Source organism: Brachycentrus maculatus, unplaced genomic scaffold (genome assembly GCF_059751285.1).
Source record: "Brachycentrus maculatus isolate JH-2025_06_01 unplaced genomic scaffold, ASM5975128v1 h1tg000848l, whole genome shotgun sequence".
NCBI lineage: Eukaryota > Metazoa > Arthropoda > Insecta > Trichoptera > Brachycentridae > Brachycentrus > Brachycentrus maculatus.
The window spans coordinates 480,001-542,754 of NW_028281575.1; the positions used below are offsets into that span (position 1 = coordinate 480,001).

The window sequence follows — 62,754 nt, forward strand, 5'->3', positions numbered from 1 at the left end:
TCCTTGAATATTTTGGACGAAGATTGGATGTCTAATTTTACAACTTGGGCAGCAGTTCTTTTACTTGATATATTTAAACTCGATATTTTACTGAACTGATATCAGAAATCAATGATTTAGCATGCATCTTTTTAGTGCGCCCGGAGCTCTCATAGAACATTTTTTCTTTTCCCTGCCGATAACCTGCAAAGAATACGCTATATTTTTAAAAAGTGGCGTTAATTTTTTTAAAATTATGCTGGTAATAATATACTTATTCGAAAAAATTTCATAACAGAGTGGTACTCGGTGGTACTTTTTTCTAAACTCGAGAGAAAGTAAGCATATCAGTATTTTTTTTTAAACAAAAAGAGTGTTTCGTAAAACATGCCTAATATCAATAATACGTCCAACAGTTACCTATATAATGATTGCAGATTAAAGTACATACCTAATACTTTAATCTCCATGTTGGAAATTTCGTGATTTTAAATTAAGTAAAACAGGACAAGCATTATTAGTCCGCCAACAATCCAAGCGCAAGTGACTGGCATTGGCCGTGTTGAAGATAACCCAACTTTGAGCGCAAGCACAAATTACCATGTTGCGTTTACAAAAATATATATATAGGTCGTATTGTGAACTTGTTTATTGTGAACGTTTTGAAAATATTTTTGATTAGTTTAAAGACAGCAAGAAATCCTATTTTTGGCGCGCTAAATCGGTCATTAGTCCGCCGTCATGAAAAATCTCACACTTCCCTCTTGCGATCTTGAGTTGAGGCTGCCAAAAGGAGTGATAAAGTAATGCGCCACTAAAGTAAAGTCTAAGGAGACTCCACTTTCCCATCTACATATTTGCAAAATGTGTCAATTTAATATGGTATAGTTGTTCATATTTTTGAAATGGCCAAATTCCAATTCGGCTGACAAACCTCCGTCAGGCTGTCTAGCAGAAGCTCCCTTTCCTAGTCTAGGATAAGCATCTCCACAAGATGTGGTTCGCCGTCTGAGATGAGCCCCACATATACACCCCGGATTCTCCGCTAATGCTAGCTCATGGAGCTTTCCCCTAAACTCTGTACTCTGCACATCAGTTGGACCAAACAGTGACTCATAAAAAGAGACTTCAATTTAAGTCTCTTGCAATCGTCGGGAAAGAAAGAGAAGGTTCAATGTCCAGTCGTAGCAATTCTTCAACAGCTTTACGTTACGGCCACTATCAGCAAGCTGATGTATTGAATCCTATGAAATTGAATTAATTCAAAATTTTCCACAACCCTTTATTGTTTTTTCACGCCAACCAAAATGTTTAAATCTATGGTAAGTTCCCTGGAAATCATGGGTAGGCCTCAATCAAGACAGTCCTGCATGCCCTAGTAATGGCGAGCAGAGTAAGTTTCTGCCCACTTGAGCTGCTTGTGCTCTACATGGAATTTTAGCATCCAGCAGTCCGGTTTTGAAAAATAAAAGCGACTACGACAGTTTAGCGTGATCGAATTTACGCACGTGTTCACGCACCGATCCGAAGAAAGATGGACAAAAGCACGAGCCAATCATCCTTTTTTCACGCTAACTGAAGTGCCGGACGGTAAAATTCCGTGTAGTGCACAACGCCCTTAGAATCACATTCTCTAGTAGGGCCTCATCAGCATAAGCTACCACCGTGCATCCCTTAGGAAAAGGACAGTCGAGAGACAGGTCGTCAAATAGTAAATTGCAAAGGGAGCTCTTATCCGAGCATGCTTGGTATCAACTACTGCCAAACAGTATGGAGTCCTCCGTGGAGCATTGGTGACGACAAATTGTCTATTCTACTACTACTACTACTACTACCATCACGCCGTTTCCCCGCAGGGGTAGGCAGAGAGGATGGAACGCCACACTCTTCTGTCCTGACATACACTCCTAGCCTCCTTCACATCCATACATCTAGTCATACATGCCCTCCGATTACGCAGACTTTTGACACCGCCAGATTTTAGGTTCTGATTGATCTGATCGTGCCAAGTCTTTTTCGGTCGTCCACGTTCTGTTTTCCTTCTCACATTCGCCACATATATTTTCTTAGTCATTCTCTCGCTATCCATTCGCTCCACATGTCCATACCACCGCAAAGAGCTCTGTCTATTCACACGGGCGAAAAATAGTAGCCCATCCTGTTCCTAATAAGGGAAATCCTAATGAGGCAGGATTTAGATAGATTTTAATTTCATAATCTCAGGATGAAGACTAACTCATCTCCATTTGAGGATTTTGTTTGCAACAGTCACTATTTTCTCATACCGGTCTCCCTTTCCAACCAGAATTGGTGCACAACTTTGAGATACGCCCAATCTTTGATACCTTTTGTTCCCTACTTTATCTCCCATGCTGTCTCGAATCATGAGTATGTGGCAGCGTACTCTATATTGCGCTGTTTGGTGGTTCTATTTCAATCTTCTCTCTTTTTGGCACAGTCCATTCGTTTGTAATTCCCAGAGAAATCAAATAAGACACAGGAAACTTAAATGAAAATGAGTATGTGCATTTTGTAGATTTCACATGGATTGTGTAAAAAACATTTGTTTTCAAATACACCGTAATTCATTCATTATTTAAATGAATGACACTATACTACATAAATTAGTGAATAGCGTATTCGACTACCGTGTCGGAGGTCTTTATTAAAGGTTTTTTACTGATAACCTTACCTTTATATAATTAACAATTAAGATGCTGTCTATATGATTCAGTGCCCTATGTCCATTGGGTATTAAGAATGGAAATAAAATTCCTTATCATTTGGAGGACCGGCATAGTAATATAACAAGGGATCCAAGGGTGTTACCGATGGCCGATAACGTAGACCTACCCTTGAGTTGTTATTCAGTACCAGCAGGCACGATCTCTGCATTTTCAGCTGTTTAGGGTGTCTAGAGCAGAACAGGGGACTAGCGTGGCGGCTCCATGAACCAAATTATACCACCTGCACTGTAACCCGCACATTAAAAAAAAAACCCTTTAATTTTTAACACAAAAAGTGGTCTGCACATCCTAACTTGAAAAGCTTAACAATATATAACTATATATTGATAATTAAAGTGTTAAATGGGTTCAACAAAGTCAGCTAAGCATTCAGTATTGATGGTTGTTAAATGAAGATGAAAAATATGTTGTAAAATTCTCCCACCAGGCAGTGATTATTTTAATAACAGGTGAAATTAACGGTGAACAAAATTTTGTGTTAGAACATTCTCACCACTAGAGGTGTTCCTAGTATATAAATCACAGGTACAAATACTATGATACGTCAAGAGATCATTATATCATGATACAGTACTTGTATGGAGCTGTAATACGTACAATATACTAGTTAAATCTCACAAATCTGTTTCAAACCAATATAACCAGCGATAGCATTGTCACTCATAAAACAAAACTAAATTTAGCTTATCAATGCATTGCCGGTCAGTCCTTTTGCATTGTATTTTGTAAAGTTATCTTTTTTAGTCTATTGGATTATTAGATATAAATGATAAAAAGAGACAAATATACACGTCGATGTCAGTCATGGCGTGTTAAATATCGCTCGGCTCAGGACTTTGAAACGGTACGCAGGATAATTTTGCGTACCGCGGTGGCGGTGGCGCATAGTACGAGATACGAGGAGCATGAACCGGAGTCTGGTTAGCAGCCCAGTATCTGGCAACAGGTAGCGTATCCTAGTATCTTGACATGGTGATGTCGGTAATAGCAGATATCGCTAAGTAGCAGTCTAAACATTCCACTAGTCACCAAAGACTACAAGGGATCAGGCTCGTTTCTGTGCTTTGGTCCGATTAGTTGTTACAACATGTGGTGACAGAATTTCTACATTTTAATTTCTCTCCTTCTTCCTTCAAACTCGACTAAATGAAAAAACTCCGATATACAATAGATCAGACTATCACAACTGTAGTTTATAGTCTTTTATTTATTTTTTTATAACCCTTATCGGCACCTAATGGTGCATAGGGCACTGCATCAAATGGACGCAGTGTTATCTTGATCATTACTTACATGAAGGCAAGGTGATCACTCTTGCGCTTCAGGAATCAGTCCAGGAAAATATTAAATAAATATTACAGTGTTAAATTGCTAATATTTATTTACACCTCCCCCCCTGGGAATCGAACCCGGGACCTCCAGCACGGTAGCTAAACACGCTGACCATTACACCACGGAGGCGGACTAGAAAGTCTATATTTTTAACCGTAATATACAATAATTTAAGCATCAATGGGAGAATTTTAAAGATGACGCCTACTACTCTACAGCCGGGTTTCACTTGTGATGGAACACTTTGTAAATCCAATTTTACAAAGCGAACACCTCGTTTCTGTATGTTGTAGGGTAGTTTAAAAAATACATAACCTGGACTGGTACGAGAAGAGCAGGATTCATCACCTTGCCTTCATAATATTAACAATCGAGATAACACTGCGTCGCTATGATGCAGTGCCTAAATAAAGGGCTAAAAAACATAGTAAGATCGTGGTCCGTTGTAGTGTAGCAAACTTCAGAGCCCTGGATCCATGGTCTGACCCCCCCCCCCCACTCACCCATGTCACGAATCCACTCCTGCCTTTTAAAATCATAGGCGTACTTCAAAATAACCCAAAAAATAAATATTTATGTGCATTATAATAAAAATGCTTGTAATGGCCATGCTAATGGAGGTCGGGTTTCATCGGCGCAGCTACAAATGAGACATAAATATTATTATATACATATAACACGACTAATATGGGTACTTGGATGCCTGACCAATCTTCTGGTTTTAATAAAAATGCTTGTAACGGCCATGCTAATGGAGGTCGGGTTTCATTGGCCCAACTACAAATGAGACATAAATATTATTATATACATATAACACGACTAATATGGGTACTTGGATGCCTGACCAATTTTCTGGTTTTAATAAAAATGCTTGTAACGGCCATGCTAATGGAGGTCGGGTTTCATCGGCCCAGCTACAAATGAGACATAAATATTATTATATACATATAACACGACTAATATGGGGACTCGGATGCCTGACCAATCTTCTGGTTTTAATCAAAATTCCCCAAAAACTCTTCCAACAGGAGTATCTTCCAATAGGAGTATCCCGTTTTGAACAATAATTGATGTCAAGAAAAGAAAGCATATACTGAGTATCTATATAGTCATTATAGAGCGAAAAGTGGAAATTAGTTAATGGTGTAAAACTGCATTATGCTTTTTACCCTACATATGCCAAAAGTTTAAATAATCTCAAGAAAAATTCTAATGCTGTGGTAAAATAATGCATATATACACACACAAGTTTTGGATAGTACTTATATTCCTATTAATGCAATTTTATGTTTGTATTCCTTTAAGTACTACATAATGAAATTATTGTATTCTCAATAATATTTACATTTCAGTCACTAATATCTTATTTAATGGTCAAACAAAAAAAACTAAGTTCCAAAATTTAGAGTAATCTTTGCCTTAATTATACTTGGGAGTAGCCGATACATTAGAATAGGTTGCTAACACATGGCGATATGACAATACCAATATGCACTCGCGTACACTGCTCGCATCGCTATAAACGAGCATCTTATACGCAGTTATAAAAAAACACAAACGTCGTTTAGAATATTTATTTTGTGAAATGAATGTCTTAAATTTACCAACAAATTTAATGAAAATACACTTTAGACGCTTCTTGTTGCGTCTTGTTGTCAACCACACAACGTAAGGCAAATTGTACAAAGATAAAACTTTCCCACACGAGAAAGTAACTTCACGCACACTGGCATAATACTTACATAAAATAAATGGCAGCCTAATGCAAATCTTAATTTATTTAATGATAAAAATAACAAACTAGCTCGGTAAATGTAATATGTAAAACGAGTTTGTAGTTAAAGAGGATTTAACACTAGTCTTAGAGTCTATCTCCCTCCGGGCGGTGGAAAGTGTAAGTGGAAGCGCTGCAGCCTGTCACAGCGTTACACGGGTTGTCCCGGACCGCCTTTCTTGCCGATCAGCGACTTGTGGATGTGCGGGATGACACCGCCGCCCGCGATGGTCGCCTTGATGAGGCTGTCCAGCTCTTCGTCTCCTCGGATGGCGAGCTGCAAGTGTCGCGGAGTGATGCGCTTCACCTTCAGATCCTTGGACGCATTCCCCGCCAACTCGAGCACCTGTGACAATACGCACGTCAAACGACACGACAATAACAACGTTCCCGCCAAAACGGCGAGCGGGCTTCTGGCCGTCCGTCCCGGCACAACGCTCCCGGAATGCCGCGACCCGGCGGCGTTCCGTCATTTTGGCGGGAAGACGCGCAAATCTCACATCTACACTATTTACATTTACGCGAATCGATTCCGCGGGCCGCCGGGCCGATGCTATCGAGAGCGGCGGCCGCCATCTTGCGCTAAGTATCAAGTCAGTACGCCTACCTCGGCTGTGAGATATTCCAGGATAGCGGCCGAGTACACGGCCGCCGTGGCGCCGACTCGACCATGACTCGTCGTCCTGTTCTTCAGGTGCCGATGGATCCTTCCCACGGGGAACTGTAATCGAAATATACGAGCTGAAGGATCCGCACGCCTGTCAATATTGAATGCAGCGCCGTACAAAAGAAGTCACCGGTGAAATTTAATTTATAAAATCCTTTCGAATCGGGTAGAGAAAGGAGGTTTAAAATTAAAGAAATATTTTATTAAAGGCGTTAATGATTACCTGGAGGCCGGCTCTCGCGGATCGAGATACCGCTTTCGCCTTCGCTTTACCGGAATCCTTGCCAGCTTTTCCACCAGCCTAAAAACATCGAAAAAACCAGTTAAATTTTTAGATAGCGCGCCGAAACTTCGCGAGGTGACTAAACAGACATTCAGTATCGCGATGACGATAGTTAACATATAGAACTCGTAATATACACCGAATAAGCTCGACACAAAACTCACCATATCGGAGCTTATTTCACAACAACCACACTACAACACTAACGAAAGGCGCCAAATGAACTAACAACGGATATCAAACATGGCAGCAGTCCACCAAAGCGACCAATCCCGCGGCGAGACCGACCGTTGGGAAGCAGATAGCGAGCAGCCTGCCAATGGCGGTGCCGAATGACCGCAGGGTGCTGCCGCCTGGCGGACAACAGTTCGGAACTAGCGCGTGGCGTCCTGCGTCACTTTGTTTCATTTTCAAAAATGTACAACCTAATTTCAAAAGTGCACATGCACTTTTGTGTATCCCTCCGTTATTTTTAAAATATCGAATTCATCTAAAAGACTTGATTTTTTTGTATTCAGCTAATGCTAGACTAAATACAGTTAGGTAACCGGATATCTTTTCGTAAATAATCGTCATCTTCGAATTCCGATCCGTTAAATTCTTTGTTTATTCAAAGGAACGCAACAGATTTTTTTATATCCGAATACGTGATGTTTAAACTATACATATTCGTATGTTTTCCTAAAAGTCGTCATATTTTATAGACGCTTGAAATTTTTAATTTATACAATATTTACTTATAATCAAACACTTGTAAACTTGATCTAAATATTGTTTTTTTTCAACTAAGCAAAATAACCATAGCAGAAATCACGAAATACATCAAAGATATTTTTATGAAAACTCCATAAATGTGGGTTTTATGAAAAAAAAATAAAAACGAAAGACTAAAATGAAAGACGCATTGGCGTAGTTGTGTAGACGTTTGACTGCAAGCTGGCTTCGCAGGTTCGATGCCCAATAATAATTTTAAAAGTAAAATATGCAGATAACAGTCGATTGATAGACGGAGTTAACTTTCATCAGCCAATAAGGTCCTCTCGTCATCTGATGCTAATTAAAAATGTTTACGTCATTGATATGCATTATTGAGGTTGTTTTGTCAATATTTGTACATTGCTTAAGATATAGAAAAAAAGAAATTTATATATATATATATATAAATATATATATATATATATATATATATATATATATATATATATATATATATATATATATATATATATATATATATATATATATATATATATATATATATATATATATATATATATATATATATATATATATATATATATATATTTATATATATATATATATATATATATATATATATATATATATATATATATATATTTATATATATATATATATATATATATATATAAATATATATATATATATATATATATATATATATATATATATATATATATATATATATATATATATATATATATATATATATATATAAGATATTTTCTAGATTTTGAGGTGAAACTTATCCAAGATGACGATTTTTTTTTAATGAAAGGTCTAAACAAAAACAATCATATGTAAAAGTTCAAGCGGGTCAGATAATTTCTGACGCGGGTCCTTCTTTCGCTACCCCTGCACTAAGTGTTAGTGTTCACGGTCACAGGTCACAGCGGCCTTTTATATAACATCATTCAAGTAGGAAGAATTAAATTATGCACCTTCGTAAATGATAGCTTCACTGCAATATTTTCAAATTTGAATTAGTAGTATTTTTTGTTAAGGCCTTACTCGCAATAATAGAATTCAGTAAGCGCCTGGCTGTGCTGAGAGCCGGCGTCACTTCACGCCCATTTTAGAATAAATATTGGATTTTTTTATAAAGAAAAGATACTGTTTTTTAACTCCATTTTTTCAAAAACTCTTCTTTTCAAAACCATGTATTTATTAGGAAGAAAATGTTATTTTTTGAATATGTCACAATATGCACAATCATTTTGAAAATAATGGTAATGTTATAATCGACATTTTTGATGATGGCATTGAGAGATACAAGAAGTCTATTACCAGATTAAATTGAATTAAAATAGAGTCTTGAATTTTCCACCTTAATCTTGTTGTTTAATTCGCTTTTGATTTTTACTTATTTTTTATTATTTCATAACTATTTATTTATATTACTATTTCATACAACCGAATTTGTATTTTATAAAGAATTATATATGTATTTAACCTGTGCTAATGTAAAGTGCAGTGGTAAAGAATTATATATGTTTTGTTGTGTTCTCATCTTATTGATGAAAAACATTTCAACGATTTGTATGCACTGTATTTCATATCATGTTATGAGTTATTCATTGTTTGTGCACCATAAATAAATAATTATAAAACGGTTTATATGAAAAATAGTTTTTACATTTATTCACTTATTTGTTTTCTATTCTGCACATAAACAGAACGTTCACATAACAACTGAGAATGCTCCAAATGCTGAAGCGTATATATTTTACGATATTCTTTATACTAACTGCATTAACTTAATTTTTCTACTATTTTTTTTCATCTTTCCAATATTTTTTTCTCTTTGTGAGTTTCAAATATTTTTATAACGTGGCGGACCAAGAAAACTGAGCGTGCTCCGAGACATGATCTCAATCGGAATATTGTATGACAACAAAGGGTTAAGGTCCGGTTCGGCGAACTCTAAAATTTTTAGGCACCGGTTCGCTAGAACCGGTGCGAACTGGCTGAATCCGCCACTGTTTACATTCTTCATAAAAAAGGTATGAAAGTAAGACTTGTCTGGGACCTTATGATATACCGATAGTACGGTAAAAAAGGAAATAAAAACATTTGTTTGATTAATAATTATTGTGTTGAAAATACACCCGATATTATATCAATCAGACCAAGAAAAATCGGAGTACCTTACATGAGGTGAATAGAAACGGTTATTTTTCCGCGTTTTTTACGTTGGTCTCGTTTTCAATTTATTTAATAGTAATTTTATCAATGATGACAATGAATAATATATTTTTTACTTTGTTTAGCCTTCTTACAAGTCAATTAATTTTAATTAACTTACCCCACGGCCTTTTCTCTTATTTTAGAGGATCATTTATTACAACCGTTCTCACATTGCATATTGAATTTGTTGACACGAGATGTTTTATGATAATTTATTTAAAAAAAAAACAAAAACAAAACTTTATTCGTGAGTTGAACGATAATAAATGCGATTTCGTAAACTTCGTGTAATAATTTAAGGATCATAATTTATTTAATTTATTGGATTGTCCTTAGATTTAAATGAATCGTAATGTGGTGGTCAAAGCATTATGAGAATAAAACAAAGTAACAAAGAAGTGAATTTGAGAGAAAAGTACTACATTTAAATTTAAAAAAAACTTTCTTTCCTTCACATTTATATTATATACACTCAAATGACTAGAAAATAAAGTTTGTGTAGGTTATTCCTGAAAACAAATCATCATTTCTATTCACCCCATTACGTCGTATCAGTTTAAAAATATGCACGTAAGTAAGAGGTATGTAATAAAACCTTTATAACTTTATGAATAAATTATTTTAAGATTCGTCAAAATTAATTGCACGAATCTATGAAAGTATATGATAAATGTAAAATAATTCACTAAACAAACAAACATTTGTAATAAAATAACCCCACTAACGGGAATACTAAGTGTAAATAAAAAATAACTCGACACTGGCTAGATACTCTATAGAAGGGTGAAACGCCACAATAAAAGAAGAAGTATCATCTATGGTTAAAACTGTCAAATTTCGTGTGTCACGTTTGAAAATGTCAAATTCGGAGTTGAAAGCGGGGCAACGTAACATAACAAATAATTAATTTTTTACAAATTTATATTTTTGCAGTTTTTCTAAAACAACTTCTAGTTGTTATCTAAAACTTTTCGATTATGTTTTCATCGAATGTGGTTGGGAATACATGCAGGGAGTGGGATATGATTCTCGATTCACTTTCTGCTCAAATTACTACTGCTGTTAACACAAGGGAAGAATATGAGGCGATTCATCAGATTTACAATGTTCGGGGGATTCGGTTAGGGTCAAATTTTTAATAATTTGTTTTTTGATGTTAAATTAAGTTTCAGAAAATGTTTAAAACATTTTTACTGTTATTTTAAATAATTTATTTACTTGAATCTAATTCAGTCGGATCATTGTCGCGGACTTCGATTCAGAGGTTATAGGCTCGACTTGTACTCTGCCACAATTATCTAATGGCGTATGTGTGAAGGTAGGAATCTTCCTACTTTCACACATACGCCATATATGCTTATCTTAGATAGTATTATTGAATTCAATTATTTATGTAATATCATGAGAAGAGAAATATTTATTCTATATGAAAAAAATAATGGCATGAATACAAAGAAAATATTAGTTGATTTTAATATTTGTGTAAATCATAAGAACAAAAATATTTAAAAACTACTCTATGCACATGGACTCCACTCAAAGATTAATGTTACATCAAAAACAATGTTTTGAAAGATAAACAAAGCAAACAATGTCGAAGAGTTGAATGTGATAAGTTTTAAAACCAAATGCAACATCTGAGGAGAAAAACACAATGCAAAAATTAAATATGTACTTCACATATAAACACACTTTGCATTAAACTACTAGGAACCAATGCATGCGCATTACTTCATGAACTTCCTGTGAGTTATTATTAGCTAATTGAGAATATATTATAAAACAAGCTAAAAAGAAAATTAGTCTAGTCATTATTGCATTCAACAAAATGATGTTAATGCCAGTTGGCGGGACTTGCTGGTAGTACAGTTGGTAGATTTGCTGGGACAAGCGTTTGCTTAAAAGGAAGGGGGAGAAATAGTATGTAAGAATTATTATATTTCCATTCTATTTCAGCAAGGACATTAAATGCTGTAACCGGCACATTATTCTTAATAATAAGAGAGAATAAAAAAAAACTAACTAACTAACTAACCATCACGCCGCTTTCCGCAGGGGTAGGCAGAGAGAATAGAGCGCCACACCACTCTGTCCTTGCAAACATTCTTCGCCTCTTCCACGTTCATGCATCTCCTCATACATACCCGCCGATTGTTACGACTCCTGACCTGACCACTTTCAAGTATTTGGCATACCTGATCGTGCCCTGTTTTTTTCGGTCTTCCTCTGATTCTTTTCCCGCTAACATTCGCCTCATAAATTTGTTTTACCGTTCTTTCCTCACTCATTCGTTCTACATGTCCAAACCATCTCAACACACCTTTCTTAATTTTATCGATAATGCTTATCTCAGCTTTGCATTCCTTCCTTATTTCACTATTCGCACATCTGTCATACATGGTTTTGTCGCACATTCTTCTGAGAGATGGCATTTCGACTGCATTCAGTCTACTTTCATCCTTCCATCCAAGAGAGAATAACATGTTGAATTATGACTGTTAAATTGTAAAACTCTAGATCAGGCACGGGGAACCTGCGGCCTCAAGGCCGCATGCGACCTTTTGGCTATTCTAGTGCGGCCTTTTGACTGATGCCAATTTTTTACAAAATAAATCACAGATTACCGATGTGTAAGCGAGAGAGAATGAGTGAGCTCGCTTTAAGTATGTTTCTTATATGTAGATACGCAGCTTGATGATTAATAAATTGATTTGTAAATATGAATTTTTTCTACATTTTAAAAAAATGCATTTTTAACAATTTATATTGTGCTATAATTAAATTAAATTAAATTATTGAGGTTTATAGGGGGGGGGGGGTGTCAAAGTTTTCTTTAATGCGGCCTCATGTTAAATCAGATAAGTGAATGTGGCCTTTTGAAATAGGTATGAAAGGTTCCCCATGCCTGCTCTAGATTATCAAACTTGTATTGTTACGCTTGTTACTTTGCTATCATAATACCTGGTTTCGGATCGATGAATATAAAGAAAAAATTACATTAGAATTTTTCTTTCTTTCAGTGAAATCTTTGGAAAATGGTTATCAGACTTGGTACCTCGAAATATAGAGGATGAAGGTGTTCTGCAGAAATCCAAGAGTCGAGCAAACTCGTGGAGAGAAAAAGGGAATGGGTTCTATAAGGAAGGAAAGTTGGAGGAGAGTCTCCGCTACTACACCTTCAGCGTTCTGTCGGCACCACGCCAAGACGTCTCCTTCCCTCTCGCTCTCGCCAATCGCACCGCAGTGCTACTTCGGATGGGCAGATACCAGGTGCGCTACCTTACACGCACTTCGGGACGAGAATCTCCTCCCCTACACCTTCGGTGTTCTGCTGGCACTTTGTAGGGAGTCTCCTCGGACTGATGACAAGTGTGTGAACTGATTGCAGGAATGCGTGCGTGATGCGGAACTGGCCCAGGAGCACGGATACCCGAGCGACCACCGCGCCGTCAAGCTGCAGCACCGTTTGCAACTCGCTCGCGCGCAACTTCCAGGTAATGACAACACTCAACTTTATACTATCCCAACATAGTATAGGTACAAATTTATGTTCACAAAGGAAACATTATTTCAGCCCAGGGTGATCATTCTGTTCCTCTCGCTGAGTTGTTACCGAATCCCCATTCCACTCTGGACGGTGCTTCCTCGTGTCTCGATGTGAAGTAAGAACAATAATTACTTCACTTCTTTATGTTGATCTCATGTCAAACAGCTCATCTACATTTATGTTAATGCACACGTACAACATATAAACGTACATACCCATTATGCCTGACAAAAACTAACTAACTAACTAACCATCACACCGCTTCACCGCAGGGGTAGGCAGAGAGAATAGAACACCACACCACTCTGTCTTTGCAAACATTCTTCGCCTCTTCCACGTTCATGCATCTCTCAACACACCTTTCTTAATTTTATCGATAATGCTTATCTCAGCTTTGCATTCCTTCCTTATTTCACTATTCGCACATCTTTCATACATCATTTTGTCGCACATTCTTCTGAGAGATCGCATTTCGACTGCATTCGGTCTACTTTCATCCTTCTTTTGCCAACTCCATGTTTCACTTCCATACATTAGAGTTTGAACCAGGACTCCGTTGTGCACTGCCAGTTTAGCTTCCGCTGATAGGTTTTTATTTGCTATAACTGATTTCAGTGCACCATTCACTTTGTTCCCAGCATTCACTCTCCTTTCTATGTCTTTATCAATCTTTCTATCCCTATAAAACATACTACCCAAATATACGAAATCATATACCTATTCCAAAATCTCTCCGTTTACCAATATTTCACACTCAGATCTACATTCTTCTCTTTCAAAAACCATAATTTTGGATTTGCTAATATTCATCAATAAATCACTTTCCTTGCACACATTATACACTTTTGTCACCAATGCCTGCTTCTCTGCTATCTGCAAGAAGAACAGCATCGTCAGCATACAAAAGGCAACAAACAGTCAAATTATTTATTCTAGCTCCAACATTTAAATCTTTCAGTTCTTTCATGCAATTATCCATGTATAGGTTAAACAGCCACGGTGACATTACACATCCCTGTTTAACACCTTTAGAGATGCTAAGCCAGGATGAAAATGAACCATTTACCCTAATGCACGCAGTGCTATCCTCGTACAAGGATGCAATGCCTTGGATAAGTTTACTGCTTACCCCATACTCAGATAACACCTTCCATAGCTTCGTTCTATCAACTCGGTCATACGCTTTCTGTAAATCTACAAAAGCAGAGAAAAGCTTTTGGTTTTTGGCCAAAAACTTTTTCGTAATGTTGCGCAAGGCAAAAATTTGATCCGTACATCCTCTCCCATTCATAAATCCACTCTGGACATCCCACACTTTGTCCTTTGTTATGGTTCTCACTCTTTCAATAAGGATTCGATCATACATCTTACCAACAGCACTCAACACACTGATTGCTCTATAGTTCCCACATTCTACCCTAGAACCTTTCCCCTTGTAGAGAGGCATTATAACTGCCCTTCTCCAATCCACGGGAGTACAACTCTCCTCTATACAACGGTTAAAGAGCCTATGCAACCAAGTGAGAACTATTTCGCCACCATTCTTGACATATTCTGCGGTAAAATTGTCAAATCCTAGAGCTTTTTTAATTTCTTCCATACTTATCTCTCTTGAAACATCATTCAAACATATTCGAGGAAATGTACTAACGTCACTTACGTCATTAATCGTATGTGTTTCATACACCTCCTCGAAATACTCTTTCCATCTCTCATTTATATCTTTTTCATTCGTCGCCATTTTTCCGTCTTACGCTGCAATTGATTTCGTACATCCATTCAAGCTTAGACTTCGGGAGTTTTTGACTTCTTTCCAGAAAATTTTTATATATTCTTGGAAATTTTTTGTCATTTTTACTCCTTCCTTCCTCAACATACGTTTTCGTTCACTCACCCCTTGCTTAACTTTCATTTTACATTCCTTGTACACTTTTTTAACCGATTCATACTCAGCGGAGCTTTTATTCTTCACTGCCAAACACTTTAACCACGCATTCTTCTTCTCTTTCACTAAATCTTTGATATCATCATCCCACCACGCATCGCCTTTTTTCCTTCCTTGTACCGCTGTACCACACACTACCTTTGTGGATTCACACACACTACCTTTCAGATGTTCCCACATATCATTTATACTAAGTTCATTTACATCTAGTTCACTATGTATTCACTATTATAAATTCCCAATTATAGCAAACCTAGTTCGCTATTATGAATTACATAGTTAAGTAATTATGTCACAGCACAACACCACTGGGTAATACCCTGTCACAGGGGTCACACCGAAGAACAAATCACTTCGAGGAAACACAGTACACTGTAATGATAGGTAAAACCCAAACTAATCGTATCGGCACTTAACGCGGGTGAAAACCCGGAGCGTATCGGCACACGACTGTTCCGTTCGGCGGTCAGCGAGGTACTCAGGTGGCTGACAATGGAAGCAAATATTCATTCTATAGAAGCTCGCTTTTTTGTTAATATTGGGTGTACAAGTATGATTTCACCCTTCGGTGAAATCATCTATTGAAATAGATGTCGCTAATCCTGCTGCTTGTATTTATTACTTCTGGAAACATTTTGGAACCTTTCATTTGACAGGTGTAGCAGTAAGCTTTGATTTTTGATATACATTCGAACTCAGTTATAACCAGGATGATGAATATCGACACATAACAGTTTTAAGATTTTTTTACCATATTATTGCTTAGTATAGCCGAGAAGTAGCTCGTTATAACCGTGAATAAATGTATGGATAAAATTATAAACTAAAATGTCAACAAATGTTTCCTCGTTATATTCGAGATCTCGCTATATCTGCTTGTAATAACCGAGTTCGACTGTATTACATTTTTTTAAGCGTGAAGAAGTACCTTTTTAACTCAAAACACTTCATAAAAGGGGGGATATTTTTCTGACAAAACATTGATTGCTCGGTTTTTAGTTGTTTTATAACAAATTTTTTGCAACAAAGTACGGCGGAAATGTATAGTTACCTTGCAGAAATTTACAGTCAGCATGCTCCATCGAATACAACATGTAAGTAATGAGTTTGACGATTTCAAAAAGGCAATTTTAACATGGAAAAGAAGACCATGGAAAATCACCCAAACAAATTGAAGATCCGAAATTAGAAGCAGTGCTAGATGAAGATTCATTCCAAATACTATCATAATTGGCTGCAATATTAAATGTTACTATCGTATTTCACAATATTTACAGAAGATAGGAATAACTCGAAAACGAGCACATTGGGTTTCACATGCATTGAAAGGAGGAGAAATCGAAAGACAAAAAACTATTTTCAAAATGCTGTTTGGATTGGATTGTTACTGGATTCTGAACGTAAAAAATATTGGGCGAAGTCAGGTGAAGAAGATCATTACAGCCGGTGAGACATTCATTGTGGCAAAGCTATGCTCTGTATTTGGTAGGATCAGAAGGTGTGAACAGAAATGTGTTGCTGAAACCCTCAAATCACTAGCAATGTCTACTGATGACAGTTAATGTGTTTGAAGCAAGTTACACAGTACGAATGACTGGAATATGATTTGTATATGTATATATGTATATGTGCAATCTAACTCAAACACTTAATCGAAAAAAAGTATATTCTTTAATAAAGCCATGAAAGAGTTAAGTGAGGATTGTCTGTTTAATGCTTGATTTTTCAAATAAGTGAATTAACTGTTTTAATGAAGGTATTCCGAGGAATGTGGAAGATACATTGTGACCAATAGGGATGTACTAAAAGGAGAAGTTCTCTTTGCGGAGAATCCTTACGCCTTTGTTGTCCTCCCTGGTCCTACAGGACTTCTTCCGACAGCTTGCGAGACGTGTTGCACCCCCGACATCTGCCCACTACCGTAAGTCTTGCGATATTAATTAATAAATTATTATAAGTTAAATACGAGTGCTTTAATTTTACAAATAAAAGTGTTGCGAATCAGTCTGGGTGTTGGCACCAGACTGCGCAAGTAGTGCAGCAAGTAGTACAGCAGCTGCGGTCAGTACAGTGGGGCGCGGTGTTGCAGGTGCGCCGCGTGTGCTGGCAGCGTGTACTGCAGCGAGGAGTGCCGCTCGGCGGGCTGGGAGGCCTTCCACCGCTGGGAGTGCGCCGGGACGCGCGGCCTGCTCTGGCCCACCATCGGCATCGCCCACCTCGCCCTCAGGTGCGTGTGCCTCCCGAGACCCGGCTCCCCACACTCTGCGCTCTACTCTGCGCTGGTTCAACTCCTGTCTGAAGGTGGAATCTGTGTTGCAGGACTTTCTTGGTGGGTTGGAAGGAGCAGTTCGGCGTGAAGGCACTCCCACTGGGAGAGAGTGGTGTGGATGTGTTGCGTCGCTTGCGGGAGGCTGCGGCTGACCCGCCTCCGGGAAGCAGTTACCTCAGAATATACAATTTGATGACTAATTTTCACAAGATGGATAAAAAAGATTTTCTCCAGTACGCATTGGTAAAAATATAATTCATAAACAGCTTTTGCCCTTCACCTACCGGGATGGGGGTAATAAAATATGTATATTAATTTGTGAATACAAACATATATTTATTTCTGTACCTTTTTAGTAAGTGACAGGACGCTAGATTTAACTGCTTAGCGATGCACGTATATACACAAATAAATATGTATATATGTATGTAAGGGTGTGCATCCGTGCATTTGTGCATGCATATATAAATTTTTTGCATTTTGAGTGTGTCCAAACACTTATACACAGATGTGGATTATCTCCAATTAGGAGTTATTTTTTGCATTATTCTTAACATCTCAATATAGAATGAAGAAGAATATGGGTCGTTTAAACCAGCCTATTACGGTTGTAATCCTTGCAAATGCCCAGACTTCTATATTCTCGTTATAACCATTACTCATTATATCCGAGAATAGGTATTTTTTTATAAATATACACATGAAAACGTGTATCTGGAAGAGTCACATAATTAGAGAACATAGGTCGTCTCCGAAACTCCTGTGGCAAAGTCTGCAATCTGTCCGCGGAGATTGTGAATATAAAATTAATACACAAGCCACTGCTTCCGAATTTGTCATTTTTTTTCAAAAATAAGTACGAAAATATTCGGAAAGCAATATCATTAGTTAAAAATCCTACAATTTCTTGTAATGCCTTGCAGTGTCTGGAATTTTTCCAGTTAACAAATATAAGTGAGGTAACAGAACTCATTAATGCTTTACCCAATAAACAGTGTTTATTGGACCCTCTACCAACATGGCTTTTGAAATAATGTGTCAACAAAATTGCTCCATTTATAAGAGATCTTAACAACATGTATCTGGAGAAAAGCATTGTTCCAAGGGCCATAAAAAAGCTGATGTTTCACCACTCTCAAACAAAATTCTCAGATGGACTCTGAGGACCTTTCAAGTTACCACCCAATTTCCAACCTTCCAGTCATATAAAAAAATATCAGATAAAATTGTTGCCCATAGACTGACATCGTATGTTGAAAATAACAAGTTGTTTTAAGAGCTCATTATAACCATAAAGAAATGTACGGAGAAAATAACAAACTAAAATGTCAATGAATGTTTCCTCGTTATATCCGAGATCTCACTATAGCTGTGCTTGGATAACCGAATTTGACTGTATACATATACCATTATTATATAGTACCATTATTTCTTATTTTTTGCGTACTGTGTAACCAAAATGAATATAATTGTGTATTCTTTGGAGACGAGCGTGATGCTCGTGACGTATCTGGAGGAGCACGCGGGGCTCTGGGGGGCGGAGGGGGGGGAGGCCTGGCGCGCGGCGGCGGGCGCGCTGCTGCTGCGGCACCTCGGGCAGCTGGTGAGCAGCGGCCACGCGGTGGGCTGCGCGGGCTCGGGGCGGCGCGCCACCGCCATCTACCCCTCGGCCAGCCTCATGAACCACGCCTGCGCGCCGAGCATCGTGAGCTGCCACCGCGGAGCGCGCCTGCACGTGCGCGCGGCCGGCGCACTCCCGCGCGGCGCGCCCGTCACCAACTGCTACGGGCCACACTACCGGCGCCAGGCGGGCCCGCAGCGCCGCGCCGCGCTGCTGCGCCAGTACGCCTTCCGCTGCACCTGCGACGCTTGCCGGGATCCTCGCAAGGATAACTTTGCAGTTGGTTACTTTTATTTAGATGTTCCTATAGAACAATCCTATTTATCAAATGTGTCGTAAGATATACTATGTCGTATGCTAATTTATTGTTCTTTCTTTCAGAAATTGTTCGATTGCTATTTGTGCGACAAATGCTGTGGACCAGTGCGTGATGATACATACAAATGTGATGATTGTGGGAAAAATATGGCTAATTCTGAAGAATTACTCCGTTCGTCTAAATTATCTCAGCAGCTTTATGAAAAAGGTTGTCATTGTAAATATTTATTAGTAGAAAATACAATTAAAAGTTACAATATAATTACGGAAAACCTTATTTTTTACTTTAGAGAATAAAAATATATAATTTTACTATTTCTAATTATATGTTATGAAACATTGATTTAAAATTTCCCTATTTTACGTTTTCCTCAATTTAAAAATATTGCTTTATATATACACCCCCGGCAACATAAATAGCCGAACGACTAATTAAGTACAAAAATTCCAGTTTAGTGCTCAAAATAATTGCACCTAGGTTTGACTCATGGTTTTATCACTTCTAAGAACAATTAATAACTACTTACTTTATATATACACCCCCGGCAACATAAATAGCCGAACGACTAATTAAGTACAAAAATTCCAGTTTAGTGCTCAAAATAATTGCACCTAGGTTTGACTCATGGTTTTATCACTTCTAAGAACAATTAATAACTACTTACGAACCTGGGAAGTCCAAAAATTCTTCAGTTAAACACTTGATTTGGCAGTGATTATCTATGTAGTCGTTTTCTTGAAGTGTCCGTATTTTATTCAAGCAAAATGTCTACGAGACTTATACTTTCGTTAGAAAACGAAAATAGTTATTGTTGCGGAATCTAAAAAACCTTTTCTAATTATGATAAAGCAAATCAATGAATCTACTTTTAGGAGATTTCTGAAAAAAAATCAAAGAAAGTGTGACACTAAATCAAAAAGTGGGCACAGGATTGAAACGCTGCACTTAAAAACCTGAAGTCAGTTCGCATCAGTTCCATTTCATTTTTGGACATTTGTCCAAAAACGGTTAAGGAGTTCAAAAATGAAATAGAAAAAATATGGTATGAAAAAATTTCCCGAGAATTTTTGAGAAAGCTATATAATTCCATATGCCAAGACGAATAAATAATGTGATAAAGGCCAAAGACGGTCATAAAAAATATTAATACTATTCTAATTAAATCATAAATTATGGTGTTTTATTTACTAAATAAATGTTATAAAAATTCTATACATCAGTTTAAAAAGTTTAAAGTATAACAATTAAAGAATTATTTTTATTAACTTTTTAATCTGAAATAGAAAAACCCTCATAACTTTTTTTTTAAATGTCGAAATCTGAGTTCCATTGATGTAAAGTATAAACAAAGCTTATGAAGCATAAAATTGGAAAATGTGTTAGAATGAATGTATAAAATAAATAAATGTTTTCGTCTTTAAAAAGTTCAATTTTTTACGGGTTCGGCTATTTATGTAGCAAATATTTTTCCTTTAGAAGTGAAATAGCGTGAAAACTTAAAAATTAGTAATTTTAAAATAAGATTATACTTTTATATTGTTATTATGAAATTGTATTTCTTTATTTATATGCTGATATAATTTTTAGAGTAGTAGTCTTAAGGTTGCGAGCATTCGTATAGTCAGTACAGCGTTCCGAGTGCTCCATCCATAGTAGGACGTTACAACGAAATGGCTCCGGTCAGTCCCCATCATTAGGATTTTATATTTTGTAATTACTAATAAATAACATTGATTATTTTCAGCCTTAAAATTAGGAGGAAAGGAAGCTTTAAAAGTAACTTTGAATTTAAAAAGCCTACAAGAAAAGATATTTCACAAATACAACAGTCGTTTGCGAAATACAAATGACTTACTCTCCAATTTATTGGCTACCGAAGGTAATTTATTTGTATAATACTTATGTGCAGCCCGACTGGCAAAAATTCCATATGGTGAAGTTTATTTTCTATTCTATCTTAAAGCAAAACTAAGGCACGCAAACACCGCCTCCTTGTGCTCATCTAGTATTTAAAGCGAGGGTTTGTGTTTTAAATTCGTCTTAGCTTTTGGATAAAATCATCCTAATGAAATGAATACATGTTAAAGGACGCTACGGGGAGAGTGCAGAGGTCATCAGAGCCGGGCTGGGAGCTGTGAAGTTCCAGTTTGGAGAGGACAGCGTGGAAGTAGCGCACGAGCTGGATAAGCTCTCTGATATTGTACTACTGCAGCTCAAAGCAGAGCCACCCTCCCCTCACCTGAGGTAATCCAACTCTCGCTATTCTTTTACCACATCCGACCAGCTCTACAAATGACTGTAGCATTCTATCTCTACTGTCATCATTCTTACTGAATGATCTAATGCGAAAGTACTTTATAAACAAATTATATCAAGTAGTGATGTCCATATCATAAAACTAAAAATAGGAACAGAATAAGATTACCACAAAGGAAAAAAATATTCGCAAAATTGTTTGTAAAGGGTAAAGGGTAAAAAATGTATGATAAAATCCAGAAAGTATGAAGAATGACCTATCTAAGTTGAATGAATTTTAAAATAAACGGTTTGATTATTCTAATAGTATTGGATTAAGGGGATATTTGTTAACACGGAATTTATTCCACCGGAGACTACTGGAGAGGTTTGACCACAGGACACAAGACCACATGTCTGGTCACACCTGATTTTTTAAAGAATGTGTATTGGATATTTTTTTGTTTTTTTAGAATATACAGTCGAACTCCGTTATTACGAGCACGGATATAGCGAGATCTCGGATATAACGAGGAAACATTTGTTGACATTTTCGTTTATGATTTTCTCTATGCTATTTTTCTTCATACGATTTTTCACTGTTATAACGAGCAACTTCTCGGCTATAGCGAGCAAAAAGAGACTGTCTTTTTTTTTAAATGTTGTAAATATTTTTTTGTTTTAAGACATTTCGGACCTTAGCAATAAAATCCAACCAGCCAATTAGACCGATGCCGCGGGGATCGGATTACGTTTATGACACTAACACTAAGTACTAAATTAGTGTTGTCACCGACAATTTAAAAAAAGACTTCACGCACATGGGTTTAAATAGCATGTTGCAAATTACAAGCTTTGTCATGTCTGAAGGGTCCTACTTTATTACAATAAACAACTTTTTTTTAGTTTATGAATGTCATGCTTGTTTCGGGGATTTTTATGATAGTTTCCACATTTTGTATGTTCTATACGAGTTCATACATACTCTGGGCAATGCATAATAAACATTATGGGATGGGGAATGTCAGATCAATTCTCTTGTGCAGATCAGTTAAAAACATACCCTCGAATTATAAACATGTCTTAGTATCAAGTGAGTATCCGTTGTATATGGTTGAAATTGCATGTAAAACATACAAGCTTTGTTAAGTCAGTAGGTACCTACCAGCGCCGGCGGCTCAGTACTTCATTACAATAAACACCTTATTTTTTAGTTTATGAACATCATGTTTGTTTCGGGGATTTCTACGATAGTTTCCATATTTTGTATGTTCTATGCTTACTATGGACATTGCATAGTAAACATTACGAGGTGGGGAATGTCAGATCAATTGTAGAGTAGGTTCAGTTAAAATCAAACCCCCGAATTATCAACAAATCTACTTATAATACAAAGTGTCTCAATTCATGAAAAGGCGGAAATTATTAGTGCAATAGAACATGCCGCGAAAAATGTTGAAGTGACCATTCCAGATAACACACTTCAATGTAATAGGTATGTTTTTTTAAAAAAAAACCTTTTCTCGGATATAAAGAGCAAATTCAGTCAGTCCCTTCATCCTCGCTATATCCGAGTTCGACTGTATATAGAATTTTTTATTTTTTTAAAACTTGTTACCTTTCAATAACTCTTGTTGTATATATGCATGTATATTTGTGACCCTTTTTCATATCATTGTGTACCTATATTAATTTCACTTGTAAAATATGTTTGTCCGCCTCCGTAGTGTAATGGTCAGCACGCTCGGCTACCGTTCTGGAGGTCCCGGGTTCGATTCCCAAGGGGGGTAAAATAAATATAAGTGATTTTTTCACTGTAATATTTATTCAATATTATTACCCTTGACTTGTACCTGAAGCGGAGGGCTGATCACCTTTCCTTCATGTGTAAACGATCAAGATAACACTGCGTTTATATGACGCAGTGCCCTATGCACCATTGGGGTGCGGATAAGGGTATTATTATGTAAAATATGTTATTGCCTTCTTATTTATTTTTTATTTTTCCAGAACTCTATGTGCAGCGATGAAGGAAGTTATTTTGAATGCTCTACAAATATTTCAAGTAATTTATGATCGCAACATGCCGCCCATTAAAGATTCTATGGATAAACTAGCATTCCTAGAAGATTGGACTTTGAAATAATCTGCCTAATGTTGTTATATATTCTGCAATTCATTAAAAGACTGAAAACTATTGTAAAATAGTTGTTACATTTTGTATTTTTACTTATTTGTATTTACTTACTTTATCCAATGTTTATATTAATACCCAATGTATTGACATTATTAAAATTATCTTAATATGCATTTTCAAAAAAATTGGACATTTTTATTTAGGACTTTATAACTAGTCAAGAAACAAATTTTTATAAATTTTTATACAAGTTGCCATCCTTCTATTGCTTTGTGCCACACAATATTTCAATAAGTTAACATGTAGAGAGAGACTTTCTAATAAGGTGTAATTTTTTTAGCATGTATATCATATTAAGTTGGGAAAAAGTAATTTTGTATCTCGCGCCCTTTTTTTCTCATCTAAGTATATCTCGTTCATTATTGGTCACATCGGATCATACGATACGGCGTTGTAAAGGAGTGATTGTAAAATAAAAATATTGAGATTAACCATGATAGCAGTAGTAGCATCACCCAGGAGCTGAATATCGATCATAAAACCGTTTTGAAGCATTTTCAGAAGGTTGTATTTTAAAAAAAGCTTGTTTTTTGGGTGCCACACAAGCTGACGCAAAAAAAAATCTCATAAACCGAATTTCCATCTTCGAATCGCAACAAAATCGACCTATTTCTGAAGCGTATGGCGACTGGTATGAGAAGTAGGTCGCTTACGACAATATCAAGCAATGGAGATTGTGGTCGAAAGCCAACAGAGCGGCTCAGACCGGGGCCAAGCCAGGACTGACGGCCAGCAAAGTGTTTCTGTGTGTTCGGTGGGATTGGCAGGGAATACTCTTCTATGAGCTGCACCCCTATGGCCAAATGCTCAATGCCCTCTACTGTGAACAACTCGACTGTCTGAAGCTGACAATCGAACAGAAGCGGCCAGCATTGGTGAATAGAAGAGAAATCGTGTTTCATCAAGACAACGCCAGGCCGCCTTAAATTTCCTTAACATTATAATGTTATAATGTATAACATTTAAAGATATTTTGAGCATTCTTCTATAGAACTACATTTCAAATGCTTCTATTCTTTGTATTCAATATCCTTGGCTATTCAACATCCATAGTTGCAGTATTGCAACTCTATATTCTATATAGAAGCTCTGAAAAAATGTAGCATCATACAAGTCTCATTCACAGATTGAGGTTGAATCTGTATTACCATTACTAAGGAGGTCACGCATTTTGAAAAGCAGTTTCTCGCCTTTTCTATCCTTTGATCTCTTGAGAGTGGTCCCATAGGTCATAAAGACGGCGTTATGTTGGATGTTAGATGTAATGTGGCTGGTCTCTATAACTTGTTTGTATGGGATTTACGGCTATAAGTTGGGCATGAAGTTCACTAACAGAATACTATAGACTTTGTTTTACCTAAAGTGGGCACAAATTACTATTGATATTTTCAAATTATGATCTAAAATTTCAGACGTGTCAAATTATTACCATTTTCAATGAGTAGTAAAAGTAAATTCTAGAAGTAAACAATTTTATGGAATTTCTAGGTCGCTGGTCTAAATCATAATTTAAAAAAAATCTGTTGTACTTACTGAACATCGTACTTGATAATAATAAAATCACACTGATTGACACACAAAGGTTCGTCCTTACATTATTGAAGTTACACATATCCTTCCTGGCTGACTTGCATTATGTGACAAACAAAAAATTGTACCAAAAACAAGAATTCCTTGCCTTGAAATTGCTTCATGAGGTAAAATAACTTGACTTAAGCCTGCGGAGACAAAAAATAATTTTGTAGCTGATAAAGGATTATTTACAAGAATATTATTTGTTATGTATGTACAGTCAAACTCGGTTATAACGAGGATGACGGTACCGACTCAATTTGTCTGTTATAACCGTTCATTATAGAATAGTTTTTTTTTTATCAACATACCTATCTCATGAAGACATAGAGTATCTGGAATGGTTGTATAACAGAATAAGTCCCAATTCAAATAAAAATACACAATTCACCTGTTACACACAAGTCGTATTTTTCTGTCAATCAACTTCATATAAAAATTTGGAAAATCCTGCGCTTCTTTGGATACAAAACCAATATACCAAAATTTCATCAACATCCATACAATCACAATTCCTATTTTTTTCGGGTCCGGTTTGTTTTCAAATGCAGATTTTATCTGCATTTGAAATGCAGATAAAATTTTATCTGCATATTTTATAATACAATGTTTTTAATACAATGTTGACACTGTGGATGATGAAAACTTTTTACACACTTCAACATTTTTTGCGCCACGTTCTATTTCACGAGTAAATCCGCCTTTTCAGGTATTGAGAGACACTTTTTCTTATTAGTAGACATGTTTGTAATTTGACGGGTTGTTTTTGACTGCTCTAGAATTGATCTGACATTCTCCACATTATAATTTTTATTGTGAATGCATGCACAGTAAGCATAAAACATACAAAATATGGAAACTATTGTATAAATTCCCGAAACAAGCATTACATTCATAAACAAACAAAATAAGTTATTTATTGTAATGAAGTGCTGAGCTACCGGCGATGGTACCTAGTGACTTCCCAAACCTTGGATGTTTTCTATGCAATTTTAACCATATACTCTGATACTTTTCAATGTTGTCGGCAAAAACACCAATTAGGTTCATAGTATCTTAACTATTGTCGTAAACCTAATCCGATCCCGGCGCCATCGGTATAGTTAACTGCCCGGTCGGATTTTATTGCTTATGGTCGAAAACTGTGCATTTAAAAAATCGACGCATTAACAGGTTTAATCTTTTGATGATATTTCTGCTCGTTATAACCGTGAATAAATGTTTGGAGAAAATCACAAACCAAAATGTCAACGAATGTTTCCTCGTTATATCCCAGATCTCGCTATATCCGTGCTCGTAATAACCGAGTTCGACTGTATATAAAGCTGGGTACCTTTTTGATAGTGAAACGATGTTTCTTGACAAGTCTGCAGTTTTCCTTCTTTTTGAAAAGGTGTCAAGAGATTAAAACGTCTTCCTTGATTTTAAATGCACAATGCCATCGAATATCTAAGCTCATTGCAACCAATAACGGAACAATCGTATATCCCTATCGCGCGTCAAAAGAAACGAAAAGCCAAAGACTAACTAATTTGACCGATAAGTAAAGCGATCCCGAGCAATACAAGTTTTGTTAAAAGGACAGCAAATTTTGCATGTCATAAAATGAATGCGGAATTAATTTATCTTACTATGGGCGATTGTCCACTACCCGGAATTCGACGGTCCGGCAGTCCGGTTAGCGTGATAAAACGGATGATTGGCTTGGATTGCTTGCGCTTTCAGCCGTCTTTCTTCGGATCGGTGTGCTTGATCGGTGCATGATCACGGTGCGCGTAAATTCGATCACGCCAAACTGTCGTAGTCGCTTTTATTAGAAAAAAAACCGGACTGCCGGACGGTAAAATTCCTTGTAGTTCACAAACGCTCTATGTGATTCATATACTACTTTGACCCTTTTGCACGTTCGTCCAGAAGACGCATAAGCATAATAATAACGAATTAAACATTTGTTTATTTCGTATTAAAATTCAATAGATGTTGGAATAACTTGCGTATGAGAGTAATATTTAATTATATTGTACTATTCATTTATATACCTTTTTTTTAACAGTGTGGTTTTAAGCTCGTCAATGTATTTTTTCATCATCATACGTTTTCACAATTCTTTCGGTGTTGCTGTAGTATAAATTAATAAACCAATAGGGTTTGGTTGTGGTCCCGTAGTTAGTATTGCGGACTCTGGAGTCAGAGTTTTTCTCGGTTCGAACCCACCCTACCACAATTTGATACCTTCTTTAATAACGAGCCGCTTAGGCTCACAGAAATAGTAAGATTTCAGATAACTATATTATTTGTGTAATTCGTTTTTTTTACAAAGCAATTTTCTTCATCATCATCATCATAAGAATGCTTCATTATCAGGTCATTTTACATATAAAGGGCGGCCTCTGCATGAACTGATAAAATGACAATAACAAATCTTAAAAAAAATACAAATCAATTCGCAATAATAAATTTTATTTAACTAGTCGATTAGAGTAAATTACTAATGACAAATTTCAATTTATTCAATTGTGTATATGTTTTATTATTTACAACAAATAAAATTTCCCGCCAAAGTGTGCGGTCGATGATACCCTATATCATCCTCCTTTACCATCATCTTACATATATCGGTTTACGTACGGTTTCTACCAACCAATTAAATAACAATAACAATAATAAAGCAACAACGAATCCAGTTTTCTCGTTTTCTTTGTTTTTTTTTAAAGAAGAACAAAAATTGCTTATTGTATTTATTATTCAGTTTACTTTTTATTGTAAAGTGACAGTTTGCAACAACTGATTTTTATTTTATTTTATTATTATTCGTTAGCACAGAATAAATCGGTCCGTCTCAGCGTTACTCAATCCTCAATCCTCAATCTTTAAATCTCATTTGGTCAAATTCCTCACTAGTTAAGCTTATCAGCCATTTAGTAACGAAATGGTTTATTTTTTCATAATTCACATTAATTTTTCATTTAAAAACACATTAAAAAATCTAACATATCGTAATTCATTAATTTTTTAGACACCTATTACTCAACACTTAAAACATTCTAGGACAGGGACGGCGAACCTTTTTGAGCCTGAGTACCAAAATGTTTTTTTTTTCAATAAAATAATGTCTCGTGCCACATACCATGGAAATAAAAATGCATCAAATGTTTGTGTAACTTCAGATTTTTAACCCTTCCCTTACGGTGCTAAAAGAATCCGCGTGCACTGGTGATATGTATTTTGTACGCCATATGAAAACATGATTTAAAAACGGAAAAAAATGTAAATATTCCTTAATGTTGACCATAGTTGAAGTTGAAATATATCAATTTTGTTATGTTAGCTCTGGAAAATTCCTAAAAAAGAGAAAAAAAAACATCGCAAGTGCCACCGTAACTAGCGTAGCGACTCAGCACGACGACTTATGCGCAATCAAAATGAGATCGTCGGAAACAGTATGAAGCCGAGTATGTATGCGATACACTGAGAAACGTTTGTGTATTGGTGATTCTATCCCCGATTTATTTTACAATTTATTTATTTCCCTCGCTGCAAATGAATAACTTTATGTTATAATACTATTATGTAACACATAAAATGTAGTAATACGGAGGAATACAAAAATTGTGAGCCTGTATCTATTATATTTTATATTGATATTCTCAATTTTAAAGTCAAGTTGTAGTAAATACATATCACCGGGAAGGGAAGGTTAATATAAACAAAGCATTAAAACATCGAAAAAATAATTAAGTACTTATTAATGGCAAGATAAATTAAATAAATTAAAAATAGACTCAATCAAAGAATTGTGGAACTCTTAGAACTTCATTTTTAGTGAGATTTTTGTTGTTGGATGCTAAATACCATTTTTTATATGGTGTATGGACAGCTATGAAGCTGGTAGTTTTTAATATAGTACAAGTACCAGTATTTACGTCTGTAAGTCTACTTCTTATGTCTGATTTAATAAAATTTAGATTTTTTTGTATATTCACTTTATTTTTTTCTCAATTCACTTGGCATGCAAAATCGTCTCGCGTGCCACCTATGGAACGTGTGCCATAGGTTCGCCATTTCTGTTCTAGGACATGTTTCTCCAAAATATTATAAAGCACCAACACACTCAAAACAACCATATTGAACAAGTTTGATTGCGCGACAATGGCGTAATGGGTAATGTCGTAATGTGTAATGGGGTACAACGGGTGATGTGAAAAATAAGCATTACACATTCATCAACTGGCTACCGAAAACTGGGTGATTTTGAGTAAGAATAGTTATTTAATTTTATATTAACGTTCATTAATCACCGTTTACTCATTCTCGGTTTATTTCACAGGAAAAAAATGTTCTTATGAAAGTGAAAGTATTTTTTTTAATTAGCGGGCAAATATAATTACAAAAATACATTTCAAACGAGCTATATACCAATAGGCTATAAAAATTAAAAAAAAAATCGTTCTCTGGACATGGCTGGATATATATTTTGTGGGCTCATCTGTGAAGTGATCTTGTTTTCAGTAAAGGTGCTGACTTTTTAGTTGTAACAACTAGTTTGCCTAATTTATTCATTCATTGCTTGTGTTGTTTTCAGAAATCACTAACCAGGGTTACAAAAAAATTCTCTACATTTTTAAAACGTGGTGCACATGGAAGCGAAAATTACGCAATGGTTACTATTGTATACAACTTTGTCATCGATCTTCGGTGTTTGAACGTACGTGCATAATGTTTTTAAAGACATATATCGCTCACTCCTTTCAACAACGTCAAATATCAAAAAACTTGATTTTTTAGGAGATCGTTTTTAAAGTTTTAGAATATAATGTTATGTAATAAAAATAAATTGTAAGCCACTTTTGAACCTTTACTGTGCAACACACTTTTTAGGTAAAACCTAAAGGTTTTTTCTCCATTTAAAAATTATTAAGTATTTAAAAAAAAATAAACAATACCTTTTCATCAAAATGATAAATCAACACTTTCTGTCCTGTAGCGGGTAAATATTAAGTTTAAAATATGCCGCTTTTGCTGGGATATAGTACATTTTCTGGGCATTCCGAAAACATGCACAACTGAAAATTGACTATATATGACGTTGTTGAAAGGAGTGAGCGATATGTATATATTATGTATTCTGTCAAAATTATATGTATTAAGTTTTTATTACTCATATAATTATTGTTAAATCAATAATATTCCCGACCATATAAAAACAATACGTGTGTAGATATACAGTTTCCCCCATATGCCGAAACTTGATTCAATTTTTAATAACGTATTGCTTATTTTTAATAACCATCCATATTTTCTCGTGGTTTTAGGTAAAGTAAATAGCAAATTCTTCTTAAATAATGACATTTTATTAGTCATATAATTATTGTTAAATCAATAATATTCCCGACCATATAAAAACAATACGTGTGTAGATATACAGTTTCCCCCATATGCCGAAACTTGATTCAATTTTTAATAACGTATTGCTTATTTTTAATAACCATCCATATTTTCTCGTGGTTTTAGGTAAAGTAAATAGCAAATTCTTCTTAAATAATGACATTTTATTAGTCATATAATTATTGTTAAATCAATAATATTCCCGACCATATAAAAACAATACGTGTGTAGATATACAGTTTCCCCCATATGCCGAAACTTGATTCAATTTTTAATAACGTATTGCTTATTTTTAATAACCATCCATATTTTCTCGTGGTTTTAGGTAAAGTAAATAGCAAATTCTTCTTAAATAATGACATTTTTACTTTTCTACTACACAACGTAAAAAATGCTGTCGAGATAATATCTCGATTATAGTTAATGTATGTTGAGTGTTTCCATACTAAATCTAAGAATCTATATTATATGCATTATGAAAATATTTACGTAGTAAAAGTATGTGTACGTAAATACATTTCGGATGTCGTATTTGTATTTAAAATATTTTCGGATTTAATAATCAATTCGTTTAATGTCACACAAATAATATTTTTCTTACATAATTACACAACCCGTATAAATATTCAATACATACATACTGAGAAAAGATTATCCATCTACTAAAGCTAAGCAAGTCCCGTCAGTGCAGTAATAGTAATACAGTGTGTATGTCCCATATCGCTCACTCCTTTCAAGAACGTCATAAATAAAAAATCGTCAATTTTCAGTTGTGCATGTTTTTGGAATGCCCAGAAAATGTACTATATCCCAGCAAAAGTGGCATATTTTTAAGTTAATATTTACCCGCTACAGGGCAGAAAGTGTTGTTTTTGCATTTTGAAGAAAAGGTATAGTTTAATTATTTTTTTCAACATACTAAATATTTTTCAAATGGAGAAAAAACCTTCAGGTTTTACCTAAAAAGATGTGTTACACAGTAAAAAGTTCAATTAGTGGCTTGATATTTATTTTTAATACATAGAATTATATTTTTAAACTTTAAAAACGCTCTCCTGAAAAATCAAGTTTTGTTATTTATGACGTTCTTGAAAGAAGTGAGCGATATGTGATAATTCAATTCAATTCAATTTCAATTCAATTTATTCAATAATTAATATATACATTACAAACAAACATTTAAGGCGTATATATTAAAAAAACAAATTAAAAATTACACAAGAAGACTCTTGTTAAATGTGTAGAAGAATCTCGCTTCGGAAAACTCCTTCGGACACATGGAACAGATCAATATCCAATGTGATATTGTTCAACATAGCGGTAGCTCTTCCTACAGGCATAAATAAATTATGATCGAATTACGCAACAAGAACAGCGCCCATTTCATTCCTATTGTCAAAATACAAGTGCAAACAACGAATTTTTTGCGACAGATTTGCTTATAAACAGCAAAATTCAAGACCTATTTTTAGATGATTTATTATTACACTACATGCTAATACTACTTCCCTTATCCGCAAGCAAAACGTCCATACAGCATACTTTTCGAAAATAATTTATTTCGAAATATATATAAATGTATATATATATATATATATATATATATATATATATATATATATATATATATATATATATATATATATATATATATATATATATATATATATATATATATATATATATATATATATATATATATATATATATATATATATATATATATATATATATATATATATATATATATATATATATATATATATATATATATATATATATATATATATATATATATATATATATATATATATATATATATATATATATATATATATATATATATATATATATATATATATATATATATATATATATATATATATATATATATATATATATATATATATATATATATATATATATATATATATATATATATATATATATATATATATATATATATATATATATATATATATATATATATATATATATATATATATATATATATATATATATATATATATATATATATATATATATATATATATATATATATATATATATATATATATATATATATATATATATATATATATATATATATATATATATATATATATATATATATATATATATATATATATATATATATATATATATATATATATATATATATATATATATATATATATATATATATATATATATATATATATATATATATATATATATATATATATATATATATATATATATATATATATATATATATATATATATATATATATATATATATATATATATATATATGTGTGTGTGTGTTTGTGTGTGTGTGTGTGTGTGTGTGTATATATATATATATATATATTTGAAGACAGTTAAATATTTGTATATTTTAAAGAAATATTTGTAGCAAACGATCTTTCCTCGGATGTTTTGAGGTTTATATAATCTTAAATGTCTTTGTAAATAATGGCAATTAATATCGAGACACAATCGGGTTTACCTATTCTTGAAAATGTCAATTTAAACAATTTAGAAGTTACGAAGCTTAAGCCCATACGAAAAAAAATAACACGTCAGAAGAAACCAAGAAACTGTCAATGATACATAACAAACGGAAATAAAGGCACTTTGCAAATCGATCCGGGTAATAAAAGGTTTGTTATGAAAGTATAGTCAATTTTGTATGCCTTATCATAAAATGAGAGCGAGTGTACTTGCTAAGTGAAATAACTGATTCATACATTGCTTTGACCCTTTTGCACGTTCGTCGTGTGTATTTATTAAAACATGTTCTGAAATCATTTCGAATGCGATAAGCGTTCGTACTACGAATAAAAAATAAAAAATAAATTTACTGCACAATTTGTCCAAAATGCTGCAGGCGCTGGATGTATTTTTTCATTACCATATATCGCTCACTCCTTTCATCAACGTCATATATCAAAAACCGCCAATTTTCAGCTGTGCATGTTTTCGGAATGCCCAGAAAATGTACTAAATCCCAGCAAAAACGGCATATTTTTAACTTAATATTTACCCGCTACATGGCAGCAAGTGTTGTTTTTGCATTTTGAAGAAAAGGTATTGTTTAATTATTTTTTTAAATATGCTTAATATTTTTCAAACGGAGAAAAAACATTCAGGTTTTACATTAAAAGATGTTGCACAGTAAAAAGTTCAATAAGTGGCTTGATATTTATTTTTAAAACATTTTGTTATATTCTTAAAGTTTGAAGATGATATCGTGAAAAATCAAGTTTTTTTTTATATATGACGTTGATGAAAGGAGTGAGCGATATGTATTCATACGTCCAATCTCATCTCTCGCGGTAATGTAAATCCGTGTATGTAAATTCGAACATAATATCATAATTTATTTAATTTTCAGTCACCTATCACTCGACAAATTAATAAGCTTAAACATTCTTGGATTCTATTGTAGAACATTGTAAAGCACCGACACACCCGAGGCAAGCACAGTGAACAAGTTTGATTGCGCGACACGCCACTGCACTGGCGTAACGGGGTACAGCGGGTGATGTCAAAAATAAGCATTAGGTACATATTTTTTATAAATTGGCTACCGAAAACTGAGTGATTTTAGGTAAGAACAGTTAATTAATTTTGTATTTTTGTTAATAAATACACATACAAGTTATACATGTACAACCATTTGCTCATTCTCGGATTATTTCAAATAATTTAAAATAAAATTAAAATAAATATTGTAACACTAGTAAAATAATTCCGTTCTCGCGATCAGACATTTGTTGTTAGGGATAAGGAATGGAAACATTGGAATTTTTTCACAGGAAAAAATGTTCTAATGAATTCGAGTGAAAGTTTTTTTTTATTAACAAAATAATTACAAAAATGCATTTCAAACGAGCTATATACCGATAGGCTATGAAAATATAACATTTCGTTCTCTGCACATGGCTGGATATATATATTGTGACCTATATCTGTGACGTGATCTTTTTTCAGTAAGCTTTTTTAACAAGGAATTATGTTTGCTTTTTGTCCATTTTACGCTCACCACTTTTTAATTCCCTTTCAAAAAAATGTTTGTTTTTTTAGTTGTAACTATTTTTTCTAATTTATTCATTCATTGCTTGTGTTGTTTTCAGAAATCACTAACCAGATGTTACAAAAAAAATCTCTACATTTTTACGACGTGGTGCGCATGGAAGTGAACAATTTTCCAGTGGTTACTTTACACAGATCTTCGGTGCTTGAACGTACGTACATAATGTTTTTAAATAAATATTATTGCATACATATATGTATTTTATTTTTATAAATCAAATAATTATTGTTAAATCAATAATATTCTCGACCATATACAAACAATACGTGTGTATGTATACAGTTTCCCCCCTCTACCACAACTTGATTCAATTTTTAATAACGGACTGCTATGGGCCTCACCATTTTCTCGTGGTTTTAGGTAAAGTAAATAGCAATTTCCTGAAATAATATCTGTATATGATATTTATACTTTTATACTACAACAACGTAATAAATGCTGTCGAGATATAATGTCTATTGAGTATTTCCATACTAAATCTAAGAATATGCATTATGAAAATATTTAGTATTAGGTACATTTCATTATCGCATTTGTATTTCTAATATTTTTAGATAAAAAAAATATTCAATCAATGCCACTCAAATAATCAGTTATTTTCTAACATAATACACAACGCCTGTAAATATTCAATACATACATACAGATAAAAGATTGATCACCTACATACTACAGGTAGATAAGTTCCGTCAGTGCAGTAATGATATTGATACATATATAATTTCGCAAAAAAAAACGGCGGCCATTTCATTCCTGTCGTCAAATTATAAGTGCAGAACAATTCTGAATTCTTTTCGACAGATTTGATTTTAAAAGATTAATAGTAAAATTCTAAATTAAAATAATATGACAACCTATTTATACATGATTAATTATTACACTACATACATATGTACCAATACCCGTTCTCTTACTTCAAGCAAAACGTCCATATGGCATACTTACATCAAAATTATATACTACATATAAACATTAAATACAAATAACCCATAATAAAACCGGATGGTAAAATATGTCAATAGATATAAAAGATCAATGCCGTGAATTGGTGTTTTCGATTTTGATCGAGGCAATGTTTTATCTTTTTTCTGTGGTCTCCCCTAGCTTAATTTATTTTTCTTCCCAGATGCTGGAGATGTTATTTACTGTTTTTGCAAATTCATAAAGTCATACAAAATTCAACCTAATAACTTCAAAAATGTCATTTTTAATTCGCACTGAAGTGTTTTTCTGCAATTAGGTCATTCTTACCCTTCAGAAGTGCACGCGGTCATGCACGGTTGTCGTGTTTTGTAAATAATATGTATTTATTTTGACAAATTTACTTTTCACCATCATCATCTTCCTTTCACGTGATTTTTCATCTGATATATTATGTTCATAATACTTGTGTTTAAATCATTTGTGGACTGTATTTTCATAATACATAGTAATATTATTTGCTTTTTTAATGTTTAATGTGAATATAAAAATTAATAATTACTTTTTTTTATTTGTCTTCTATTATATTCAAATTGGACTTTAATATAGACATTTTAAAGAATTGATTAAAAATAATTATTCTTGAGATACCCGTGTGTGTCTATTATTGTGTGATTAAAATAATTTCATTTATAAAAAAATGTACATCGTATGTTCCTATATTATAATTACTGTGTTTGGTGTTGATCTAAACATTTATTTAAACGATGTTCCATGTGGACACTAGCAATTAGCAACTAGCACAGACTTCATTACGAATAACGCCGGAGCGTTATGTTTGATCCAATCTGTATGTGGTATTGACTCGTTCATCTAAAACTAAATAAAATGGTGCTTCCCATAAAACTTTACATTAAGCGTTAATCTTACATTTATCCGCAGATTTTAAATTTGTTACGCGACATACTTCAAGGGTGATATGACATGACATTCATTCTTGTAGTTACTTGTAACTCCAGCACTCTCGAGAAAAGAATCCTCATTACTCCTACATGAGACCGTTGTCTGCTCGTGATAATTTAAATCATCCATGTTCGATGATTAAATATTATGTAGGAGTTAATTCACAAGTACAACAAAATCAGTCATATTGAATTTTATTTTCTCACAGTTCAAATCATATTGACGTTAACACGTTTTAATAATAATTATTGTAATCAATTGATTTTGACAGTTTCTCGTATGTCCCACTTTTTTAAAAATTTTCGTGATCACCGGCTAAATTTAGTAAAAACGATTTCATTTCGCTAGTAGTAAATTATGCGGCAAATCGAACTAGGTATCTAGAAGAAGAAGAATAAGATGGTGATTACACCATGTGTAAATGACCAAACTAACAAAAAAGTGAAGTAAAAAATCTATAAACAAATAAATATCTTCGTTGCAATCCAAAAAAAAAACTCTGGATGCGATGCTTGTCTGTGCTTGTTATTGTTGTTGTCCAAGTGACTCTGAAATCTAGCTACGGCTTATGCAACACCGTTTATCATGTCCCTACTCAGGCTTCAACTTTATAAGTTTCATAGCCTATGCCTACTTGTGAGTGGATTTACTCTTTATGTTTAAAGTTACTATAATTTCATGTAATTCATGAGTGAAAATTCTAGGCAAAAACACTCGCTACTCGGAACAAGAACAGGCATGCATCGCGTCACCGCGCGCAGCATTGGCCGTCCGACGCCGACGTCCTCCCGCCAACCGACGAGTCTCCGATCGCGGTTGGATGTTTGCGTTCGTATTTTGTTTATCCGAGTTTAGCCGAGCCGTAGCCGAGGCGAAATCATTCAAATGTCAACATTACGTCGGACTCGAAGATGTTAAGACGACTTTTGAAGCAGCGAACTAAACCGTATAGATAAGCTCAACAGCGACTTACCGTCGACGGTGACTTGTGAGTCACCGCTTTGTTTAACAGCGACTTGGGTCGCTGCTTCACTTCGTCCATCTCCGCGTCTGTTTTTGGTAGGAATCACATTCTTTATAGATTTCTTTTTCTCTCTCTATATCAAAAATATTTTATGAAAAAAACATATTTCACAATAGTACTTATAATGTCGAAACACGTGTTGAGGGCCGAGCTCATTTGTTGTCCGCAGTGATATAACAGTATCTCACTTGTATGTGATGTTTATGGCGTAAAATATTTTTGAATTACTTTGATAACCTATTTTTTAAAATAATTTTTTAGTCATTATATTTGTGATAAAAATTCTTTAGCCTTCTCGGTGCTATTTATTCTGAGAAGGATTTATTGTTTCGGTATTAGAGTACGGATTTACTGATGCGAATCATCTAAATGATCGGATCTTACCCAATATAATCCATACGATACCATTGTGGTATCAACCTCAAAAAAATATTTTTTCAAGTGCAAAAGTTTTATAAGGTTAGTCGTCTCTAGTCGAGTCACGCTGCCAACACGTGCGCCTTACTAAGCAAGTAGGTATACACAAGCGCAGTTTTAAAATTATATTTGTCTACATTTTCTTCATGTTTTTTAATTAACGGGGAAATCAATTATCCGGGATTTTTTACAACATACATCCCGGAAAATCTTTATGGCTTAGAATATTTGTGAATTACTTTGATAACCTGTTTTTTTGTAAATAGTTTTTTAGTCATAATATTTGCGATGAAAATTCTCCAGCCTTATCGGTGCTATTTATTCGACGAAAGATTTATTATTTCGGTATTTGAGTACGGATTTCCTAATGCGGATCATCTAAATGATCGGATCTTACCCAATTACGATACTTTGTGGTATCAACCTCAAAAGAATATTTTTCAAGTGCAAAAGTTTTATAATGTTAGTCGTCTCCAGTCGAGTCACGCTGCCAACACGTGCGCCTTACTAAGCAAGTAGGTATACATAAACTAAACATTTATTTTTGTCCTCAAAACGGGACATCTACCAGTTTTTACGTAATAGTATATAAGTTATGTATTGAAGAAAACACATATTTTTTCATAGTTTTTGCATTAACAAAAAGAAAACGAATGTTGATAAAGAAAATAAGAGAAAGAAATAATAGGAAAATTAAAAAATTATGTTGTTTTATATTTTTGTGATGAACAAATTTTCTTAAGTATTTTATAAATTTTATTAAGTGGGTTTGCTTTTACAAATTAGTTAGTCTTTGCACATGACTCACCAGCCACCTGCTGTAGCCATATGCACCGAAATCAAGCTAGGATTTGTTCAGCAAAGTTATATGAAACGGCCATATGTACTACCAACTATCGTCGATTTTTTGCACTTTTTTAAAATTGTTACCGTGTGTTGCTCTTTTTTGAAAACGGGACATTTCGACGTCCCGAAACTTTAAAACGGGACGTATGGTCACTTTATGCAACTCCTATCTAAAAAAAAAAGATTTTCCGGGATGTATGTTGTAAAAAATTCCGGATAATTGATTTCCCCGTTAATTAAAAAACATGAAGAAAATGTAGACAAATATAATTTTAAAACTGCGCTTGTGTATACCTACTTGCTTAGTAAGGCGCACGTGTTGGCAGCGTGACTCGACTATTATTTGAGGTTGATACCACAATGGTATCGTATGGATTATATTGGGTAAGATCCGATCATTTAGATGATTCGCATCAGTAAATCCGTACTCTAATACCGAAACAATAAATCCTTCTCAGAATAAATAGCACCGAGAAGGCTAAAGAATTTTTATCACAAATATAATGACTAAAAAATTATTTTAAGATCCGATCATTTAGATGATCCGCATTAGGAAATCCGTACTCAAATACCGAAATAATAAATCTTTCGTCGAATAAATAGCACCGATAAGGCTGGAGAATTTTCATCGCAAATATTATGACTAAAAAACTATTTACAAAAAAACAGGTTATCAAAGTAATTCACAAATATTCTAAGCCATAAAGATTTTCCGGGATGTATGTTGTAAAAAATCCCGGATAATTGATTTCCCCGTTAATTAAAAAACATGAAGAAAATGTAGACAAATATAATTTTAAAACTGCGCTTGTGTATACCTACTTGCTTAGTAAGGCGCACGTGTTGGCAGCGTGACTCGACTAGAGACGACTAACCTTATAAAACTTTTGCACTTGAAAAAATATTTTTTTGAGGTTGATACCACAATGGTATCGTATGGATTATATTGGGTAAGATCCGATCATTTAGATGATTCGCATCAGTAAATCCGTACTCTAATACCGAAACAATAAATCCTTCTCAGAATAAATAGCACCGAGAAGGCTAAAGAATTTTTATCACAAATATAATGACTAAAAAATTATTTTAAAAAATAGGTTATCAAAGTAATTCAAAAATATTTTACGCCATAAACATCACATACAAGTGAGATACTGTTATATCACTGCGGACAACAAATGAGCTCGGCCCTCAACACGTGTTTCGACATTATAAGTACTATTGTGAAATATGTTTTTTTCATAAAATATTTTTGATATAGAGAGAGAAAAAGAAATCTATAAAGAATGTGATTCCTACCAAAAACAGACGCGGAGATGGACGAAGTGAAGCAGCGACCCAAGTCGCTGTTAAACAAAGCGGTGACTCACAAGTCACCGTCGACGGTAAGTCGCTGTTGAGCTTATCTATACGGTTTAGTTCGCTGCTTCAAAAGTCGTCTTAACATCTTCGAGTCCGACGTAATGTTGACATTTGAATGATTTCGCCTCGGCTACGGCTCGGCTAAACTCGGATAAACAAAATACGAACGCAAACATCCAACCGCGATCGGAGACTCGTCGGTTGGCGGGAGGACGTCGGCGTCGGACGGCCAATGCTGCGCGCGGTGACGCGATGCATGCCTGTTCTTGTTCCGAGTAGCGAGTGTTTTTGCCTAGAATTTTCACTCATGAATTACATGAAATTATAGTAACTTTAAACATAAAGAGTAAATCCACTCACAAGTAGGCATAGGCTATGAAACTTATAAAGTTGAAGCCTGAGTAGGGACATGATAAACGGTGTTGCATAAGCCGTAGCTAGATTTCAGAGTCACTTGGACAACAACAATAACAAGCACAGACAAGCATCGCATCCAGAGTTTTTTTTTTGGATTGCAACGAAGATATTTATTTGTTTATAGATTTTTTACTTCACTTTTTTGTTAGTTTGGTCATTTACACATGGTGTAATCACCATCTTATTCTTCTTCTTCTAGATACCTAGTTCGATTTGCCGCATAATTTACTACTAGCGAAATGAAATCGTTTTTACTTAACTTAGCCGGTGATCACGAAAATTTCAAAAAAAGTGGGACATACGAGAAACTATCAAAATGAATTGATTACAATAATTATTATTACACCGTATTAACGTCAATATGATTTGAACTGTGAGAAAATAAAATTCAATTTTCATCAATATGAGTGATTTTGTTGTACTAAATAATTAACTCCTATTTCATATTTAATCATCGAACATGGATGATTTAAATTATCACGAGCAGACAACGGTCTTATGTAGGAATAATGAGGATTCTTTTCTCGAGAATGCTGGAGTTACAAGTAACTACAAGAATGAATTATATGTCACCCTTGAAGTATACGTCACGTAACAAATTTAAAATCTGCTGCGGATAAATGTAAGATTAGCGCTAAATAAAAAGTTTTATAGGGAGCACCATTTTCTTTAGTTTTAGATGAACGAGTCAATACCGCATACAGATTGGATCAAACGCTTCGGCGTTATTCGTAACGAAGTCAGTGCTAGTTGCTAGTTGCTAGTGTCCGCATGGAACATCGTTTAAAGCAATGTTTAGATCAACACCAAACATAATTATTATAATTAGGAACATACGATGTACATTTGTTTATAAATTAAATTATTTTAATCACACAATAATAGACACACACGGGTATCTCAAGAATAATTATTTATAATCAATCACAAACGTTTTAAATACAAGTACAGTATTATGAACATAATATATCAGATGAAAACTTAATTGCACGTGAAAGGAAGATAATGATTGTGTAAAGTAAATTTGTCAAAATAAATACATATTACATACAAAACACGGCAACCGTGCATGACCGCGTACACTTCTGAAGGGTAAGAATGACCTAATTGCAGAAAAACACTTAAGCGCGAATAAAAAATGCGCGCGAATATAGATAACATATGCGAACATTTTTGAAGTTTTAAGGTTGAATTTCGTATGGCGCATTTAGAAATTTGCAAAAACAGTAAATAATATCTCCAAGATTTGGGAAGAAAAATAAATTAAGCTGGGAGAGACCACAGAAAAATGATAAAACATTGCCTGGATCGAAATTGAAAATACAAGGCACATATTTTACCATCCAGTTTTTTTTTCGCAATCTTCTTTTTATTCAGAATTTTACTGTTAATCTTTTAAAAGCAAATCTGTCGAAAAGAATTCCGAGTTGTTATGCATTTATATTTTAACGACAGGAATAAAATGGTCGGCGTTTTTGTTGTGAAATTAGATCTTAATTATATATGAATATCATTCCTGCACTGACGGGACTTATCTACCTGTAGTAGATGATCAATCTTTTCTCAGTATGTATGTATTGAATATTTACATATAGGGTGTGTAAGACAATAACTGATTATTTGAGTGACTAATTGGTTACATTATTTCATCTAAAAATATTTGAATTACAAATGCGATATCTGAAATGTAATATTTAAATATTTTCATAACGCATTTTTATGCAGATTCTTAGATTTAGTACGGAAATACTCAATATACATATTATATCTCGATTTTTCGAAAGCATTTTTTACGTTGTATAGGGTATACTTAAAGTGACCATACGTCCCGTTTTGAACGGGACCGTCCCGTTTTTACATGGCCTGTCCCAATATAAAACAACTTTTTTTTTCATTTTTATAAAATTTATTCCTCTTATTTTCTTTATCAATTCCTTTCTTTTTAATAATACATAAAAACTATGAAAAAATACGTATTTTCTTGAATATCCATACTGTAAGGTTAAAATTGGTAAATGTCCCGTTTTGGGGACAAAAATAAATGGTCAGTTTAGGTATACTGCATATATATATATATATATATATATATATATATATATATATATATATATATATATATATATATATATATATATATATATATATATATATATATATATATATATATATATATATATATATATATATATATATATATATACATATATATATATATATATATATATATATATATATATATATATATATATATATATATATATATATATATATATATATATATATATATATATATATATATATATATATATATATATATATATATACATATACATCCTCGTGCGTTGAACAGCCCATGTCCTCGTGGCACGGTGATCATTGTAAGAACATCAACTGGAAACTAGAAAAAAATTCATGATCATGAAAAAAAATCAAAATGTACACAACTGACATAAAAACGCATTACGCTTTATATATGTAGTAGAAACAGTATTTATAAAAAATATATTTGCTGTTGCATAGATTTGGCAACGTTGTAAAGGGTAAAATCAATCTGTATCATCGAAGGCAGCGCGGTCTAATTTTGCGTATCTGTGTTTTAACACACTAAGGACAGGTGTTTTGTACGTCGTTTTTTTTAAATATTGATTTTACTTATTTTTTGTAATACAATATTTTGTTCAGTAAAAATACACTTTGCTCTTAATTATTTTATTCATCAATATTTATCTTTCATTAGGTGTATTTTGTAATACTTTGTCAACAAAAATACACTTTCCTCTTAATTTTCATAAATTTTCGTAAATCAAAAGTATGGATAAAAAATCACTACTGATATCAATATAACTACAACACGGGACCGATAGTCGCGAGTAGGTGCCTTCTTTCTTCGATTATTCGTAGTACTTACAATACCTCATGGTTCGAGATGTGGTCTCTCCAGGATATCCCAACCATTATTAGGTAGAATTGGTGAATGTTACACGAGTGTAAAGTGATCACTTAAACCAGCCAATGACGGTCGTCAGCCCCGTAAATGCCTAGACTTCCATATTCTTCTTCATCTTTGATGAGATGTGAAAAATGTAGTTTATTTACATTTACATTTTTTTTAACAGCTTCTTCTTCAACTTCGGATATATCTGCAGGCGCTGGATGTATTTCTTCATTATCACACATCAAATCACATCTCCCCAGGTAATGTAAATCTAGGTACGGTACACATAATTTATAACAACGCAAAGCCACCATAGCGAACAAGTTTGATAGCGCGACACTGGCATAATGGGTAAAGTGACCATACGTCCCGTTTTGAACGGCACCGTCCCGTTTTAGATAGCCTGTCCCGTTGTCCCATAGTAAAATTTTTTGGACGTCGAAATGTCCCGTTTTCGAAAAAAGGGCAACACACGGTTACAATTTTTAAAAAAAAGTGCAAAAAAATCGACGGTAGTTTGTAGTATAGCCGTTTCATTTTATGCTTGCCCGGAACAAATGCGCCCGTAGAAAGAGTCTCTTCACAGATGAATAAGTTGCGGACGACAGAAAAAACACAATTACATCGGAGTACTTAAAGCGATGTTGTTAGTAAAGATTTTTTTTAAATCCTGCCAATAATTCCATTCTTATTTAAAAGCAAACCCACTTATACTTAAGGAATTTGTTCATCAGAAAAATATAAAACATCAATTTTTTTAATATGATTTATTCCTCTTATTTACTTTTTCAACATATCTTTTCTTTTTATTAATACATAAAAACTATGAAAGAATACGCGTTTTCTTGAAAAAATACTATTACGTAAAAATTGGTAGATGTCCCGTTTTGAGGACATAAATAATTCCCTTTCAAAAAAGTGCTTGCTTTTTAGTTGTAACAAGTATTTTAGCTAATTAATTAATTCATTGCTTGTGTTGTTTTCAGCAATCACAAACTACATAGATGTTACAAAAACAAAAAAAAACATTATGTTTACATTTTTACAATGTGGTGCACATGGAAGTGAACAATTTCGCAGTGGTTACTATTTACATACATAGATCTTCGGTGTTTGAGCGTACGTACATAATGTTTTTAAATAAATATATTGATTCTCTTAATATTATGTGTTTTTTTTATTTTTATAAATCAAATAATTATTGTTAAATCAATAATATTTTCGACCATATACAAAAAATACATGTGTAGGTATGCAGTTTCCCCCATCTACCACAACTTGATTAAATTTTTAATTACGGACTGCTTACGCCTCACCATCCATAATTTTCTCGTGGTTTTAGGTAAAGTAAATAGCAAATTCTCCAAATAATATCTTTATGACCCTTATCCGCACCCAATGGTGCATAGGGCACTGCATCGAATTGACGCAGTGTTATCTTGATCATTACTTACATGAAGGCAAGGTGATCACTCTTGCGCTTCAGGAACCAGTCCAGGGAAATATTAAATAAATATTACAGTGCAAAATCACTAATATTTATTTTCACCCCCCTGGGAATCGAACCCGGGACCTCCAGCACGGTAGCTAAACACGCTGACCATTACACCACGGAGGCGGACAAATAATATCTGTGTATGATATTCCTACTTTTATACTACAACAACGTAATAAACGCCGTCGAGATATAATACCTATCGAGTATTTTCATACTAAATCTAAGAATATGCATTATGAAAATATTTAAGTATTACATTTCAGATATCGCATTTGAAGTTAAAATATTTTTAGATTAAAAAAATGAATTCAATTAATGTCACTCAAATAATCAGTTATTTTCTAACATAATACATACTTCTATAAATATTCAATACACACTCGTACATACTGAGAAAAGATTGATCACCTACCACAGACTACAGGTAGATATGTCCGGTCAGTGCGGTAATGATATTAATACATATAACATATTTCGCAACAACAACAAAAACGGGCCATTTCATTCCTGTCGTCAAATTATAAGTGCAGAACAACTCTAAATTCTTTTCGACAGACTTGATTTTAAAAGATTAATAATGAAATAAAAAAAAAAATAGATGGCGAAAAGAAATGGCGCCGACAACCTATTTGTAGATGATGTATTATTTCATTACCCTCAAGCAAAACGTCCATACGGCATACATCGAAATTATATACTACATATAAACATTAAATACAAATAACCCTTAATGAAACCGGATGGTAAAATATGACAATAAGTATAAAAGATCAATGCTGTGCCTTGTATTTTCGATTTGATCGAGGCAATGTTTCAATCTTTTTCTGTGGTCTCCCCTAGCTTAATTTATTTTTCTTCCCAAATGTTGGAGATGTTATTTACGGTTTTTGCAAAATCCTAAATATGTGTCATACGAAATTCAACCTAATAACCTCAAAAATGTTTGCCTACGTGATCTATATTCCCACGCATTTTTAATACGCGTTAGTGCTTGTTTTTCTGCACTTTGGTCATTATTACCCTTCAGGAGTGTACGCGGATCATGCACGGATGCCGGATGTCGTGTTTTGTAAACAATATTTATTTTGACAAATTTATATTACACAATCATCAGCTTCCTTATTCAATCGTGAAAGGAACTTTCACGTCAAATTATTTTATCATCTGATATATTATATTCGTAAAACATATAATAAAAAAGAATGTGCATTGTATTTTACTATAGTAATATTATTTGTTTTAACTTACTAACCATCACGCCGCTTCTCTGCAGGGGTAGGCAGAGGGAATAGAACGCCACACCACTCTGTCTTTGCAAACATTCTTCGTCTCTTCCACGTTCATGCATCTCCTCATACATACCCGCCGATTGTTTCGACTCCTAACCTGACCACTTTCAAGTATTTGGCATACCTGATCGTGCCATGTTTTTCTCGGTCTTCCTCTGCTCCTTTTTCCACTTACATTCGCTTCAAAAATTTGTTTTACCGTTCTTTCCTCACTCATTCGTTCTACATGTCCAAACCATCTCAACACACCTTTCTTAATTTTATCGATAATGCTTATCTCAGCTTTGCATTCCTTCCCTATTTTACTATTCACACATCTATCATACATCATTTTGTCGCACATTCATCTGAGAGATCGCATTTCGACTGCATTCAGTCTACTTTCATCCTTCTTTTGCCAACTCCATGTTTCACTTCCATACATTAGAGTTGGAACCAGGACTCCGTTGTGCACTGCCAGTTGAGCTTCCGCTGATAGGTTTTAATTTGCTATAACTGATTTCAGTGCACCGTTCACTTTGTTCCCAACATTCACTCTCCTTTCTATGTCTTTATCATTTTTGAATTTTTTTAAATGTTTTATGTGGATATTAAAATAATGTATTACTTAGTGTTTTTTTAAAATTTGTTATTTATTATATTCAAATCGGACAATATAAACATTTTAAGGAATTGATTACAAATAATTGTTTTTAAGATACCCATGTGTGTATTGTGATTATAATAATTTAATTTATAAAAAATGTATATGTATTGTATATTCCTATTATTATTGTGTTTTGTGTTGACCTAAAAATTGATTTAAACATCTGATTTTTGTAAAATTGTCGGTGTGAAACAAAGATTTTCCATGTGTGAAATTTCAGCAGCATGTCGCACGCGGCATGCGGACACTAGCTAAGCTCCGACTTCGTAATTCGGCGTTTGATCCAATCTATATGTGGTATCAACTCATTCATCTAAAACTGAATAAAATACCACGCATGTTGGTTCCTGTAGAACTTCATTAAATGCTAATCTTACATTTATCCGCAGATTTTAAATTTCATCAGCACGTGTTAAGTGACCTATACTTCAAAGGCGACATCCGAGTCATTCTTGTTTTAGTTGCAACTCCAACAGTAATGAGAAAACTTGTAAGCAGGGTTGCCAGGTCGTTTCCAAATAAATACCGAACAGTGAGCAAATTTTTTTTTATCGCATACAGTCGAACTCGGTTATTACGAGCAAACATTCGTTGACATTTTGGTTTCTGATTTTCTCCATACATTTATTCACGGTTATAACGAGGAACTCCTCGGCTTGTAGGGAGCAAAAAGATATTTGCTCTTTTTTTTATGTTGAAAATATTTGAATGCTTTAAAACATTTTCGACCTTAAGCAATAAAATTCGAGCGGGCAATTAGACCGTTGCCGCCGGGATCGGATTACGTTTATGACTCTTAATTACTAATTTGGTGTTGTCACCGACAGTAAAAAAAGGTTTCACGCATATAGGTTTTTAATTGCATGTTGCAAATTGAAAGCTTTGCCATGTCTGTAAGGACCTACTTTGTTACAATAACTTATCATATAGTTTTCGAACGTCATGCTTGTTTCGGGGATTTTTACGATAGTTTCTATATTTTGTATGTTCTATGCTTACTATGGGCATTGCATAGTAAAAAACATTTCGAGGTGGGGAACGTCAAATCAATTCTAGAGCAGGTCAGTTAAAAACAAACCCTTGAATTATCAACATATGTACTAATAAGAAAAAGCGTCTCTCGTGAACAGGTAGAAATTAAAATTGAAGTTTTTAAAAAGTTTTCGTCATTCTCAGTGTCAATATTGTATTTTTATCTGCATTAAAAAAAAACATCACGGATTTAAAAAAAAACATACGGGAACTGTGATCGCACGAATTTTAATCAAACTGCTTCAATGGTATGTACTTAAGCAGCACGAGATTTTCCATTTTTATAGGAAAACTGGATTGACTGAAAAATATGACATGTCTGTGTGTAATGGGTGAATTGTATGAATTTTGTTTCAATTGTGACATATTGTGTTATGTGACCGTTCCAGATAAAAAACTTCATGTGATAGGTATTTAAAAAAAAACATTCTCTGACATAACGAGGAACAATTATAACGAGCAAAATCAGTCGGTCCTTTCATTCTCGTTATAACCAAGTTCGACTGTATTTATATTATGAATTAAGAAGTATATGTGTTCATCTCCGTGTTCATCTCGGTCTTCATCTCCGTCTTCATATCCGTCTTCATCACCATATCCATCTCCATCTCTATCTTCATCTCCGTGTTCATCTCCGTGTTCATCTCCATATCCGTCATCATCTCCGTCTTCATCTCCATCTCTGTCTTCATCTCCGTCTTCATCTCCATATCCGTCTTCATCTCCTTGACTATCTCCATCTCCGTCTTCATCTCCGTCTTCATCTGCGTGTTCATCTCTGTCATCATCTCCGTGTTCATCTCCGTTTTCACCTTCGTCTTCATCTCTGTGTTCATCTCCGTCTTCATCTCCGATTTCATCTCCGTGTTCATCTCCGCGTTCATCTCCGTTTTCATCTCCGTGTTCGTCTCCGTTTTCACCTCCGTCTTCATCTCCGTGTTCATCTTCGCGTTCATCTCCGTGTTCATCTCCGTATTCATCTCGGTGTTCATCTCCGTGTTCATCTCCGTCATCATCTCCGTTCTCATCTCGGTGTTCATCTCCATCTCCATGTTCATCTCCCTTTTCATCTCCATGTTCCTCTCCGTGTTCATCCCCATGTTCATCTCCATGTTCATCTCCGTGTTCATCTCCATGTTCATCTCTGTGTTCATCTCCGAGTTCATCTCCGTGTTCATCTCCATTTTCATCTTCGTGATCATCTCTGTGTTCATCTCCGTGTTCATCTCCGTGTTAATATCCATGTTCATCTCCGTGGTCATCTCCATGTTCATCTCCGTCTTCAACTCCGTCTTCATCTCCGTGTTCATCTCCGTTTCCGTCTTCATCTCCATCTCTGTGTTCATCTCCATATCAGTATTCATATCCGTGTTCATCTCCGTGTTCATCTCAGTGTTTATCTCCGTGTTCATCTCCGTTTTCATCTCCGTGTTCATCTCCGTTTTCATCTCCGTCTTCATCTCTGTGTTCATCTTCGCGTTCATCTCCGTGTTCATCTCCGTGTTCATCTCCGTGTTCATCTCCGTGTTCATCTCCGTGTTCATCTCGGTGTTCATCTCGGTGTTCATCTCCGTGTTCATCTCCGTTCTCATCTCGATGTTCATCTCTATCTCCATGTTCATCTCCGTGTTCGTCCCCATGTTCATCTCCGTGTTCTTCTCCGTGTTCATCTCCATGTTCATCTCCGTGATCATCTCTGTGTTCATCTCCGTGTTCATCTCCGTGTTCATCTCCGTGTTCATCTCCGTGTTCATCTCCGTGTTCATCTCAGTATTCATCTCCGTTTTCATCTCAGTTTTCATCTCCGTGTTCATCTCCGTGTTCATCTCCGTTTTCATCTCCGTGTTCATCTCCGTGTTCATCTCCGTGTTCATCTCCGCGTTCATCTCCGTGTTCATCTCCGTTTTCATCTCCGTGTTCATCTCCGTGTTCATCTGCGTGTTCATCTCCGTCTTCATCTCCGTTTCCGTATTCATCATCTCCATATCCGTGTTCATCTCCATATCCGTGTTCATCTCCATATCCGTATTAATATCCGTGTTCATCTCCGTGTTCATCTCCGTGTTCATCTCAGTATTCATCTCCGTTTTCATCTCAGTTTTCATCTCCGTGTTCATCTCCGTGTTCATCTCCGTTTTCATCTCCGTGTTCATCTCCGTGTTCATCTCCGTGTTCATCTCCGTGTTCATCTCCGTGTTCATCTCCGTTTCCGTCTTCATCTCCATCTCCGTGTTCATCTCCATATCCGTATTCATATCCGTGTTCATCTCCGTCTTCATCTCCGTGTTCATCTCCGTTTTCATCTCAGTGTTCATCTCCGTGTTCATCTCCGTTTTCGTCTCCGTGTTCATCTCCGTGTTCATCTCAGTATTCATCTCCGTTTTCATCTCAGTTTTCATCTCCGTGTTCATCTCCGTGTTCATCTCCGTGTTCATCTCCGTGTTCATCTCCGTGTTCATCTTTGTGTTCATCTCCGCGTTCATCTCCGTGTTCATCTCCGTGTTCATCTCCGTGTTCATCTACTTTTTCATCTCCGTGTTCATCTCCGTGTTCATCTCCGTGTTCATCTCCGTGTTCATCTCAATGTTCATCTCCGTTTTCATCTCCGTGTTCATCTCCGTCTTCATCTCCGTGTTCATCTCCGTGTTCATCTCCGTGTTCATCTCCGTGTTCATCTCCGTGTTCATCTCCGTTTTCATCTCAGTGTTCATCTCCATGTTCATCTCCGTGTTCATCTCATTGTCATCTCCGTGTTCATCTTCGTTTTCGTCTCCGTGTTCATCTCCGTTTTCATCTCCGTGTTCATCTCCGTGTTCATCTCCGTTTTCATCTCAGTGTTCATCTCCATGTTCATCTCCGTTTTCATCTCAGTGTTCATCTCCATGTTCATCTCCGTGTTCATCTCATTGTCATCTCCGTGTTCATCTTCGTTTTCGTCTCCGTGTTCATCTCCGTTTTCATCTCCATGTTCATCTCCGTGTTCATCTCCGTGTTCATCTCCGTGTTCATCTCCGTGTTCATCTCCATTTTCATCTCAGTGTTCATCTCCGTGTTCATCTCCGTGTTCATCTCCGTTTCCGTCTCCATCTCCGTGTTCATCTCCATATCCGTATTCATATCCGTGTTCATCTCCGAGTTCATCTCCGTGTTCATCTCCGTGTTCATCTCCGTGTTCATCTCAGTATTCATCTCCGTTTTCATCTTTGTGTTCATCTCCGTGTTCATCTCCGTGTTCATCTACTTTTTCATCTCCGTGTTCATCTCCGTGTTCATCTCAATGTTCATCTCCGTTTTCATCTCCGTGTTCATCTCCGTCTTCATCTCCGCGTTCATCTCAGTATTCATCTCCGTTTTCATCTCAGTTTTCATCTCCGTGTTCATCTCCGTGTTCATCTACTTTTTCATCTCCGTGTTCATCTCCGTGTTCATCTCAATGTTCATCTCCGTTTTCATCTCCGTGTTCATCTCCGTCTTCATCTCCGCGTTCATCTCCGTTTTCATCTCCGTTTTCATCTCCGTGTTCATCTCCGTGTTCATCTCCGTTTCCGTCTTCATCTCCATCTCCGTGTTCATCTCCATATCCGTATTCGTATCCGTGTTCATCTCCGAGTTCATCTCCGTGTTCATCTCCGTTTCCGTCTCCATCTCCGTGTTCATCTCCATATCCGTATTCATATCCGTGTTCATCTCCGAGTTCATCTCCGTGTTCATCTCCGTGTTCATCTCCGTGTTCATCTCAGTATTCATCTCCGTTTTCATCTTTGTGTTCATCTCCGTGTTCATCTCCGTGTTCATCTACTTTTTCATCTCCGTGTTCATCTCCGTGTTCATCTCAATGTTCATCTCCGTTTTCATCTCCGTGTTCATCTCCGTCTTCATCTCCGCGTTCATCTCAGTATTCATCTCCGTTTTCATCTCAGTTTTCATCTCCGTGTTCATCTCCGTGTTCATCTACTTTTTCATCTCCGTGTTCATCTCCGTGTTCATCTCAATGTTCATCTCCGTGTTCATCTCCGTTTCCGTCTTCATCTCCGTTTCCGTCTTCATCTCCGTTTCCGTCTTCATCTCCGTGTTCATCTCCATATCCGTATTCATATCCGTGTTCATCTGCGTGTTCATCTCCGTGTTCATCTCCGTGTTCATCTCCGTGTTCATCTCCGTCTTCATCTCCGTCTTCATCTCCGTGTTCATCTCCGCGTTCATTTCCGTGTTCATCTCCGTTTTCATCTCCGTGTTCATCTCCGTGTTCATCTCCGTGTTCATCTCCGTTTCCGTCTTCATCTCCATCTCCGTGTTCATCTCCTTATCCGTATTCATATCCGTGTTCATCTCCGAGTTCATCTCCGTGTTCATCTCCGTGTTCATCTCCGTGTTCATCTCAGTATTCATCTCCGTGTTCATCTCCATTTTCATCTCAGTGTTCATCTCCGTGTTCATCTCCGTGTTCATCTCCGTTTCCGTCTCCATCTCCGTGTTCATCTCCATATCCGTATTCATATCCGTGTTCATCTCCGAGTTCATCTCCGTGTTCATCTCCGTGTTCATCTCCGTGTTCATCTCAGTATTCATCTACTTTTTCATCTCCGTGTTCATCTCCGTGTTCATCTCAATGTTCATCTCCGTTTTCATCTCCGTGTTCATCTCCGTCTTCATCTCCGCGTTCATCTCAGTATTCATCTCCGTTTTCATCTCAGTTTTCATCTCCGTGTTCATCTCCGTGTTCATCTACTTTTTCATCTCCGTGTTCATCTCCGTGTTCATCTCAATGTTCATCTCCGTTTTCATCTCCGCGTTCATCTCCGTTTTCATCTCCGTTTTCATCTCCGTGTTCATCTCCGTGTTCATCTCCGTTTCCGTCTTCATCTCCATCTCCGTGTTCATCTCCATATCCGTATTCGTATCCGTGTTCATCTCCGAGTTCATCTCCGTGTTCATCTCCGTGTTCATCTCAATGTTCATCTCCGTTTTCATCTCCGTGTTCATCTCCGTGTTCATCTCCGTGTTCATCTCCGTGTTCATCTCCGTTTTCATCTCAGTGTTCATCTCCATGTTCATCTCCGTGTTCATCTCATTGTCATCTCCGTGTTCATCTTCGTTTTCGTCTCCGTGTTCATCTCCGTTTTCATCTCCGTGTTCATCTCCTTGTTCATCTCCGTGTTCATCTCCGTTTTCATCTCCGTGTTCATCTCCGTTTTCATCTCAGTGTTCATCTCCGTGTTCATCTTTGTGTTCATCTCCGCGTTTATATCCATGTTCATCTCCGTGGTCATCTCCGTGTTCATCTCCGTGTTCATCTCCGTTTCCGTCTTCATCTCCGTGTTCATCTCCATATCCGTATTCATATCCGTGTTCATCTCCGTGTTCATCTCCGTGTTCATCTCCGTGTTCATCTCCGTGTTCATCTCCGTGTTCATCTCCGTCTTCATCTCCGTGTTCATCTCCGTCTTCATCTCCGTGTTCATCTCCGTTTCCGTCTTCATCTCCGTTTCCGTCTTCATCTCCGTGTTCATCTCCATATCCGTATTCATATCCGTGTTCATCTGCGTGTTCATCTCCGTGTTCATCTCCGTGTTCATCTCCGTGTTCATCTCCGTGTTCATCTCCGTGTTCATCTCCGTGTTCATCTCCGTGTTCATCTCCGTCTTCATCTCCGTGTTCATCTCCGTCTTCATCTCCGTGTTCATCTCCGTTTCCGTCTTCATCTCCGTTTCCGTCTTCATCTCCGTTTCCGTCTTCATCTCCGTGTTCATCTCCATATCCGTATTCATATCCGTGTTCATCTGCGTGTTCATCTCCGTGTTCATCTCCGTGTTCATCTCCGTGTTCATCTCCGTGTTCATCTCCGCGTTCATTTCCGTGTTCATCTCCGTTTTCATCTCCGTGTTCATCTCCGTGTTCATCTCCGTGTTCATCTCCGTTTCCGTCTTCATCTCCATCTCCGTGTTCATCTCCATATCCGTATTCATATCCGTGTTCATCTCCGTGTTCATCTCCGTGTTCATCTCCGTGTTCATCTCCGTGTTCATCTCCGTGTTCATCTCCGTGTTCATCTCCGTGTTCATCTCCGTGTTCATCTCCGTCTTCATCTCCGTGTTCATCTCCGTCTTCATCTCCGTGTTCATCTCCGTATTCATCTCGGTGTTCATCTCCGTGTTCATCTCCGTGTTCATCTCCGTGTTCATCTCCGTTTTCATCTCCGTGTTCATCTCCGTTTTCATCTCAGTGTTCATCTCCGTGTTCATCTCCGTTTTCATCTCCGTTTTTATCTCCGTGATCATCTCCGTGTTCATCTCCGTGTTAATTTCCGTGTTCATCTCCATCTACATCTCCGTGTTCATCTACGTGTTCATCTCCGTCATCATCTCCGTTCTCCTCTCGGTGTTCATCTCTATCTTCGTGTTCATCTCCGTGTTTATCTACGTTTTCATCTTCGTGTTCATCTCCGTGTTCATCTCCATCTTCGTCTCCATCTCCGTCTTCATCTCCGTCTTCATCTTCGTCTTCATCTCCGTGTTTATTTCCGTGTTCATCTCCGTCATCATCTTCGTTTTCATCTCCGTGCTCTTCTCCATCTCCGTCTTCATCTCCATCATCATCTTCGTTTACATCTCCGTTTTCACCTCCGTTTTCATCTCCGTGTTCATCTCCGTGTTCATCTCCGTGTTCATCTCCGTCTACATCTCCGTGTTCATCTTTGTGTTCATCTCCGCGTTCATCTCCGTTTTCATCTCCGTGTTCATCTCCGTGTTCATCTTTTGTGTTCATCTCCGCGTTCATCTCCGTGTTCATCTCCGTTTTCATCTCCGTGTTCATCTTCGTCTTCATCTCCGTGTTTATTTCCGTGTTCATCTCCGTCATCATCTTCGTTTTCATCTCCGTGCTCTTCTCCATCTCCGTCTTCATCTTCATTTCATCTAATTCATCATATCATCTTCCATCTCCATCTTCATCTCCATCTCCGTCTTCATGTCCGTCTTCATCGCCGTCTTGATCTCCGTCTTGATCTCTGTCTTCATTTTCATTTAATCTTTTTCTTCATCTGCATCTCCGTCTTCATCTTCATCTCTTCTTATTTTTCATATCAAAGGTCAAAGGTCAAAGGTGAAAGTTCAAAGGTCAATGTTAAAATGTCATACTTCAAAGGTCAAAGGTCAAAGTTCAAATGTCTAATTTCAAAGATCAAAATTCAAATATCTAAGTTCAAAGGTCAATGTTCAAAGGTCAAAGGTCAAAGTTCAAATGCCTAAGTTCAATGTACAAATGTCTAATTTCAAAGGTTAAATTCAAATGTGTAATTTCAAAGGACAAAGTAAAAATGTATTAATTTTAAGGGCAAAGGTCAAAGTTCAAATGTCTCAGTTCACAGGTCAAAGGTCATAGTTAAAATGCAACGTACGTGCAATTACACGTGTAAAAATACGTGCAATTACACGTGCAAGTACACGTGCGGTTACACGTGAATTAACACGTGCAGTTGCACGTGCATGTACGTGCAAATCCACGAAATTGAAAATGAACACACACTTGCACACGTAGACGTGGACGTGTCACGTTATGGTTATCTCAGCAGAACTCATGTTGGTTATAAAAGATGGGGATCGGTGGAATGTTCAGAGATTTGACGAATAGGAAAATCTCGAACATGACTGTAATCACTCTGGAAATGACTCCAAAAGGAAACGTAAGAGAAAACACCGTGTTCACGGAACAACGGAACAGAGTTGCGAGGATAATATAATCGAGAAAGGTATTTTTCTGTGGAAACAATTTTTCTTTGGGAGTTTTGAGGTTATCGTTTTCTGAAACGTCAAAGTAGATTGGAAATAATGACAACGAATATCGAGACGACGGATTAATAATGTATGTGTTAGAAACCGATTCTTCCTTTTTTATACAATATATACTTTATATTAACAAAACTTTTAATATTTCAGAAACTTTTACACTGAGAAAACAACGCGTCAAAAGGAGCTGTCAGTGACATTCGATAAACACAAATGAAGTCAGCAGCAAAACGATCCTGAGTAAAACAAGTATTACTAAAAATGGCAAGTATATTTTGCATGTCTTTGCAAAGTCTTTGTGCTTTGACCTTTTTGCACGTTCGTCCTTATAACAATCGTAATATAAGTTCATTCATTTCGATTTATGTACCTAACATATGGATACAACGTATATACGATGGCGTCTATTACGTACATGTAATGTATTAACGTATATACATCCATCATCGGGTGCTAGGTAAAATGAATCATCAAATCATATTCGCTAACGACGAATGCAACGTAAAAATACCATCAAGCCATATCATTTACACGTAAATAACATATCAACAAATTTTTTTTACAAAACATTTTCATTTAGGCGGTTGATATTTTTCATTATCCTATTATATCAACCAATACACGTACAAACCAATTAAATCAACCAATAATTAACAATAACAACAATAAAGCAATGATTAATAAGTTTTTTTTGAAATCAATCAATAAGTTTTCGGGTTTTTATTTGAATACGTTTCTCGATAATGTTATCCTCGTTATATTATATTCTTCCGTTGTTCCCGTGAACACTGTATTCTCTTAGGTTTCCTTTTGGAGCCATTTCCAGAGTGATTACAGTCATGTTTCGAGATTTTTCTATTCGTCAAATCTCTCTCTCTCTGTCCACCGATCACAAAATAATCCACCGATCACCATCTTTTTATAATCAACACGAGTTCTGCTGAGACAACCATAACATGACACGTCCACGTCTACGTGTGCAAGTGTGTGTTCATTTTCAATTTCGTGGATTTGCACGTACATGCAAATGTGTAATTATATATGCAGGTGTACTAGCACATGTGCTAGTACACCTGCGATTACACGTGCATTCACATGTGAATGCACATGTAATCGCACGTGTACTTGCACGTGTAAATCGCACGAGTAATTGCACGTGTACTAGCACATGTGAATGCACGTGTAATCGCACGTGTAATCGCACATGTAAATCGCACGTGTAATTGCACGTGTGGATGCACGTGTAAATCTACGAGTATGACACGTGTAATTGCACGTGTAATTGCAAGTGTATTAACAAGTGTAATTGCACGTGTAATTGCACGTGTGGATGCATAATCAGACGTGTAAATCCACGAGTAATGACACGTGTAATTGCACGTGTAATTGCAAGTGTATTAACACGTGTAATTGCACGTGTGGATGCACGTGTAATCGAAGTGTAAATCCACGAGTAATGACACGTGTAATTGCACGTGTAATCACACGTGTAATCGCACGTGTAAATCCACGATAAATCGCACGTGTAATCGCACGTGTACTTGCACGTGTAAATGCACGTGTAATTGCACGTGATATTGCACGTATAAATGCGCGTGTAATTGCACGTGCAATTGCACGTGTAAATCCACGAGTAATTGCACGAGTAAATCTACGAGTAATCACACTTGTAATTGTACGTGTAATCGCACGTGTCATTACACATGTACTTGCACGTGTAATTTCATGTGTATTTACACGTGTAATTTCACGTGTATTTGCACGTGTATTTGCACGTGTCATAGCACGTATATTTGCACGTGTGAATGCACGTGTGAATGCACGTGTAATCGCACGTGTAAGCCCACGGGTAATGACACGTGTAATTGCACGTGTACTTGCACGTGTAAATGCACGTGTAATTGCACGTGCAGTTAAACATGTATTTACACGTGCAATTACACGTGCAACACACGTGCAATACACGTGCAATAAACGTACATTTCACGTGCATTTTCACGTGCATTTACACTTGCATTTACGCGTACACCTATACGTGCAGTTACACGTGCAATTACACATGTAGTCACACGTGCAATTACACGTGCAAATACACGTGCAAATACACGTGCAAATACACGTGTATTTACACGTACAATTACACGTGCATTAACACTTGCAAGTACACGTGCAAAAAGAAATGCAATCACACGTGCAATTACACGATCAATTACACGTGCATTAACACTTGCAAGTACACGTGCAAAAACAAATGCAATAACACGTGCAATTACACGTGCAAATACACGTGCACTTACACGTACATCTACACGTGCAATTACACGTGTATTTACACGTGCAATTACTCGTGCATTAACACTTGCAAGTACACGTGCAAAAACAAATGCAATCACACGTTCAATTACCCGTGAAATTATTACACGTGCTAAAACACGTGCAAAAACACGTGCAATCACACTTGCGATTACACGTGAATTTACACGTGCAATGACACATGCAATACACGTGCAATTACACGTGCAATTATTACACGTGCAATTACACGTACAAAACACGTGCAATAACACGTCCATTTACAAGTGCACTTACACATGCATTTACACATGCATTTATACGTGCAATTACTTTTGTATTTACACGTGCATTTACACGTACGTAACACGTGCAATTACACGTGCAAATACACGTGCAAATACACCTGTAGTACACGTGCAATTACACGGGCAATTACACGTGCAATTATCCGTGCAAATACACGTGCAAGTTCACGGCCAATTTCACGTGGACGCACACGTGCAATTTAAAGAGAAACAAGTGTCATGTTTTACGTTATATTTATAGCATTTGTACATGGGTTCTTCGACCTGTAGACATTTGAACTTTGAACTTTGACCTTTGCGATTTGACCTTTGAACTTTAACCCTTGCATTTTGACATTTGATCTTCGGCAAAGGCCGTCAGAGGACGTGTGAATTTTGAGCGTTGATCTTTGAACGTTACCTTTGAACTTTGAACTTTGACCATTGAACTTTGACCTTTGAACTAGGCCTTTGAACATTGAGCTTTGACCTTTTAACTTTGACCTTTGAACTTGCCTTTGAACTTTAAACTTTGCCTTTGAACTTTGACCTTTGAACTTTGAACTTTGCATTTGAACTTTGACACTTGAACTTTACTTTTGAACTTTGACATCTGAACTTCACCTTTGAACTTTGTCTTTGAACTTTGACACTTGAACTTTGCCTTTGAACTTTGACCTTTGAACTTTGAACTTTGCCTTAACTTTACCTTTGAACTTTGAACTTTGCCTTTGAACTTTACACGTACATTAACACGTGCATTTACACGTGCATTAACACGTACAAGCACACGTGCAATTACACGAGAACACACATTTGCACACGTAGACGTAAACGTTCATGTTTGCGTTGAGGTCAACAGCAGAGCTCATGGTTGGATATAAAAGATTAGGATCGGGGGATTGTTCAAAGTGATTTGATTCGATCGGCAATAGGAAACGTACACAGAGAATACACAATGTTCACGGGAACAGGGGTGTTGCGAGGATAATATCGAGATATTTCTTCTGTGGAAACAAACTGCGGAAGTTTTGGGGTTATCATTTTCTGAAACGTCAAAGTTAATTGGAAATTATGAAAACAATACGACGGATCAATAAAGTATTATTGTTAGAAATCGATCCTTCCTATTTTTATACAGTATATTAACTAATAAATCTTTTAATCTTATTTAGAAACCGATACCCGGAGAACAACGCGTCAAAAGAGACTGTCAGTGACCGATAAACACAAATGAAGTCAGCAACAAAACGATCCTGAGCAAAACAAGTATTGTTAAAAATGGCAAGTAAATTTTGCATGTCTCTGCACATTGCTTTGACATTTTTGCACGTACGTCATTACGTATCATCATAATATGAGTTCATTTCGATTTATGTACCTAACGTATATATACATAATCGTATATGTATACTACGGTACGATACTTCGTATACGTATAAAAACGTATTAACGTATATGCCAACGACTAATGACAAATCTCCACGCATGAACAACACATCAGCAAGCATTTTTCACAAAGCATATTCTTGTGGGCGGTCGATATTTTTCATCAACCTATAATCAATTAATACACGCACAAACCAATTAAACAGTAAAAGTAACAGCAACAGCAACAGCAACAGCAACATCAATTAAGCAATGATGAATAGGGTTTTTTTTTTTTTTTTTTTTTTTTTTTTTTTTTTTTTTTTTAAGTCCCTGACGTTTCCCCTTACAGGACAAGTCTTCTACTTTCCTCCTCCCTCGCCTCTTCAAGTCCTCCAATCACACACGTATATTCCTCCATAGACTATAAAATCATATGTTTTTCGATCAACGACAATAGTAAAAAATAATGAATTCTTCTCACTTGTTCATTTCAGGCACACTACCGCCACCTGTCTACCAGTAGAAAGCAGAAAGCAGATTTCTTCTATCATACATCGCGATACGGAGTTTCCGACTATTCGTCTACAGGTGACAAAATATCTTCATAAAATGGTATGTTTAATTCATTTAATTATTTTTTGTTCTTCGTTCATTTTTCGCTTCTTAATTTAGTTTATTTAGTTTATTCTTTGCGTACAAGATAAGAGTTTTGTTGAGTTTCTTCTTGCTGTTTATTTATTGATATTTTCTGTTTGATTTTTGACAAATTTCGTGTTTACGTTCTTATGTAAATAATTTAATTTAACCTTTTTTGGCATTCGCAAAGGCGAAACTTAGACATTTTAACTTAAAAAATCTGAACTTCTTCCTTTTGATCTTTGTACTTTGATTTTTGCTCTTTGCCAAAGGTCAAAGGACCTTCGACATTTTCCTTTTACCTTTGACATTTTTCTTTGACCCTTGACATTTTTCTTTGACCCTTGACATTTTTCTTTGACCCTTGACATTTTTCTTTGACCCTTGACATTTTTCTTTGACCCTTGACATTTTTCTTTGACCCTTGACATTTTTCTTTGACCCTTGAAATTTTTCTTTGACCCTTGACATTTTTCTTTGACCTTTGACATTTTCCTTTAACCCTTGACATTTTCTTTGACCCTTGACATTTTTCTTTGACCTTTGACATTTTTCTTTGACCTTTGACATTTTTCTTTGATCTTTGACATTTTCCTTTGACCCTTGACATATATCTTTGACCTTTGACATTTTCCTTTGACCCTTGACATTTTCTTTGACCTTTGACCTTTGTGACCTTTGAACTTTGATCTTTTTACTTTGAAATTTACCTTCTGACGTTAGCTCTGATAATTTTTTTTTTTTTTTGTAGGTTAGGTTAGGTTAGGTTAGGTTAGGTTAGGTTAGGTTAGGTTAGGTTAGGTTAGGTTAGGTTAGGTTAGGTTAGGTTAGGTTAGGTTAGGTTAGGTTAGGTTAGGTTAGGTTAGGTTAGGTTAGGTTAGGTTAGGTTAGGTTAGGTTAGGTTAGGTTAGGTTAGGTTAGGTTAGGTTAGGTTAGGTTAGGTTAGGTTAGGTTAGGTTAGGTTAGGTTAGGTTAGGTTAGGTTAGGTTAGGTTAGGTTAGGTTAGGTTAGGTTAGGTTAGGTTAGGTTAGGTTAGGTTAGGTTAGGTTAGGTTAGGTTAGGTTAGGTTAGGTTAGGTTAGGTTAGGTTAGGTTAGGTTAGGTTAGGTTAGGTTAGGTTAGGTTAGGTTAGGTTAGGTTAGGTTAGGTTAGGTTAGGTTAGGTTAGGTTAGGTTAGGTTAGGTTAGGTTAGGTTAGGTTAGGTTAGGTTAGGTTAGGTTAGGTTAGGTTAGGTTAGGTTAGGTTAGGTTAGGTTAGGTTAGGTTAGGTTAGGTTAGGTTAGGTTAGGTTAGGTTAGGTTAGGTTAGGTTAGGTTAGGTTAGGTTAGGTTAGGTTAGGTTAGGTTAGGTTAGGTTAGGTTAGGTTAGGTTAGGTTAGGTTAGGTTAGGTTAGGTTAGGTTAGGTTAGGTAGGTTAGGTTAGGTTAGGTTAGGTTAGGTTAGGTTAGTTAGGTTAGGTTAGGTTAGGTTAGGTTAGGTTAGGTTAGGTTAGGTTAGGTTAGGTTAGGTTAGGTTAGGTTAGGTTAGGTTAGGTTAGTTAGGTTAGGTTAGGTTAGGTTAGGTTAGGTTAGGTTAGGTTAGGTTAGGTTAAGGTTAGGTTAGGTTAGGTTAGGTTAGGTTAGGTTAGGTTAGGTTAGTTAGGTTAGGTTAGGTTAGGTTAGGTTAGGTTAGGTTAGGTTAGGTTAGGTTAGGTTAGGTTAGGTTAGGTTAGGTTAGGTTAGGTTAGGTTAGGTTAGGTTAGGTTAGGTTAGGTTAGGTTAGGTTAGGTTAGGTTAGGTTAGGTTAGGTTAGGTTAGGTTAGGTTAGGTTAGGTTAGGTTAGGTTAGGTTAGGTTAGGTTAGGTTAGGTTAGGTTAGGTTAGGTTAGGTTAGGTTAGGTTAGGTTAGGTTAGGTTAGGTTAGGTTAGGTTAGGTTAGGTTAGGTTAGGTTAGGTTAGGTTAGGTTAGGTTAGGTTAGGTTAGGTTAGGTTAGGTTAGGTTAGGTTAGGTTAGGTTAGGTTAGGTTAGGTTAGGTTAGGTTAGGTTAGGTTAGGTTAGGTTAGGTTAGGTTAGGTTAGGTTAGTTAGGTTAGGTTAGGTTAGGTTAGTTAGGTTAGTTAGTTAAGGTTAAGGTTAGGTT

The 62,754-nt window shown here is 35.5% G+C and overlaps 2 protein-coding genes across 7 annotated transcripts; one reads left to right on the forward strand and one right to left on the reverse strand.

The window, feature by feature from the left end:
* Window positions 1-5,618: 5,618 nt before the first annotated feature.
* Window positions 5,619-7,008, reverse strand: LOC148300054 (histone H2A.V). Its single transcript, XM_088275359.1, has 4 exons — window positions 6,947-7,008; window positions 6,723-6,800; window positions 6,440-6,553; window positions 5,619-6,178 (listed from the first exon to the last, which is right to left on the reverse strand). The coding sequence occupies exons 1-4, from the start codon at window positions 6,947-6,949 to the stop codon at window positions 5,984-5,986; spliced, it is 390 nt and encodes a 129-aa protein (XP_088131485.1). The 5' UTR covers window positions 6,950-7,008; the 3' UTR covers window positions 5,619-5,983.
* Window positions 7,009-10,567: 3,559 nt separating this feature from the next.
* On the forward strand, window positions 10,568-23,878 carry LOC148300055 (protein-lysine N-methyltransferase SMYD4-like). Of its 6 annotated transcripts, none has more exons than XM_088275365.1 (13): window positions 10,568-10,615; window positions 11,223-11,473; window positions 12,749-12,998; window positions 13,117-13,222; window positions 13,303-13,390; window positions 16,977-17,141; window positions 17,310-17,447; window positions 17,540-17,732; window positions 18,976-19,389; window positions 19,492-19,636; window positions 21,174-21,308; window positions 21,517-21,673; window positions 23,675-23,878. In XM_088275365.1, the coding sequence occupies exons 2-13, from the start codon at window positions 11,445-11,447 to the stop codon at window positions 23,808-23,810; spliced, it is 1,956 nt and encodes a 651-aa protein (XP_088131491.1). In that variant the 5' UTR covers window positions 10,568-10,615; window positions 11,223-11,444; the 3' UTR covers window positions 23,811-23,878. The 6 variants fall into 6 exon arrangements, with proteins under 6 accessions (XP_088131491.1, XP_088131490.1, XP_088131486.1 ...); XM_088275364.1 differs by having other exon boundaries at window positions 11,271-11,473; XM_088275360.1 differs by lacking the exon at window positions 11,223-11,473 and having other exon boundaries at window positions 10,568-10,848; window positions 17,522-17,732.
* Window positions 23,879-62,754: the final 38,876 nt, after the last annotated feature.

Excerpts from the sequence above, each read along its gene's own strand:
- LOC148300054 (XM_088275359.1), bottom strand. Across the intron at positions 6,554-6,722 it reads CCGCGAGAGCCGGCCTCCAG|TTCCCCGTGGGAAGGATCCA; the intron begins GTAATCATTAAC and ends TTTCGATTACAG. Across the intron at positions 6,179-6,439 it reads TGGAATATCTCACAGCCGAG|GTGCTCGAGTTGGCGGGGAA; the intron begins GTAGGCGTACTG and ends GTATTGTCACAG.
- LOC148300055 (XM_088275360.1), top strand. The coding sequence starts at position 10,706 with ATGTTTTCATCGAATGTGGTTGGGAATACATGCAGGGAGTGGGATATG. Across the intron at positions 17,733-18,975 it reads ATTTTCTCCAGTACGCATTG|ACGAGCGTGATGCTCGTGAC; the intron begins GTAAAAATATAA and ends TATTCTTTGGAG. Across the intron at positions 19,637-21,173 it reads TCAGCAGCTTTATGAAAAAG|CCTTAAAATTAGGAGGAAAG; the intron begins GTTGTCATTGTA and ends GATTATTTTCAG.